This window comes from Mesoplodon densirostris, chromosome 13, assembly GCF_025265405.1.
Source record: "Mesoplodon densirostris isolate mMesDen1 chromosome 13, mMesDen1 primary haplotype, whole genome shotgun sequence".
In the NCBI taxonomy this organism is placed as follows: domain Eukaryota; kingdom Metazoa; phylum Chordata; class Mammalia; order Artiodactyla; family Ziphiidae; genus Mesoplodon; species Mesoplodon densirostris.
In genome coordinates, this window is record NC_082673.1 from 52762512 (window position 1) to 52823459 (window position 60948).

Genomic DNA, 60948 nt, shown 5'->3' on the forward strand with positions numbered 1-60948 from the left:
GACAACCTTAATAACCCCATGACTTCAGTGAGTTCTTGTGCTTTTTTCCTCTCGTTCTATAATGGCATTTTGTCAGTTCCTAAATTACTTCTTAGTACTGTTGAGGGAGATAGATCCTGGTATATTTGGAGAATGCCAGATATAATTAAAGTGAGGACAAACAGTATAACAAGTTAAAACTATGTTCCATTGTTGTGGAATATCTAAACGCACCCCTCCCCCGCACTGACCATAAGTATTACTGTCTTCAAAATAATATCATGCAAATACATTTGTTTAACCAGTTTGGGTGGTTAAAAACACTAAGTTCCAAGTACAAGCTTCTTTCCTGTAGATGTCTAGCAGCTTACTAAACCAACGCGTCAACCCAGAGGGTTCTGCCTCGCTCTGAAAGCACCCGGAGGACGCAGGAGCCCTGGGTTCCAGTTCTGGCTCCGACTAGCTTTGTGACTTACACTCGCTGCACCTCAGTTTCCTCTCTGTAAAATGGGGCGGGTATGCGGGATGGATCTGGATATTCTCTGACTACCTGAGTCCACCCACAAAAGCCCCAGAAAGCCCGCTCGGGCGCCCACCTTTACGGTGAGGACGGGCGAGGGAACGGACTGCAGCGGGACGCCCGGACTTGCCTCCGGTGGGGGGCGGGGGAGGCAGGAGAGAGGGTTCGGAGCACCAGCGGTGGGCGGTGCCACTCCGCGTAGAACCGCCTTCCGGCCCGCGCAGGACCAGGCGCGCCCGCCAAACCCTCCGGCCGCCCTCCGCTCCCGGCACTCTGGTTCCAGGGCCGCCCGGGGGGACGCGGTTGGCCGCGACACCGGAGGGGGGCGGGTCAGGAAGTGGGGGCGCGGCGGCCGGGAGTGGGCTTGGGGAGGCCGAGGGGTTCCGCAACACGGAGGGCGGGAGACTCTGGGCCGCGCGGGAGCCGGAGGGGCGACCCGGCCTCCGCGGAGACGATGGCGGAGGAAGAAGGTGACCTCCCCGGGGTCCAGCGCGCCTACTGTCGCCCGAGGTCTCGGGAAAGAGGGGCGGGGGCTCGAGGGCCCCGTAGGCCGGGGCTGTGGGCGGCCGCGGCGGTTCGGCGGGAAAGAGCGGGGCGGCGGGGGGAGGTGTGTGGAGAAATTCAGAAGGAGCGGAGTAAATAGCCCGAAGTTGTGTCGGTTCTAGTGGGAAGCGAAAGTGGAGCTTGAAGTTGGGAATCGTGTAGGAAGAGAGAAACCCGTGGGGGGAGTGGTGGAGAGGGAGGGCTGTGAGCAGATGACTAATGGGGTGGGGGACATACTTCGGTTTCGAAGATGTAGGTTTAGGTACTGAGTGCATTTTTGAGAGGGATAGTTGTTTAACCAAATGCCCCTCAGTCTGAGTGCGCCCTTTAGAGGTCTGTGGATTCTGACAAATACAAAGTCACCACCGGTGAGAGGAGCCGCAGGCCAAGGGGACAAAAAGAGGCAAGGGTTTGGGGTAGACGTGGTAAGGTGGATTGGGAGGGGATGAGCAAGCAGAAACTGGAGAAGGTCAAGTTCAGTTACAGGTTAGGGCGAGATGGCAAAGGGATAAGGGATGTAAGTGGTTTTGGGGGGGATCCAGAAGCCAGGAGTGCTTTCAGGGTGAAAGTGGGTGGGCTAGAGGAAGCTTTTCATGCCCCTTCAGGGCCAATGCCAAGAAAATTAATTCATAGAAATCGATAGGTATGGGAGAAGAATGGGGAGTTGGGAGGAACCTAGCTAGTGAGAGATGTTATAGGAAACATTCGTGTCATGATATCTTCATGATAGGCATGCTACTTTCAGGCATAGGTATAATGGTGTCTCTTGACTGAGCAGTTAGATTTTTCATCCTTTTGGAAAACATGACTTTTTACCTTATTGAGGGGGGTTGTGAATGTGATCTATTTAGATTGAAGCCTTACTGAACCAAGAGTGCACGAAGGGAGTTTCAAGAATTCAGTGGAAAGCAATTAAAAAAATTAATCGTAAGAATTTTTTGCTGCTCTGTGTCTTGCTGCTCTGTTCCTGTGCTCCCTCTTGCTTCATGTTTGCCTCCTCTTCCTTAAGTTTTCTGTGTTAAAACTGATCTAAATTTAAGACATTCTACCTAAAAACAGCTTCAAAACCCAAACTCTTTGTAGTTGGTAAGGAGGAATGTAATTCTGTTTGTTGCCTTGGTTTTATCTTTGCTTGCAGTATATGTAATACATTTTTTGATATTTTTTCCTTTTCTGACTAACTGCAAATCTCTAGGGGTAGGTTGATGAGCTAGCTTGTATGTTTCCATGAGCACTTAAAGCATAAAAAAATTAATACTGCAGTACTAAAAGTCTTTAATATTATATATCATGCAAATGAGAAATTGTTTTAAGATGTTATAGTTACACCTAACCAAATAGGTATGATGTAGAACCAGTTATGGTTTCACAAACCATACAAGTTTGTGAAATTTAATTCTGTGATATAAAATGAAAAATGATTTTTGTTTGTAGAATTACAGATAATCCAAAGCAATGAAATACATCTTGGAACAATTAATGGATTGCAGTTTTGTTAAAATTTATTCAACAAATTTTTAATTCCATAAATATTTGACTGTCTAATGTGTTAGGTACTGGGATATAATAGTCAACAATGAGTGAGTAATTCTCATTTATTGTAATCTAGTAATGATATTTATAGTAAACATGTCTATGTCCTAGGCATTTTTCTGAGTACTTTCCATTTATTGGGCACTCTATACTGTTTTTCAAAATGCATGTTACTTGTATTAACTGTGTTAAAATTAGACTAAATAGTCTATTTTACTTGTATCCAGATGTTCTCTATATCGCTTTTTGCTTATCGTTCACATTCACTTTGATCCTCTTCATTGTCCCACTTTTCTCTAAGTAAATACTCTTTGGGAAATCTCATCTTCTCTTGATGCTGTAGAGGGTCATGGTATTTATATTTATGTTTCCTGGAAGATATGTTAGAGCAAAGAAAGAAGTGATAGCCTTGAGCAGAGCAATGTTCACAATTCACTTGGAAGTTGCTATGTATAGTCTAGATGGACATTTGCAAGCCTATTTGTAACCCTGTTAACTATCTTATGTGAAGATCACTGAGCCAGAGACTGAAATAGCAGGTTATTTTTGTGGCTATGTTATCATTTTTATTTATTTGACTTTTTCTTTTACTCTTTATTTATTTATTTATTTATTTATTTATTTATTCATTCATTTATTTATTCATTTATTTTTGCGGTACGCGGGCCTCTCCCTGCTGTGGCCTCTCCCGTTGCGGAGCACAGGCTCCAGACACGCAGGCTCAGCGGCCATGGCTCACGGGCCCAGCCGCTCCGCAGCATGTGGGATCCTCCCGGACCGGGGCACGAACCCGCATCCCCCGCACCGGCAGGCGGACTCCCAACCACTGCGCCACCAGGGAAGCCCATATTCTTTATTTTTTGATATGGACAGATTCTTTTCTTTTTTTCTTCCTTTATTTTGACTGTTGTGTCTTAATTGCGGCACATGGGGTCTTCGTTGAGGCATACGGGATCTTTCTTTGTAGTGTGTGGGCTTCTCTCTAGTTGTGGCGTGTGGGTTTTCTCTTTAGTTGTCGCACGGGCTCCAGGGTGCGTGGGCTCAGTAGTTGTGGCACGCGGGCTTAGTTGCCCGTGGCATGTGGGATCCTAGTTCCCGATCAGGGATGGAACCCGCTTCCCCTGCGTTGGAAGGCGGATTCTTTAGCACTGTACCACCAGGGAAGTCACTCTTTTTTTCTTTTTTTAATTGAAATATAGTTGATTTACTACTTTGACTTTTTCTTTACAATGCTAAAAGTATAAGATAGTGAAAAGGAAACCTGAATTCTATCCCAGAGCTTTCCTATCAGGATTAATAATCTAGTTTGTCCACAGCTTTGGCCTTTGTTACTTATCCACCTAAAGATTCTGGACTTTGTTTATCAGTTATTAAGTTAAAAGATCAATATAAAGGAAATGAGGTAAAGTTTGCATCCAGTCAGTTTTGATTTATGGTCACAGGCAAAAAAATTTAGCGACAAGATTGAAGAGATTGGTTAAAAAGTTTACTGTATTTCCCAAGTAGTACTTTTTGCTCCCACAATTTAATGCCACTGAAATTGCCATGTCTTAAAACCAATGCACATATTTAACATGGTAGTGCCAATTTTCCCCTTGAAAAACTTATCAAACAGTATCTTAAAATATATTGCTTCTTAGAATCAAGAAAATATAGTATTGGAATTTCCTGGCAGCCCAGTGGTTAGGACTCTGCGCTTTCACTTTGGAGGGCCTGGGTTCAGTCCCTGGTCAGGGAACTAAGATCCCACAAGCAGTGCAGCACGGCCAAAAAAATAATAATAAAGAAAATACAGTATTATAGATCCTTTACAGATTATTTATTTGTATGATAAACATTGCTAATATAGATTCCTGAGAGATGACTGATTAAGATTTATATACTTCATAAATAATGGGGTTCTGTGCAAAATTTTTGTTAAATTCCCTGGTGGTCCAATGGTTAAGGCTCTGTGCTTCCACTTCAGGGGCCACAGGTTCCATCCCTGGTCAGAGGACTAAGATCCTGCATGCTGCGCAGTGCAGCCAAAACCAAAAACAAAACAAAACAAAAAAACATTTATGTGCACAGAGAACACTTTATTAAAATCCTTGTAAAATGATTGATTTTATAGAGAAATTTTTTTAAAAAGAAAATAATAGCTTTTTGTAAAGAACACTTTTTTATGTGAATATCCCCTTCCTTCCCAAATTATCTTTATCCTTTTTTTTTTAAAAATTTATTTATTTATTTATTTATTTATGGCTGTGTTGGGTCTTCGTTTCTGTGCGAGGGCTTTCTCCAGTTGTGGCAAGTGGGGGCCACTCCTCATCGCGGTGCACGGGCCTCTCACTATCGCAGCCTCTCCTGTTGCGGAGCACAGGCTCCAGACGCGCAGACTCAGCAATTGTGGCTCACGGGGCCAGCCGCTCCGCGGCATGTGGGATCTTCCCAGACCAGGGCTCGAACCCTTGTGTCCTGCATTGGCAGGCGGACTCTCAACCACTGCGCCACCAGGGAAGCCCATCTTTATCTTTAATGTGTGCTTTTAGACTGTCTAATAAAGCCCTATCTAACCCATTGATCACAAAATTTGTTAACTTCTTCAGTAGATTTGTTAACTTGATTTCTGAAATTACCCAATTAAATTTTTTTTAATCCAGTACTGTTAATGTGTTTAATCATGCACGTGTATCTACTAAGTATATGCCTTGTGGTTATATTTTTTCCATGTATTCTTTTTAAATAAAATTTAAAATAATAACTTGCATTTGAAGACTTCATTTGGCTTTACATAAATTTTCATTCTTGTTGAATGCTTCTAACTTTTGCTTTAACCCATAGCGGGGGAAAATTAAAGGGAAATCATGAAGAAGGAATATAATAATATTTACTAGTTGTCTCAGATTTGTATGCAAAAATACTCTATCCATGGTATGGCTTTTCTAATAATGTCATTTTCTAATGTATTCACTGACTTTACTACTTAACATGATTATAAAATAAATGATAAACAGTGTAGAAATGGTGAAAAATTAACTAGTCAGACAGAATCCACTAAATATACAGTATTTTTTCCCTCAGTGTGTCAGTGTTTAAAGATATTTTAGCAGACGTGAATTTGCTTTGAAGCTACTTTAAAATCCATTTTTCTCATTTTCCACAGTAAAGTTAGAGAATCAGCCATCTGATCATCAGCAACAGTAGCTGACTCATTTCTCTTTTTTTAACTCCTCTTTTGAGGCTAATTTTTCCTAGCCTTAAGCCATTACTAAGAGAAAAGAAAAAACTCTTCTCTGCTTCTATTAGAAGGAGATAAGTTCTTGTACCACCTGAAACCTTGACAGCCCATCATAGTATCCTATATCTACATGACATAGTCTACCTAATAATTAACTCTAGGGAGGAAAAGTAGTTAAGTTGAATATCATAAATTCCTGTTTAATTTGGAATTTAGTTTACTGATTTGGAGGTACTTTCTGCATTACATTTTTTTAATCGGGTATAGAAAGAGTAGATACTCTAATTTTGGGGAAATTTCTGAGAGTTTCCCAAATATAGGGATTTTTATTGGTTCAGCCTATTATCCAATACCTAAATCTCTAAGACTGTTGAATGATAATGATACCACAGCACTGTGAAATTCTCCAGAACCTTCAGGATTATTTTTTAAAATGAAGTATAGGACTTCCCTGGTGGCGCAGTCGTTAAGAATCCGCCTGCCAATGCAGGGGACACGGGTTCAAGCCCTGGTCCGGGAAGATCCCACATGCTGCGGAGCAACTAAGCCTGTGAGCCACAACTGCTGAGGCTGCGCTCTAGAGCCCACGAGCCACAACTACTGAGCCCATGTGCTACAACTACTGAAGCCCTCGTGCCTAGAGCCTGTGCTCCGCAACAAAAGAAGCCATTGCAATGAGAGTAGCCCCTGCTCCCTCAACTAGAGAAAACCCATGTGCAGCAATGAAGACCCAATGCAGACAAAAATAAATAAGTAAATAAAATTTATTTTAAATAAATGAAATATAGTTTTATGATCAATGTATTTTATTTTTATTTAAAAAAATTGTTAGCTCATGAATGATACATGTTATACTCTCAGGTAACTAGAATAATAAGCTAATTTATTAAATAACACTTTGTTCTCCAGTCATTCTGGAAAAGAGCTTACTTATTTTGGGATATTTTGAAAATAGCATCATCTCAGGAGAAGAGCTCAGTTTATCAGTAGGACTCTGAAAGCACGAGTTGGAGGCAGAACTTATATTGTCTTTTTGTTTGTAGGAAAGGAAAGTTTTGCGGGGAGTGCTAAAATAATTATGAAGAAAGTTATCTTTGGTACAAATAGTTCTTCATGGGACTTTTACCTAAGTATAATAAAAGTAAATCAGTTTGAGATATAGACAGAATAATTTGATACATACATTGCAATAACTTTTCAAATATTTTAAGGACCAACTATAGAACTGCGCCAAAGAAAAAAGCCAAAGTCTTCAGAAAATAAAGAATCTGCCAAAGAAGAGAAAATCAACAATACTGCAATTCCTGAAAGAGTTCCAAAACGTAAGTTAGAGAGATTCGGAGTTTTTGTGCTATTACAAAAATAGTTATGTTAGGTAATATATTTTACATTAATATTTCAAATGTATAAACATTTTATCTTAAGTATGTGGTGATATTGGTCAACTTTCATTAGGTTTTGCTGTAGAACAATTCCTAAGTCTCACTGGCTTACAAAAAACATTTATTTCTGATCAACATTATATGTTGTGGCTGTAGGTTGGCTGATATAGCTTCATGTCATGAAGGCATAATCCCTGTTTGGGATGTGTTTTTCTTGTGGCAGAGAAAAAGAGCAGAACAGGCAGAGTCATGCAGTACCTCTTAAAGTTTCTGCTGAACTGGCACACTGTCACTTGTACTCACATTCTGTTGGCCCAACCAAGTCATATAATCAATCTAGACAGTGGAATGGAGAAGTTTAGTCTGACTACAGGGAAGCATGGCAAGTCACATGGTAATAGGCAGGGATGAAAAATCTTTTTATAGGAAATGACAAAATAGTTGGGAATAAGAATAAGTTTACCACATTCTGGCCTTTTGGTCATAAATATTTACTTGTCTCCCTCAGACAAAATATACTTGGTACCTCCCCGACCCCAAGGAAGACACTCAGTGTTATCCAGTCAGGGCATCAGTCTTGAAGCCCAAGGTCTTGTTATCTTCATCAGGGTCAGCTATGACTCATTCAATCCAGAGAGGTATGAATTAAAAAGACAAGTTATCTGCTCTGTGTCAGGGGTCCCCAAGAACACCCCCATGTTCAGAGATTAGAAGGAGTCACAGGTCTCAGAATTTAGTCATATTCACAGCTGTAATTTATTACAGTGAACAATACAAAACAAAATCAGCAAAGGGAAAGGACCTATGGGCTGAAGACTGCAAGAAACTAGGCAGAAGCTTCCAAGTCACATAGGACATGCATAATTCCTTCAGCATCAAATTGTGACATTTGTAGGTTTGTCTACCTGGGAAGCTTATTAGCAGCTCTGCTCAGGGTTTTTACTGGTGGCTGGTCATGTAGCCTCTGCTTAATGCATAGGAAAATTCTAGATTTCCAGAAGGAAAGCAGTAGATATGAACCACACTGTTTGCACAAATAAGTTAGGCACAGTAAACCACTCATTAGAAAATGGTGGGAACCCTTTTGAAATCCAGGTTCCCAGATGCCTGCCAAGAGCCTACCTTGTAAGCAGGCTTTTCTTAGCAAAGCACATGCCCCCTCTCCCATTATACAGATTTGGATGAGGTTAGGATATCAAAATAAATGCTTCCATTCAGAAGGAGGAAGAGTGAGAGACACATTAACCACTGGTCCATAGCAATTTTGAAATCCTACTTGGTAAATATGAGGTCTTCCTCCTCTGGGGAATGTTTCTTGATTAGGCCCTAGTTGTTTTCCTTGGAAGTAGTTTCCCAGTTCATTGTTCTTTGTCGTCCTTGGCTTCATCCTCTGGAGGTCCTTCCGTTTCTGTTATCCTTCTGAACCATATCTGAAAGTGGCTTTGGAGAATATGCCATCCTTAGGAGCTGAACAGCTTTCGTAAATAGATTCTTTCCCATAGGGAGCTCAGGGGCCATTTATATAAATTTGCTCACATAAGATAAAGGCAGTGAGTCACCTACAGATCTAGTTCAGAGGTTAGCAGCAAGAAAACTTTTTGGGAGCTGGAAAATAATAATCCATCTATGTGTGACAAAACATTTTATAAAACTGTTTCCTGTGAATAGTTGCAATTTTAATACTAATTTTTAAATTATTTTAAGTAACAAGATCACAAACAGAATATTACTAGAGTACCTTGATTATCAGCAGCTTTTTTTTGACATTTTTATTTTAGACTGCAAAAAACAAAAACGAGCAAACAAACAACAAAAAACTTGAAATAGGCTTGTCAAATGATGTAAATTCATCCTTTCCAGGGAAGCAGAAGGTAGACCAGTGCAGGTTATCCTCAGGGCCACATATATCCTGCTTCACTGCTGCTTGCACTCTGCTGGGTTTTGATGCTTCTGTGGGTCATAGTCTGGATTATTTTCCTCATCTCCCTCTTCTTCCCCTTCCTCATCTGCTTCTTCACCTTCTTCATCATAATCGTCATCATCATCTTCAATAGCTTCTCCAGTAAAGTATAACACTGATCTTGGGATTATATGCTCACGTAAAACCAATTTCAAAGTCCACAGCAAGGATAGCTTCAGCCATCATCCAGATCTCCACTCTCAGGAACTTCAGGAGGGGCAAAAAAATTAAAGAAAGAGTCATTAGAAACTTTTTTGGTCACAGTACGAACTGTCCCACATCCCTTGTGTTTCTGTTTCTTCGTAATGGTTTTCAAAGTGACATTCTTCCCTTTTTTCCAGTCTGTCTGGCACACTGTACAACCCATAATTTCTGGTCCATCAAAAGAAAAAGGATCAGAATCATCTGGTTCTGACCTCTTTGTCAACCCTTCATTTGTGAAATATTCATTGGGTTCAAAGTGAAATTCTAAGACAAAACTCATAGGCTGACCAGCATCTGAGAACTTCACTTTTTTTTTTTTTTTTTTTTTTTGCGGTACGCAGGCCTCTCACTGTTGTGGCCTCTCCCGTTGCGGAGCACAGGCTCCGAACGCGCAGGCTCAGCGGCCATGGCTCACAGGCCCAGCTGCTCCGCGGCATATGGGATTCTCCCGGACCGGGGCACGAACCCGTATCCCCTGCATCGGCAGGCGGACTCTCAACCACTGCGCCACCAGGGAGGCCCGAGAACTTCACTTTAACATCTTTCAAGTGCTTCAGAATAGGTTCATCACGTTCCTGAACCATATCACTGAGCAAGTCAACATTCTTAAACATGGTCAGCCAAAATTCAGGAATTCCCTTGGGGTCTTCTTTTTCTTCATCCTTTTTCTCATCTACAATCTTGGCCTTTTATTTTAGCTCCTCCGAAGTTTTATCTTCCTCATCTGGTTTCCATTCACATTCTTCTTCTATAGGTTCATAAATGGCATTAACGATCTCAAATCGCTTATCAAATAGAGGCTGATAGAGAACAGCATACTTTCTTTCAAGATCATGAACTTCCTCATAGAACTTGGCTTCTATCTGTGCACATTTAACTTGAAGGTTTTTGAGAGCATTCACACATCTTTTAACTACCCTAGACAAGTTGTTGATGTCTGCCATGTTGCATGAATGCCAAATATCAGTGACTAGCAGGGGGAGCCAGGCGGCCAGAGCTGCACAGGCAGTGACTCAGGGCGGTGGTGGGAGGAGCAGAAGCTATCAGCTACTTTTGATTACAGGAAAGAGACACATTAGAACAGAATTGGCCCATTTGCAGTCAGGAATGAAGAGGAAAATAGGAATCCAAAATGTCTGGAGCTTGTAGTGTTGAAATTAGTATTGTTTGTCTTTTCAACTAGCAAAAACTATTCAGTAAAATTGAGAAATACTTTAAGTAACAAAGACTAGTTAAGATGAATCCTTAGGGCAACGCCCAAATCAAGGGCATGACTGTCACATAGTTTGTTAAAATGTATGAATGGATTAAAGTAGCTCCTACTAACTCCTTTCAGTTGAATAAAGCACTCAGGGAAAAAGAACAAAGGGCATGGCTTTATGTGACAAGTAAAGCTTTATAAGCTCAGAATACTTGTAGTTAAATCTTTGAGAGAGGCATATCTAGAAGAATTGTGGGTATAGTTATTGGAGTATGGAGTTGACTGGAATCAAGTAGGTAAAAAGCAAACAAAATTGTTTTCTTTGCAAAAATGAATAATTTAATTTTTAAAAATTAAGGTATAACTAACATATCATAAAATGCACAGAATCAGGCCTTCCCGGGTGGCTCAGTGGTTAAGAATCAGCCTGCCAATTCAGGGGACACGGGTTCAAGCCCTGGTCCAGGATGATACCACATGCCGTGGAGCAGCCAACCCCGTGTGCCACAACTACTGAGCCTGTGCTCTAGAGCCCACGAGTCACAACCACTGAGCCCATGTGCCACAACTACTGAACCCTGCACACCTAGAGCCCGTGCTCCACAGCAAGAGAAGCCACCACAGTGAGAAGCCTGTGCACCACAGCAAAGAGTAGCCCCTGCTCGCCACAACTAGAGAAGGCTGTGCACAGCAACGAAGACCCAACGCAGAAACAAACAAACAAACAAACAAACAAATAAATAAGCAAGCAAGTAAGTAAATAAAAAGAAAACCCTGCTTTTAAAAAATGCACAGAATCATAAGTATTTAATTAAATTAGTTTTGGTACTTGACTACAACTAAGATACATAACATTTCCCTTGTCCCAGAAAGTTCTTCTATGTCCCTTTCCAGGAGATTTTCCCTGTACCCCCCAAAACAACCACTCTTCTGATATTTTTCAACATTGATTAACTTTGCATGTTCTAAAATTTCATATAAATGGAGTCATACAGCATATATGTCCTTGTGCCTGGATTCTTTCACTTAGCTCAATATGTTATCCTTTAAAAATATAATCATTTTGGGCCTCCCTGGTGGCGCAAGTGGTTGAGAGTCCGCCTGCCGATGCAGGGGATACGGGTTCGTGCCCCGGTCTGGGAGGATCCCATATGCCGCGGAGCGGCTGGGCCCGTGAGCCATGGCCGCTGAGCCTGCGCGTCCGGAGCCTGCACGTCCGGAGCCTGTGCTCCGCAACGGGGGAGGCCACAACAGTGAGAGGCCCGCATACCGCAAAAAAAAAAAAAAAAAAAAAAAAAAAAAAAAAATCATTTTGAAATTCATTCGTCTTGCTGTAAGTGTTCCTGCTTTTCCTGTTGGACATTTGAGTAATTTCCAGTATTCTGCTATTATGAATAAAGCTGCTGTGAATACTTGTACGAATCTTTTTGTGGACATCTATTTATATTTCTCTTAGGTAAAAACCTAGGAGAATTGCTGGCTAAGCTTTGAGAGAGACATACTGTCAAAAGAACTGCCAGCCTAGATTAAGGACACAACTATTCATGTCTTAAAATGATGTATGAGTCCCTAACTTTCTACATGCAGAAAGCAGGCTGAGTAATCTGCTCTAAGGGTATCTTTCTTGAGAAGGAGTGAGTGTGTTTTGCCTTTGGGAGAGAAGTAGACATTTGTGACTAATGGGGCAAACCCTGGTGGATCCTTCTGTTGTTCCCAAATGTTCTCTCCCTTCCCTGAAAGTGGATTATACATTCCTTCCCATTACCATGTGATTTGGATTGCCTCTCTGAAGTGGAGTATACTTCCCTACCCTGTTGTCAGGTTTATCCATGTGACTTCCCTGGGCCAATGGAATGTGAGTGGAAGTAGCAGTGTACCAGTACTGACCAGAAATTGTAAGAGGCATTGTATGTTTTTGCCTGTTCTCCAACTCTTTTCCTCTGTAATGAGAACAGCATGTCCCAAATAGGGACTGATCACATTCTGGAATTCTGAAGATACAAGAAGAGCCACAGCTAATCTGAAGTCTGGAATTGAGTGGAGAGTGACTGCTGACCCAAAACCCACAGTAACATGAATGAGAATTAAATATTTGTTCTGTAAGCCACTGGTAATATGGGGGGTCACTTTTTTTTTTTTTTTTTGCGGTACGCGGGCCTCTCACTGTTGTGGCCTCTCCCGTTGAGGAGCACAGGCTCCGGACGTGCAGCCTCAGCGGCCATGGCTCATGGGGCTAGCCGCTCCACGGCATGTGGGATCTTCCCGGACCGGGGCACGAACCCATGTCCCCTGCATCAGCAGGCGGACTCTCAACCACTGCGCCACCAGGGAAGCCCGGGGGTCACTTTTTTACTACAGCAAAGCTGACTAATAAGAGTGATCTTTTAAAACGTTTTGGAAAATACAGTGTAAGAAAGGTATTTAAACAATTTAGAGATAGCTCCTATAAAATAGTATTTTCCCCTGATTACAAGAATATATTTTTAGGGTAGAAAATGTGAAAATAGAGATAAGTATAATAAAAATATATGCATAATTCCAGTAGATAATAACTATTCTTAAAATTTTGGCAAGTACTGCTTATATTGTTTTCAATGTATTTATACTTTTTTCTTTTCTTTTTTTTACTTTTTGTGAAATTGAATCCTACAATTTTTTTTTTTCTTTTGGCCACATGGCTTGCCGGATCTCAGTTCTCTGACCAGGGATTGAATGCTGGTTGGGCCACGGCAGTGAAAGCCTGGAATCCTAACCACTAGGCCACCAGGGAATGCCCATGATAATTTTTTTTTTATAAATTTACTTATTTATTTATTTATTTATTTTTGGCTGCGTTGGATCTTCGTTGCTACACGCGGGCTTTCTCTAGCTGCGGCGAGCAGGGGCTACTCTTCTTTGTGGTGCATGGGCTTCTCATTGTGGTGGCTTCTCTTATTGAGGAGCACGGGCTCTAGGTACGCAGGCTTTAGTAGCTGCGGCACACGGGCTCAGTAGTCATGGCATGTGGGCTTAGTTGCTCCGCGGCATGTGGGATCTTCCCAGACCAGGGATTGAACCCGTGTCCCCTGCATTGGCAGACGGGTTCTTAACCACTGTGCCACCAGGGAAGTCCCCCGTGATAATTTTTTAATAAATAATTTCCAGGGCCCAGAGCTCTTTATTTTCTCTAAAATATATACACTTATACCAAACACTGATAGCTTGATTCCAGCTTTGACTCTTTACAAAATCTTTCAAAAACAAAATAGCACTAAGGTAAGGCATTTATATATAAGATTTGGTTGAATATATTTTTTGTAATAGCCCTTGATAATTAGGATTAATTTGTCATTGCCCAAGACCTAATTAAAAAAAAAACAGGAAAAGATACATATTTAGAAACTTTGTAGCACTTTTACCAAATTGCCATGGTAGGTAAGTTTTTTTATTAGTCTGTTTATAATTTACATTGTGTCAACATTGCTTTAATTAACTGTCATATATTTTTGCAAGTATGCTTCTGTAGCCCAATAATAATACCTATTGATAGTATTTACTGATCTCTTACTATGTGCCAGGCCAAATGCTTTACACGTACTATTCGAAGCAGTGATTTTATTTATTTATTTATTTGTTTGTTTATTTATTTATTTAACATCTTTATTGGAGTATAATTGCTTTACAATGTTGTGTTAGTTTCTGCTGTATAAAAAGTGAATCAGCTATACATACACATATATCCCCATATCCCCTCCCTCTTGCGTCTCCCTCCCACTCTCCCTATCCCACCCCTCTAGGTGGTCACAAAGCACCGAGCTGATCTCCCTGTGCTATGCAGCTGCTTCCCACTAGCTATGTGTTTTACATTTGGTAGTGTATATATGTCCATGCCACTCTCCCACTTCGTCCCAGCTTACCATTCCCCATCCCCATGTCCTCAAGTCCATCCTCTACATCTGCATCTTTATTCCTGTCCTGCCCCTGGGTTCTTCAGAACCATTTTTTTTTTTTTTTTTAGATTCCATATATATGTGTTAGCATACGGTATTTGTTTTTCTCTTTTTGACTTACTTCACTCTGTATGACAGACTCTAGGTCCATCCACCTCACTACAAATAACTCAGTTTCATTTCTTTCTATGGCTGGGTAATATTCCACTGTATATATGCGCCACATCTTCTTTATCCATCCGTCTGTCAATGGACACTTAAGTTGCTTCCATGTCTTTGCTATTGTAAATGGAGCTGCAATGAACATTGTGGTACATGTCTCTTTTGAATTATGGTTTTCTCAGGGTATATGCCCAGTAGTGGGATTGCTGGGTCATATGGTAGTTCTATTTTTAGTTTTTTAAGGAACCTCCATACTGTTCTCCATAGTGATTGTATCAATTTACATTCCCACCAGCAGTGCAGGAGGGTTCCCTTTTCTCCACACCCTCTCCAGCATTTACTGTTTGTAGATTTTTTTGATGATGGCCATTCTGACCCGTGTGAGGTGATACCTCATTGTAGTTTTGATTTTTATTTCTCTAATGATTGGTGATGTTGAGCATCCTTTAATGTGTTGGTTGGCAATCTGTATATCTTCTTTGGAGAAATGTCTATTTAGGTCTTCTGCCCATTTTTGGATTGGGTTGTTTGTTTTTTTGATATTGAGCTGCTTGTATATTTTGGAGATTAATCCTTTTTCAGTTGGAAAGCAGTAATTTTAAAGCAATTGTATCATGCTGATTATTTTTTTAATTTTTATTTTGTTTATTTATTTATTTTTATTTTTTGGCTGCACCGCAAGGCTTGTGGGATCTTAGTTCCCTGACCAGGGATTGAATCCGCACCCTTGGCAGTGAAAGCGCAGAGTCCTAACCACTGGACCTCCAGGGAATTCCCTGATTCTAATTTTTGATTTATTGGGTAGTGTGTTTCAAGCACTTTGAATATAATTCTTATTAATTTAGTGATATCTAGCTAGTTATTCTATTTAATGTCTCTAGTTTACTATACAAATTAATATCTATTGAATAATGTTTTGAAAATAGCTAAGTTAATAAGTCAACCAGTTTGTTTTTACAAACCTCTCAGTCATTTAATAACGTAACACTGGGCTTTGGGCCTTTAGGCCTGGGCTTAATTTACTGAATCTTTTTTTCCCCTATAGTTTTATTGAGATATAATTGACATATAGCACTGTATAAGCATAATGATTTGGCTTGCATACATCGTGAAATGATTATCACAAAAGTTTAGTGAACACCTTGTATAGATACAAAACTAAAGAAATAGAAAAATTTTTTTCCTTGTGATGACAACTCTTAAGATTTTACTTTCTTAACAATTTTCATATGTAACACGTAGCAGTGTTAATTATATTTGTCATGTTGTACATTATATCCCTAGTACTTATTTATCTTACAGCTGGAAGTTTGTACATTTTGACTGCCTTCATTCAGTTCCCTCTCCCCCACCTCTCACCTCTGGTAACCACAAGTCTGATCTTTTTCTCTATGAGTTTGTTTGTTTTTGAAGTATAATTGACCTACAATGCTACATTAGTTCCTGTACACAACATAGTGATTCGCTATTTCTGTAGATTTCAAAATGATCACCACCGTAAGTCAGGTTGTCATCTGTCACTATAATTATTGACTATATTCCCCACACTGTACATTTCGTACCTGTGATTCATTTATTTTGCAACTGGAAGTTTGTACCTCTTAATCTCCCTCACCTATTTCTCTCCTCCCCCCACCTCTCTGCTCTTTGGCAACCACCTGTTTGTTCTCTGTATCTATGACACTGTTTCTGTTTTGTTATGTTTGTTCATTTGTTTTGTTTTTTAGATTCCACATATAAGTGAAATCATATAGTATTTGTTATTATTATACTGAATTATAGTTAATAGCTATAGCAGGACTAAATCATCCTGTGTGTAGAAAATTCAAATGTGTTTTATGTTTTTGTCAAAAAGTATTTACATAGGGTCTTCCCTGGGGGCGCAGTAGTTAAGAATCCGCCTGCCAATGCAGGGGACACGGGTTCAAGCCCTGGTCCGGGAAGATTCCACATGCTGCAGAGCAACTAAGCCTGTGCGCCACAACTACTGACCCTGGGCTCTAGAGACTGTACCGCAACTACTGAAGCCCACGCGCCTAGAGCCTGTGTTCGGCAACAAGAGAAGCCACCGCAATGAGAAGCCCGCGCACCGCAACGAAGAGTAGCCCCCGCTCGTTGCAACTAGAGAAAGCCTGCGTGCTGCAACGAAGACCCAACACAACCAAAAAATAAATAAATAATTTTAAAATATATATATTTACATATATATAATGTGAATACTTTGTATATGATGTTTTAAATACATAATCATCAAAAGTCATTGAATTGTACAATTTAAACAGCTGTATGTAATTTATAGTATGTAAGTTATTCCTCAATAAATATATTTCTTGATAAGGGAAAAAATAACAATAGTAATTCTGAATGAACCTGTTTTTTGTTCTCTAGATATTTGGTAGTATGTTCCTTTTATTCCTTTTTTAAATTAATAGACTTTAATTTTAAATTTATAGAAGAATTGAGCAGACAGTATAGTACAGAGTTCCCAGTTTACGTGCCCCCCACAGAATTTTCCCTATTATTAATATTTTATATTAGTATGGTACATTTGTTACAATTAATGAACTAATATTGATACATTATTTTTTACTAAGGTCCATACTTTATTCATATTTCCTTAGTGTTTATCTAATGTCCTTTTCTGTTCCAGGATCACATCCAGGATATCACATTACATATAGTTATCATGTCTCCTTAGACTTCTCTTGGCTGTGACAGTTTCTCAGACTTTCCTTGTTTTTGATGACCTTGACAGATTTGAGGAGTACTGGTCAGATATATTGTAGGATGCCCCTCCCTTGGAATTTGTCTGCTGTTTTTCTAATGATTAGACTGGGATTATGGGTTTTGGGGAGGAAGACCACAGAGTTAGAATGCCATTTTTGTTACATCATATCAAGGATACATACAACCTTTGATTACTTTTTCTTTTTAATAGAAGTCCATAAATATAAATATCATGCACAACTGATTACTTTTAATATGCTTTTTCAGATATATTATTTCAGCGCTTTGCAAAGATATTCATTGGCTGTCTTGCAGCAGTTACTAGTGGTATGATGTATGCTCTCTATTTATCAGCATACCATGAACGGAAATTCTGGTTTTCCAACAGGCAGGTAAGAAGAAAAAATTTTGAGCATACGAACGTTTATTTTAATATTTAATGTTAATTTAAATAATGTGTTTTCCAGGGAGCCAAAACATATGCATAAGTATGACAAGTGCTTTCTTAATGTTATGGCTGTAAGCCAGTAGGAACAAAATGGTACAGAAGCTGTTTTGAGTCACAGTATCAACCTTGAAAAATTTAATAGCATGTATTTCAAGGTGGTAGAACAGAAATTATTAGGGGGCTTTCCTTCATGCAATTGATTTATCAGGACTTTGATGACAATGAAATGTTATGAAGTTTAGTCAGCTTTTTCTTAGTTTTGGTAGTTTACATTTAAGAAACAGTCTGTGGAAGTTTCAGCATCAAAATATTTTAATTTTTAGATTAGAATGTTTTGAGGTGCTGAAAATGATTAATAGACATAACAGTATTTATTAAAATGTTGCCTCATATTAGTATGTTTAACTTTTGGTTTTAAATCATGTGTTAATCACAGACCTTACTCACTATAGTTATATTCATAATTCATTTGCCCTTTGAATAAGTTTGTTTTCAGACTTACCTTCGCAATCAGGTATACCTGTAATATGCATTGGCAAAGTTTGTGGTGTTACCACTTGACTCTAAAGTTTTTTTGTTTTTGTTTTAGCCCAAACTCTTTTTTGTTGTTGTTCTTATTTTTGAGCGAGTAGTCAAGCTGACTAAATGTTTTTAAGCCATTGTTTTATCTAACACCACCAAAACATTTAACTGAATAATTACTCACCTGTATTGATTTGACCAAGGATTTTGTATAGCCTATTTCCTTGAAAATGTTATGAAGATTAAGTGTTAGTTGTTCTCAACAATGGATGTACAATAGAAGAATCTGGGATGATTTAAAAAATAACTTCCCTCACAGATTCTTAGGTGGGGTGGGGGGAGTGTCTTGGGGTCAATATTGCACAAAATCTTTCCATGTGATTCTGTTATCTAGGCAGAATTGAGAACAATAAGGTTTAAAAATCTAGAAGACATTCATGAAGAGCACTGTGATGAGCCAGGAGCATTGGCATCATCTGGGAGCTTTTTCAGAATTGCAGATTCTCAGGCCACACTTTAGAATCAGAATCTATGTTTGAATAAGATCTCTAGAAGTTTAATATGCACATTAACTTTGAGAAGCACTGATTAAGAGTTCACATCTTTGAAATTTTAGAAAGAAAAATCAGTACCCATTCATAAAAAATAATTTTGAGGAAATTTATTTAGACTAATAAGCTCTAGGTGAGAAAAAAAAAGGGTTCACTGGTCAAATAGATCTAGGAAAGACTTTATAGAGATTCTCAGTGCATAATGAATAGTGAAACTCTGAAAAGTTGCAATGAAAAAACTCATTTAATTTTCTCTAATCCAGCCTTTACATAGCTTATTTAACTCTTTTTAGGTAACACCCATTAATACCTTAGGAAGTTCTGTTGATCAAACTTTGGGGAAACTGATATCTTTTGTATTAATTGATAAAATTATGCATGAAAATAAACATGTTTCCTTTTAAAAGATTATAGATTTATGAAAGTTTGATTCAGCATGAAAAGCACAGGTTTCAGTGTTTTTGACTACCTATATTCTTGGTTCTGTACAGCCTAATTTTAGGAATTTTAAGATTTACTTACATTTCTGGGAGTTCATTTGAAAAGAACTGGTTCGTTTTCTGCTGCTCTTGGAAAGCCCTAATTAAGGGCTTGCTGTTCTGGATACCTAGGGAAGTGAAATAGCAATAGAAAAATAATACTTTCTTTTTAAACTTATATTTTTATTATGGACTTCTAACACCACAACCATCATTTTTTATTTCCTGCTATACTATTCTTGCTCTCCTTATGGTACTACTTAGGGTTTTCCTTCCAGATTTTTCTTATATATAATAGGCAAATAACTCACGAGTTACCATCTAGTTTAAACCTTAAGTATTTCATTAAAGTGATTGCCAGATTATTGAAAAGTTTAATCTTATTAATATGGCCACTAGTGGTTAAAGGAAAATTCAAACATGTCTTTGAATAAAAGGATAAGTAAATAGCATTAATTTGGAATATGAGGAGCGGAAAAGATTGCAGGTGAAATTTAAGGCACTGGTATTTAAATAATCATTTCATTTTCTTTTAGGAGCTTGAGCGGGAAATCACATTTCAGGGCGATAGTGCCATTTATTATTCTTACTATAAGGATATGTTAAAGGCACCTTCATTTGAAAGAGGTATGATAACTATATTTGTATATTTAGTAACAATATTTTCCTAAAATAAAACATTGTTCTTATATGTGGGAGCCCTTGAATGTGGAGATTTGTCTCAGACTATAGGTATTGGTCTTTCTTGTAGTTAATTTAAAAATTGGAAAAATGAGGCACAAGGTATTATATTTTGAGATCCTTCTTGATAATAAAGTATTTAATGACCTCTGAATAACATGTTCAACTGTTGTAAAAGCAGAATAAATAATCTGGAGAAAAATTTTTCTGGCTTTAGGTGTATACGAACTGACACACAATAACAAAACTGTATCTCTGAAGACTATAAATGCAGTGCAGCAAATGTCTCTATATCCAGAACTTATTGCCAGCGTTTTATATCAAGCAACTGGTAGCAATGTATGTGTTTCTTTTGACTTTAATATTTATTTTCTCACATATTTATGAATCTTCAAAATTATATATTGTCATCCTATTATCTCCTTCTCTCTCTCTTTTTTTTTTCCCCAATTAGGAGATTATTGAGCCAGTATATTTCTATATTGGCATTGTTTTTGGATTGCAAGGAATATATGTCACTGCTTTATTTGTTACAAGCTGGCTTATGAGTGGAACTTGGCTAGCAGGAATGCTAACTGTTGCATGGTTCATTATTAACAGGTAAGAAAGGTGTTTTTAATTAAGTTTTACAATTTTTTGTGACTGTGGTAGAGTTCTAAAAATGGCTCCCCCCTCCAAGCCTTCCATGCCCTGATTCCTGCCTGTGGATATGATGAGATTTCATCCCTGTGATTATGTTGTGTTGTACGGTAGTGGTCCCCAACCTTTTTGGCACCAGGGACAGGTTTCCTTGAAGACCATTTTTCCACGGAAGTGGGGTGGATGGGTCAGGCAGTAATGCAAGCGGCAGATGAAACATCGCTCGCTCGCCCACCAGTCACCTCTTGCTGTGCAGCCCAGTTCCTAACAGGCCGTGGACCAGTACTGGTCTGTGGCCCGGGGGTTGGGGACCCCGGTTATATGGCATAGTTGACCTTAAGGTAGGAAGGTTAGCTGGTGGGCCTGATCTAATCATATGAGCCCCTAAAGTGAGCAGCTTTCTGCAGCTGGTACAGAAGGGAAGTCAGAGATATTTGAAGCATGAGAAGGATTTGGTGCCTTGTTGCTGGATTGAAGTGAGGAGGAAATGAATTCTGCCAACAACCAGTGAGCTTGTAAAAACTCTACAAGCCCTGGATAAGAACTACAGCCCCAGTTGATGCTTTGATTTTAGCTTAAGGAGACCCTGAACAGAGAATCCAGCCATACTGTGCTGGGTTTGTGAGCCAATGAATCTGTGTTATCTTAAGCCACTACATTTGTGGTCATTTGTCATACAACAGTTGAAAAATAATACACCCGCCTCTATCTCTCTATTTTCAACCATAGCAACATTGGCATACGTCTTTCCTCATTTATTTAAAATTGATGACATAGCTTCATGAAAAGAAGGAAGAGGCATCAGATGTATCAGTTTTAAGTTAACCACTCTATTAATCTATGACAGTGTGCTTTGAATAATAAATCCATTCCTTTTGGTGATTAAAGGAGCGTCAGTTCTTTAATAATGAGTACAAAGAGAGTAGGGGATGGGACTTCTTTGAAATGGAGAGCTAAAATTTTCTTGGCATTGGTCAGTGTCAAAAATTTATTTTTTGAATGATCCTTTTTTGGCTTTTGAAAGTGCTTCCTCTCCATAGCACTTTCCCCTCATAACACTTAATGTGATTAAATTTTAGAAAATGAGACCTTTCTTCTGTTATACATTTTCTTTTGGCAACTGCCAAATGAAAAATATGGTACTTCAAAGACACTGAGTTTCAGATTTAGGGCTATATCTCTTACTGGGCTTTGTTTAGGGTCACATGCTGGCAACAGTTTGAAGTAAGCGATTTTAAAAATCTTCCTTAGAAGTTTTCAAGTATAGCTGTCCAGCTTTGTGAGTTATCAGTATATTTCTTCTTAACTCTTTTTTTTTTTTTTTTTTTTTTTTTTTGCTGTACGCGGGCCTCTCACTGCTGTGGCCTCTCCCGTTGCGGAGCACAGGCTCCGGACACACAGGCCCTGCGGCCATGGCTCGCGGGCCCAGCCGCTCCGCGGCATGTGGGATCCTCCGGGATCGGGGCACGAACCCGTGTCCCCTGCATCGGCAGGCGGACTCTCAACCACTGCGCCACCAGGGAGGCCCTCTTCTTAACTCTTAAAGGGAGTACAGGGATGAACCAAACTTTATTATTATAAAAACAACATATGTACATCGTAAAAAAATTGAAACCAGCAAAAATAAAATAATAAGTTTACATTCCCACCACCTGGAAATCACTCAGCATTGTTTATATCTTGGTGCATATTCTTTTGGACCTTTTTCTATTGTGAATATGTATGTATTTGTGGTATATGTATGTATAGATATGTATATATTTTTTAACCAAGATGAGATATATTGCACATATTGTTTTATATGCTGCTTTCCTTATTTAGAAGCCTCTGCCTTTCTATTTCAATAACTTTTTAATCTTTTCTAATACCCAGCCCATATTAGAATTTCCTGTGTTGACCCCAAAATACCCTCTATAGCTGGTTTATCCAAACCAGTATTTAATCCAGGACTACGTATTGCATCTGGTTGTTACGTTCCTTAACTCTCTTTAAATCTAACATAGTCCCTTTTTTTAATGACAGCCGACTTGTTGAAGGGACCAAGTCAGTTGTCCTACAGAATGTCCCAACTTCTGGATTTCTCCTGTTGCTTCCTTGTGGTGGTATTTAACTTTTCTCACTGTCTTCCGTGTTTATGTAATCTGGAAGATACCACTAAAGGCTTGATGGATTCAAGATAAACAATTTTGGTTAGAATATATTGTCGATGATGTAGTTTTCATGTTCTGTGACCTTACAAGTTACAGGGTATTTAGTTGGCCTAACCCTAGTGAAGCTGAAATTGACTGCTGGTTTGAAGGATGACAGTCTGATCTCTCCATTGAATAATTATGTTTTCCTCTTATGACTATAACACAATCTGTGTGGTGTTCTGGGGCATCAAATGAACGTCCTTTTCACCATTAACAATATACCCACGGGTTATAACTCTAGTTGACAGTCTTTGCCTAATTTAAGGTTTATAAAATTAGGTTTTTCTATTTTCATTACTTCATTCTTCAAAAGTAGAATCTTTCTATATTAACCAGGTTCTTTGGTTACCTTTAAGTTCAGTTACTATTAGAAAGTTAGGACAAATGCTTAATTCCACTTTAATTACCAATTTCTTTGTAAGAGATTGTTTTAATAGCTGTCTCACACAGTGATAAAAAGCATTTTCTAGTGTTCTCCTTTTTAAGCATCTTTCTGTACTTAGAGTTTTTCATTGATTCAATAGGGCTAAAATACATTACCATCATTATTCTTTTTCTTGCTTAAATTTTTACAGCATTGGTCGATAAGAGTGCTTTCAGACTGGCTCCCGAGTTCTTCTGACACATCTTCATTAATCTCTGAAAGTGTCTTGTTTTCTGGCTCAACAGGAAGAGTAGGCTCACCTTGTATATTCCAATGAAAGGTTTGCAATTAGCCTTTTCTCTCTGGAGCTTTGATTCCTTTTAGTATAACATAGTATTAGAGAATCTGGTGTGGATGCTAGGGGTATAGATGACTTCTTGTTAAGTCAGAAAGTGCCCGTTAGAGAATATTTTAAGTTCCCATGTACTCTTCTAAAATTTCATTAGGATTCATTGTTAGAAATTTAATAGCACACTCACAGAATTTATTTCAGTGCTAATAGACTAGGTCTAGAAATTTCTTGCTTTTTAGAGTGAAAGTGTGTTTCATATATAGCATTATTTAAAATAGAGACCTTCTAAAAGGATTGCTTTCTTGATTATGTGATGCATTAGTTATTGCTGTATAACAGATCAACCCAAAACTTAACAGCTTAAAACAGCAAACATTATCTCTCACACAATTTCTGAGGGTCAGGAATCCAGAGTGGCTTATCTGTGTGCTTCTAGCTAAGGGTTTCTTGTGAGGTTGAGTCAGTAGGTTGGGGCTACGGTCATCTGAAAGCTTGACTGGCCTGGATCATTTTTACTTAGTTCACTTTATGTGGCTTTTGCAAGAAGCCTCAGTTCCTCACTGGCTGTTGGCCTAGAAGGCCTTAGTTTCTCATCACATGGACCTCTGCAGAGGGCTGCTCACAACTTGGTTGCTGGCTTCCTTTAGAGTGAATGATCCAAGAGAGACTGGAGTGAACGTGTCATAGTGGAAGCCAGCTATCTTTAATAATCTAATATCAGAAATGATAGAACATCACTCTGCCATATTCTGTTGGTCATGCAGACTAATTGTGGCACAACATGGGAAGTGGCTACACAGGGTGTTAATACCAGGAGGCAGGGATGGTTATGAACCATCTTGGAGGCTGGCTGTCACCTACAATGAACCTTAATACTCATTTCATTTAATCCCTAGATCTTTCTTCATCAGAAGTTCAAAGAGAAAGACTAGGCAACTTTATCATGTAAAAATAACAGCAATTAAAGAATAAGACGACTCCCTGTCAAATAAATTATTTTAAAGATCTTAGTGAGAATTGTAAGGAAATTGCCTTATTTAATTATAATTCAATTGCCTTATTAACTTGCCTTGTTTAATGATAATATATCCTGGGTAGCTGGAGCAGGAGTTAGGTAGAAATATTAATCTGATATATTCTGTTAAAGTGTATCTTTTAGCAATTGAAACATCTTAGCAAGTAGCTTTTTCTTTATGTGTTTGTTTTGTATTGTTTATTTTTTATTGGTTATTGGTATATATTTTCCTTTTTTTTTGGCTGTGTGTTGTGCGGCATGTGGGATCTTAGTTGCCCACCAGGGATTGAACCCGTGCCCCCTGCAGTGGAAGCACTGAGTCTTAACCACTGGACCTTAAGGAAGTCCCATATTGGTATATATTTTATACTGCAAAATATATTTGAATGCCATGAAAGAGTATGCTGTCTTTTTTATTTATCAGCTTTGGTTTATATATGATTGCCTAGAAAAGTGCAAAAAGATATTAGTCATTCCATTATATTATGATTATTAGTTGTGTTCTTAATGACATTTTGTGATACTCGTTCCTGAATATTAGAAGTAGAAAGCAGGATTATAAAATAGCTCCTATTTGTTCAAACTAAGGGATGTAGGTATACTAGTAAATTCAAGAAAATTTCAGGAAATAGCCCTGTGCATATAGTAGTGGGGGGAAATCAGAGGCAGATGACTCCCTTTGATCAGACTTATCACCAAAATGGGCTAACCCAAGTCCAGTCTTCAAGTATAAACAATATAGAAATTGCTCTTGGTCCCCACTGATCTTCTCATCTACAAATATATCCCTGAGAATCACTTTCAGTGGACACATGTTTATATTTGAAGAGCAAAGAAAATATATCTGATTAAAAGTCTATATTAAGTTTAATCTTTGGCCAAAAAAGGGTAACTGTGCACATCGGTGATTCATAAAAGGGTAAGATGCAAGGAATGCACATGTCCCAGAGTTAACAAAAAATAATGATAACACATGGTGCTGGGTCTGTTATAATGATATTGGTATACTCTGGATGCTTGTGGAAGTATAAAGTTTTTCAATTTTAGATGCCAGTTTTTCCCAGGAATTTCATTGTATTCCCAGGAAGTAATTCAAAAAAGAAGGAAAGAGTTCACTGCTTCAACTTATTTATTATAGTATTATTTGTAATAATATGAAAAATTAGAAAACAACCTAAATTTAAGGGAATGGTTAGGTAAATTGTAATATGTCAATGCAAGGGAACATATAGCCATTAGAAGTTATACTGATATTGCATAGGTGTTTTTCAACTTTCACACATTATACATTGGATTGACATGCCAAGCTGTTTTTCACATCTAATCTAAATCAATGTTTCTCAAACTTCAGTTACATATATTTAAAACCTAATAATCATGGATTCTGTGTGTTGATTTAAATAATTTTAATGATAATTCTACTTAAATATAAAGCATTAAACTATGTTTTTAAGCTCCTTATGTATTGAAACCAATTTACTAATGAAGTAACAAACCAGTAAAATATTAACTAAAAACTTTAATGTGAAAAATTATATTTTGCTAACACCAAATTTCTACTCTCTGTGTATGACAAACCTACACAGTTAGGTACCGTGAGATGACTCATTTCTCATCATGTTGCTCTGTTCAGTCCATTATGAAATCTCTTTTTTTTTTCTTTTAGCACAGTGATCAGTACATCATTCTGTTTTTACTTGGCAATACATCATTTAGTACTAAGACCATCTCATTTATTTTCTGATTAGCCTAAGCTAATTGAAGTAGTACTGTGTTACCAACTGGATTGTTAACACACACATGGAAGTGAGTCCTGAAATCTTTTTGGCAGTAGTGAGTTACAAAGTGGTCATCCAAGTGATTCAGGTTATGTTTATACTATGATGTGTTTAAAATGGAAACACAAAAACGCAAAGTTAGCTGATCTCTGGGAATGTATCCATAGATGCAACTGATAAAAGTAGTTATTATTTGAATTGCTGGTTTGTGCTGCTGTCTGCGAGACTGCCGCTGGGGAGAAAAAGTGAGTCTCGTTGGATTTTGTCACATCCCACTATTAGCCTTCTGGTTCTCACTACCACCAGGCATGGAAGGTGTGGGGAAGAGCAAGAGTAGCACAGGTGCTCAGGACTGTGGCCGTGAGGAGGCTTGTTCATGTGTAGAGAATAACTGGCAGAGACCCTACTCAGTTTTTGCTGCAACGACTAGAGGTTTCCTTCATCCCTTCTCCAGACAGTGCTTCTGGTGCAGAGTTTTATAGGTTTCACTGCACTAAGCTGTGTGTTGGGTAGGGGTAGTGAGTGAGTCTTTGGAATGAGGATTGCCAGGTTCACCTTCTCAATTCTAGGCTGATAGAGTGGTTGGCAGAGTCCCGACTTGAGAATAGACATCTTCTCCTTCGTGCTTCCTGACTTATGACATGTGAATATCTTGTTTTGTCTTTTAGAAAGCTAACTTTCACAACAATTTTTCATAAATAATATTGTATGAAAATAGGTGGCTTTTAGAATACGTGATGTTCACTAAATGGTATTGCAGCAATCAAATCTGGAAAAGAAATACTTATTGCACACATAGTAAAATAAATTCCAATTGGATTAAAGAATTAAAAGGTTAACAATGAAACCAATGATCACTATACAAAAACATTGGTTCCTGGGTTTTTTTGTGTTTTTTTTTTTTGCGGTACGCAGGCCTCTCACTGTTGTGGCCTCTCCCGTTGTGGAGCACAGGCTCCGGACGCGCAGGCTCAGCGGCCGTGGCTCACGGGCCCAGCTGCTCCGCGGCATGTGGGATCTTCCCAGACCGGGGCACAAACCCGTGTCCCCTCCCTTGGCAGGCGGACTCTCAACCACTGCACCACCAGGGAAGCCCTGGTTCCTGTTTTTAAAAACCGTTTTTAATAGGTAAAGCCAGAAACAATGTAAGTGTATAACAATAGGAACTGGTTAGATTATGATAAACCTGTACAGTTATGTGCCGTGACCATTCAATATTCTTGATGTATATTGACATATATACTATGGAAAGATGCTCATAATATATTGTTAAGTAAAAATAGTTCATTACAGAGTTATAAAAGAGATAAGATCTCATACTGTTTACTAGGTTCTGGACACTGTACTAAGTTTTTTCCAGCTTTTATTTCATTTGATCTTCATGTTTTTAATTTATGTATATATATTCAATTACATATACATTCATAGAACACAGGTTATTTTCTAATACTTTTTAGAAGTTTTATTGAGATGTAATTGGCATAGAATAAACTTGTACATATTTAAAATGTAGAAGTTGATGATTTTAGACATTTAGACACGCTTGTGAAACCATCAACAAAATCAGTATAATACACATTATCACACCCAAAAGTTTTGTTGTGCTTCTTGGTAATCTCTCCCTCTTTCCTCTTCTTACCCCACCTCCACTGCTATAGAAAATCAGGAAAGATCAGGAAACCAGTGATCTGCTTTCTGTCACTATAAATTAGTTTGCATTTTCTAGAATTTTATATAAATGGAGTCATATAGCATATACTTTTTCCATTTTTTTTTCCTCCACTCAGCATAATTATTTTGAGATTCATGTATGTTGGGTGTATCGATAGTTCATTTCTTTTTATTGCTGAGTAGTATCCTATTGTATGGCTATACCACATTTAAAAAATTTTTTTAAATTTATTTAATTTATTTTTTTGGCCATGCCGCGTGGCTTGTGGGATCCTAGTTCCCCAGCCAGGGATTGAACCCGCACCCTCGGCAATGAAAGCACGGAGTCCCAAACCACTGGACCATCAGGGAATTCCCTATACCACAATTTGACTGAACTAAATTACACGCAAGAATGTTTGTCTCCATTAGGAGAATTATGCAGCAATTTTCATGAAGTTTTTTAAGCAATAACACCTTTGTTTTTTGTGTGGGAAATAGCCATTGGGTTTATGAGATCCAGATTTAATTATTTTTGGGAAGGGAGTCCATTGTGGTGTGAGGATATGCGTGGGAGACAACAGGCTCTCAATGAAAACTGATAGAGGAGAAACTTAGGAGGAGCCTGCAAAGACATTGTGTTTGATTCTGGAGATTTTCAAAGCTCTCTGGATCTATCACATAAAGGACTACTGTAATGTTAATTCTGGGTAACCTGCTGATTGAAAAAAGTATTAAACTAGGTATCAGAATATATGCATTGTAATCCTATGCATATATTTTTTTTATCACCTACTAGCTATGTGACTTCATTAAGTCATTACCTCTCTGAACTTCATGTTCCTTTTATATAAGGGTTAGTATAAGAACTGTGGATCTCTACTAGAGCATGGACTTGAGGATATGGGGAGGGGGAAGGGTAAGCTGTGACAAAGTGAAAGAGCGGCATGGACATATATACACTACCAAACGTAAGGTAGATAGCTAGTGGGAAGCAGCCGCATAGCACAGGGAGATCAGCTCGGTGCTTTGTGACCGCCTGGAGGGGTGGGATAGGGAGGGCGGGAGGGAGACACAAAAGGGAGGGGATATGGGAACATATGTATATGTATAACTGATTAAATTTGTTAAATAAAAAATAAAAAATAAAAAAAAATAATAAATAAAAATTTTTTAAAAAAATAAAAAAAAAAGAACTGTGGATCTGCCAGCCCTGCTAGTTATTGTGGTCTAGAGAGGGATAGCCATCTTGTTAAGGGAAGGGAGGGTGGGGGGCTGAACTCCAGCGTACTCTGCAGCAAGCTGTGTGTTGTAGCATGAGGCTGTATCTGCCCAGAGCAGGGATGCCTTTTTCAGCTTCTCACAGAGGCCTATCTATTCATCAGGCAGACACAGCAGCACTAAGTCTTCCTGGGTAGGAGGTAAGGTAAGGGTGAAACAATTAATTTGTGCAAAGATGCTGTATAGGTAATGGTGGCTTCCTCACAGGAATGCCTACCTCACAGGATATGGAGAACAACAGTGTGTGAAAGTGCCTTGAAAAGTATAGTGTTACACAAATATAATGTCTTGCTGTTTTGCTGTTCATCTGTGGTTTATTTTAGGGTAGATACGACAAGAATTGAATACTCCATTCCTTTAAGAGAAAACTGGGCACTACCATATTTTGCATGCCAAGTTGCTGCACTTACAGGCTATTTAAAAAGCAACTTAAATTCTTATGGAGAGGTAAGATACAAATCTATTTGTCACAATTCTGATGTATTGCAAATGTGGTACATTATTTTAAAGCTATTCATATTAAGAATTAAATTATATTCAGTGAAACCTGGTTCCTACACAGTAAAGGATATAGTTCGGTAGTCTTGTTATAACTGTTATTCTGTAATCTGATTGACAGTAAATTATATTTATGAGAAAGGAGATGTTATACTGTTTTAGTGCAGTTACTTGACAGATATATGAAGAATATCTTATTTTGAAAATTAATCTGTCTCATTATTTTACCATTTCTCTCACTTCTGGAACATTGATGGCCTTTATTCATCACAAGTTGAAGAATATTAATGGGGATATAGAGTGACTACAAGGGACAGCAGTGGTAGCACTGCCTATTTTGTTTGCCCGCGTTTTCTGTGACTGAGGTGTAGCTAAGCTAGTGAGCTTCAGGAGACTATCCTGGATGGTTCAGATTCTTACTGTTGTTCTGCTGTTGTTGTTGTTGCCATGAGCCCTTTCAGCAGTCAAGTGAAGCTTAGAGACTCTGTCTCAGAATAATGATTTTAACTGCATAAAATAAAATAAATGTGATTATAAAAGGCAACCAGTTACACTGAAATTGACTTAAATGTAGCAATCCTTTGACAGTCTGTCTGCCTGTCTTAGGTTAAGAATTCCTGGCTAGATGTGCCACATCCTCTTTATCCATTCATCCGACGATGGACACTTAGGTTGTTTCCATCTCCGGGCTATTGTAAATAGAGCTGCAATGAACATTTTGGTACATGACTCTCTTTGAATTATGGTTTTCTCAGGGTATATGCCCAGTAGTGGGATTGCTGAGTCATATGGTAGTTCTATTTGTAGTTTTTTAAGGAACCTCCATACTGTTTTACTGTAGTAAAAAAAAAAGCAAGTTTACTGTATTCTTAACCCTTCAGCTTAAAACTCAGTTTTTTAAAAAGCAAAACTGCTCTTTCTGCCTAGGCTGCTGCCATGGTGCCCGTTAAAAATCTTGTGGCACAGGGTGGACAAAGAAAAGAAGTAGGTCCTAAAGTTTACTCTTGACCGTACCCATTCTGTAGATGAAGTCACGGATGCTGCCAATTTTGAGCAGTTTCTTCAAGGGAGAAAGTGAATGGAAAAGCTAGGAATCTTGGTGGAGGTGTTGTAACAATTGAAAGAAGCAAAAGCAAGATTACTGTAACTTCTGAGGTGCCTTTTTCCAAAAGGTATTTGAAATATCTCACCAAAAAATATTTAAAGAAGAATAATCTGTGATTGGTTATGCGTAGTTGCTAACAGCAAAGAAAGTTATAAATTGCGTTACTTCCAGATTAATCAAGATGAAGAAGAGGAGGAAGACGAGGAATAAAACTCAATTATCTGGTATATTTTGTCTGAGTTCTTGAATAAAACTTAGGAACCAAAAAATACATCTATATAAAAAGCAAAACTGTCCAATCCTTCAATTATGTTTGCTTCCCCTTGAACTTACCCTATACACACATGCCTTTGTGTGTGTGTGTGTGTGTGTTGAAATCTAAAGAAGGTTTGTACCTGAATTAATAGTATTGTATCAGTGTCAGTTTCCTGGTTTTGACAGTGTATAATGGTCGTGTATGATATTGTCATTGAGGGAAGCTGGGTGAGACAGTCCATGGGAATTCTTTTTCTTTTTTTCTTTTTTGGCTGTGTTGGGTCTTTGTTGCTGTGTGCGGGCTTTCTCTAGTTGAGGCGAGAGGGGGCTACTCTTTTTTTTTTTTTTTTTTTCCTTAGTTTCTGCTTTATAACAAAGTGAATCAGTCATACATATACATCTGTTGAGAGGGGGCTACTCTTGATTGTGGTGTGCCGGCTTCTCATTGCGGTGGCTTCTCTTGTTATGGAGCACGGGCTCAAGGCGTGCAGGCTTCAGTAGTTGTGGCACGCTGGCTCAGTAGTTGTGGCTCGCGGGCTCTAGAGCGCAGGCTCAGTAGTTGTGGCGCATGGGCTTAGTTGCTCCGTGGCATGTGGGATATTCCCAGACCAGGGATCGAACTTGTGTCTCCTGCACTGGCAGGCGGATTCTTAACCACCTCACCACCAGGGAAGTCCCATGGGAATTCTTTGTACTGTTTTTGCAACTTCATGTGAACTAATTCAAACTAAATATATATGTGTATTTTTTATTATAACTTTTACATGCTTTTCTGGGGGGAAGGGTGTATAACTGTATGAATTTTTATCATGTATAGTTTCAAGTAACCATTACCGTAATCAAGATGTGTATGTATATATACACACACACTATACGTCACTTATGTTACCCCTTAATAGTCATATCTTTCCCTCAACCCTAACCTCTGGCAACCATAGATTTGTTCTCTATCACTGTAATTTTGTCACTTTGAAAGGTTATGTAAATGGAATTCTGTAGTATGTTATCCTTCAAGATTGACTTTTTTCATAAAGCCTAATGCCATAAACATCTATCCAAGTTGATGTTGCATGTACCGTAGTTTGCTCCTTTTCGTTACTGAGTAGTAGTATAGGAACGTGGATATTTTAATCATATATTTTGTACTTTGCTTTCCACTCTTGAGACTAGATCTCATGGTCCCAGTTGCATCAGGATATCCAAGCTCAGATCTTTTGTGCAGTTACCTGGAGCCATCCAGAGATATCTGTGGTTGATTACTGAAACCCATTTAATGTTACTTAAGTAATGTATATAAAAAAGCTGACAATAAAGGCATAGCTGAAAATGAAGTGAGAAAGATAAGGGGTAGACAAGAGTGCATAGAATTTTGAAAATGTCCAGAGAAAGGAGAAACTTAGGTCATTCTCCAGATTGTGTTTGACATGTGTTCCTATTATTATTATTACTATTTTTAATTTGGCAGCACCACACGGCATGCGGGATCTTAGTTCCCTGACCAGGGGTCCAGCCTGGGCCCTGCCAGTGAAAGCGCCGAGTCCTAACCACTGGACCTCCAGGGAATTCCCTCTGTCATATTTTCACTGCATGTTCTTAGAGTAGTTTGAGAATAAACCTTTGGAATTGGCAGTTTGTTTCATTATACTGTAGCTTTTCGCTAGCATCCCCAAAGTAATCTCTAAGTGGCCAGTAGGTTACTTAAGCTGAATCTAGGTCTGACCCTTCATTGGTTTCTGGAGCTGGTTTTTCTGAGGATAATGGTTTTAGGCCTGGTTATTACAGTTCTGTTGTTCCACATTAGAAGATTTCCAGAACACTTTCTCTTACAGCTATGGTGATACATAGAGCAGAAGCTTATGTATTCTATTAGTGCTGAGCCCTTCTGGGCCTTGCCCTTGATATTTGATCAACTGGTGGAATTTTTCCATCTCTTTCATTTTGTTATCTGGTCTTACTCTTATTCAGGATGCTGAAAAATTCTTACATCTGCTGATGGTCTGAGGTATCTCTGACTCTGGAATTCATCATTGAGTTTAGTCAGCTGAGTCTGAAAGATTTAGTTTTAGAGAACACAGTTCTTATCTTAGGTTTCTTGACTTGACTCTTTTTGTCCTTTCATTGTTCTTATCAGAACCAATTCTTTTGACACTATGGCTGATGGAGGAATTAGGAATAAAAAGGTAGGTCCCTAGAAGAAGTTGAGACTGTTGCTAGAAATATGCTAAGACTTGGTTTCTCACTAAGCAATCACTTGGGAGATGACATTTAGAAGGACAGAATAGATGTTAGCCAGGCATATTTCAGGCAAGGGCAGTGAAATCCTTGTGTTTAGTACTTTAGCAGATGAAAACAGCTGAGAGTTTTATATGGTTGACAGTATAAACTTTGGGAAAAGGTAAGGCCACACTGTGCTGAAAGGAAATGAAAAAAGAAATGGACTTTTTTCCATGGGGTGTGGAATGGGCTGAGACATAAATAGACTAATCACATGGAAGCTCTTAGGAAAATATGAAGCACCAGGGAAGTGAAAATATTATAGAGTGAAAGGAGTTACTTCCACTGTAACTAAAGCCCAGCAGTCAAGTCTAGTAAAAGCCACCATTTAAAAATATTTATTCCTTTATCTCTTTTGGGGTGAAAGAAAATTGTACTGAATTTTCTTTTTTTCTTTGTCTTCCTGAAGTTCTCAGTGTAATGTTGAACATTGAAGGGCAAGTGGTTGATTTCTCTCTAGAGTGCTTGATTTAAGATCTTATTGTTTATGTAAGGATTTAATAATTATGTGATTTAAAAACAAAGTTTCAAAAATTGTATAACCTTAAAGTGGAACCAGTAACAGAGCTGCAAAATTTGAGGTAACAACCTCATAGATTTTTATAGTAATGAAGCTGTTGATATTTAGTTTCTTTCTTTGTTTTCCCTAGAGGTTTTGCTACTTGTTGATGAGTGCTTCAACTTACACATTTATGATGATGTGGGAGTACAGCCACTATCTCTTGTTTCTTCAAGCAATATCTCTCTTCTTGCTAGATGGTTTTTCACTGGAGCAAAGTGACAAGGTATTATGGCATTTCAAAATTATGATTTTAAATCTAGAGAATAAATGTCTTTATAGGGTTGTATAAAAACCATTTAGCTTTTAAGCTTAATTTGAAATGTTTTAATAGGCTCTGATTTATACTTCTACTCAAAAGGTTGCTAAACTTATTCTCCCCTAGTCCTTTTAGAAGCACTTTGAAATTCCCTTAAACATGGTCTCCTTAACCAAAGTCACCCCTGTGCTTCCTCTCTATTTCTAGCCATTTCTCCATCTTCCCTTTCTGTTTCTTTAAAAAAAGAAAAAGGTGAAATATAGGAATGTACAAAAGAGTATACGTATGCTATATATACAGTGTATAGAAAAAATATGAGTATTTGAACACCCAGGCCAAAATATGGAGCATATGAATACTAGAAGCCCCTTTTTCTCAGTCACATCCTGCTCTCTCCCCATCAGAGGCTAACTGTCCTGAATTTTGTTAATCCTTTCCTTCTTTTTCTTTATGTTTCTTTTTTACCACTTATCTATGTATTCCTAAAACTATGTTGTCAAATAATGTATTGTTTACTTTTGCCTGATTTGCTTCTGAGATTCATCCCTGGTGATGTACAGAGCTCTATTTCATTCATTTTTATTTATTGATGTATTCTATTGCTGATGAACATTTCAGGGTTTTCCCAGTTTATTGTTCATATGACCAGTGCTGCTATAACCATTTTTATACATGTCACCTGGCACAGAAGTGCAAGATTTTTCTAGAATATATAGTGGAATTACAAGTCAAATTCATAGTGGAATTACAAGTCAAAGGATGTGTACATATTCAATCTAACTAAAGATATCGAGCCTTTCCCCAGAATGGTTATATCAATTTATACTTCAGTCAGCAGTAAAGGTTCCCATAAACATTTTGTTCCTTTGTTTCTTTATCTTTTTCTCTTTTGCCATCTCTTATCTTTTTTTTTCTTTATTTATAAACATGTATTAAGTATTTAATATGTTGTCTAAGCCAGAAATTTGGGAATCTTCTCGCTCTTCTCTTCCTTTTCTTCAGATGGTCCAGAATTCTGATGAGTACCAACATTTAGGTTATTTCAATAGAGAGAATTTAATATAAACAATCATTAACCAAGTATAAAGTTGTTAACTTATTAAATGAAAAGGTAATAAGTACCTGAAAGTATTATAGAGGTAGCAACTTCAGGAAGCAGCTACCACTCCTAGAGCTGAGGGCTGAAAGGAAGAATTTGGAATTATTAAAATGTAGAAGCTTAGAGGAGGGAACCCTGTGGAGCTGAAACAGACTTCTGAGGAAGGGCCACTACTCAGCTTTGCTGGTGTCTGAACTGGGAAGAAGGGCTCTGTGGAAATGGGACCCAGACTTCTGAGAATGGTACTCTGGCCAGCTGATTCTGCCATCTCTGGGGTAAGAAGATGTGATAAAGCTCGTTCTTCAAGTGTTAGGGAAACTGCAGCTGCATCCAGCTGCCTCAACAGGAAGGAATTACTCTGTTGGAGTGAAGAAGCATCGCTGAGGTCATCCTCCCAGGAACTGCAGGCTGCAGTAAGGAACACGCCCCTGCTCTCTCCTCCAACCTTATTACCTCTCGCTGGCATGGATTGGCAGAGATTAATAGGGAGCCAAATGAAAAAGCAGAAATGTGGACTGAAGAAGCTGGCCCCAGCATTACGAGGCCGGGATAGAGGATAGGTTTGGAGCTAAGAGAACAGCAGCCAAAATGAAAAAATAGAACATTACCAGCACCCAGAAGATCCCATAATGCCCTCTCTTGTCATTGCTTCAGCCTCCCGACAGTGAGGTATCTTTTTTAAAAATGGCTCTGCCTGCGCGTCTGGAGCCTGTGCCCCGCAACGGGAGAGGCCACAACAGTGAGAGGCCCGCGTACCGCAAAAAAAAAAAAAAAAAAAAAAAATTGGCTCTGCCCTTTTAGGGATTTTTTTTTTTTAAACTTTTAACACTCTGCCTTTTGATTCCTCCCCCTCCCCCCAACTAGTGTCTATATTTTGTCTTAGTTCTCCCCTTTCTAAAAGGAATTTATTTTATGGTGGATTAAATTATTATACTATTGAATTTTAGAAAAGAAATATAGTAAGACATAACTTTCCTGGGAGATCTTCTAATAGGAAATTGAATTTAACTTTCTTATTGTCACTGTTAAATGGACCAAGTGCAAAATACTTTTCTCTGGTGCTACATTTCATGGGAGTATATTTTCACCGGATAGGTTTTGGGAACTGCTGCTAACGGTTATGATTTTTGATTTATGCAGCTTGATGTTGCATAGATGGACAAGACAAACCAAGTGAAATTAAGTCAGAGCCTGGGATTAAAGAAGGTTCTTCCAGTCTGATTTAGACATCCATGGTTTCAAGGCTTCTTACTTTGCAGAGAGTTCTTTCTAAAAAGGAAGTGATAAATTAGTTACATCCCATGGCATTAAAACTATGAATTGAATGGTTGTAAATATAATACTGTCCAAAATTATAGTAGAGCATTTACTTTATAATTGTAGTCAAATCTTATCTAATGAAAAGATGTACAATAAAATTCATTTAATTCTCATTCATTTTATTTTTGTCCCAACAGGTTCATGAAGTTTATAAAATCTATATATTTTCTCTCTTTGTGGGATATTTACTGCAGTTTGAGAATTCAGCTTTATTGGTATCCCCTTTATTAAGTTTTGTAATAGCCTTAATGCTTGCTAAGTGCCTTCAGGTAATTAGAATTGCCTTTTTATCATTCTTGGGGTGAATTTTTAAATTGTTAATTTTTTTAAACCTCACTTCTTTGTTCCTATAATTTTCCTCCCTGCATAGCTGAATGTGAAGAAAGGAACTTTTGTGGCTAAAATAATGAAAGTGATTAATTTTTACTTGGTGTGTACTCTGACAGTGACATTGAATATTGTAATGAAGGTAAGTAACTCTGTGTTTGAGATTCATGTGGTAGAGCAAATTGAATAATGAAATATACTGGGCTAAATTTTAATGAGAATCATGGGGTAGCAAAGTAAGAGTTTGTACAGTAACATGTTTAGTTGAACAATAATCATACCTAGTATATTAGGTGAGAAAATAGGATTCTGAGTCTTTCCTATAGAAGTACCTTTAAAAAATTACACTTTATTTTTCATTTAATTTAAAATGTCATCATTACCCAATTAACACTAAGTAATATATGGAATAAATTCAGATGAGTAAAAGACATTCAAAAGAGTGGGTAAGTTATTTAAGCCAGGTGGGATAAGGTTAAAATCTTCTTACTACCCCATTATAGTTTTATGCTTAACTATAAGGTAAAGTGATTGACTGTGCCAATAAATCTCCTTGCTTCATAGTTACATCATGTATTTTTAATTCATATTTTTTGTTTTGTAGTCTTGCTATGTTTTCTAGTTCTAGTATTGGGCTAAAGCATATTGCTATAAACTTAGCTAATAGTTCTTTGTTGTAACTAGTGTTTTTCTCCTTCAGATGTTTGTCCCACACAAAGAAAATGGACATATGCTGAAATTCCTTGAAGTAAAATTTGGACTAAATATGACTAAGTAAGTTTTAGATTATGTAAGTTTACCTAACTCTATACCACTTAGAAGGTAAAGAGCAAAAATAATCAAAGGAGGGCGTATACACCTAATTACATACCACTTAGAAAATAATTTGGGATATTATAGTATCTAGAAGAAATAAGACATTAATACTTCTCTCATTTAAAAAAAATCTCATTTAGGTCTTTTAAAATTAGATATACTTAAACCTCAATAGCATCACAGTATGTTGAGGCTACTTTCCTTGATGAGGAGTGATGATACAATCTAAGGTCAGAATAAATTAAAGATTTAAAATGAATAAAGAACCAAGGAAATTTTAACCACTAACTGCAAAATGTTATATTACAAAGAGTATGGGTGTAAATCAACTATAGTTCAATTAAAAAAAAAAGTTCATGATATACTCCAAATCTATACTTAAAAAAAAAAAGGGCATAGGCATTAAAAATGGGGTGGTCAGTAAGATATTTATTTCATAGCAAAGAATCTTATCTTTGGTCATAATAGTGGATTGGACCAGAAGCTGACTTTTTAAATTCAAAAATAATGTACCTTTTGTTTGTTATTTAAATGCATTTTTTAAATCTAAAATGAAATAAATGATTTTATGTGCTGATAGAGTCCATTTGCATAACAGAAAATATATATTTACCTATACATATCTCTAGTTCATATAGTAGACCATAGAATCTTATAATCGTTTGCTGGGATTACATGGGATTTTAGATACTGTGAATGAAATTTTATGTTGTGATATATCAGTTAACCAAGTGTTTGACATGGCTTAAACACTGGAGAAGTCTTCTGAAGTGTAAATCGTATATGGCTATCTAGTAATATAAAAGGATCCTTTAAGAGGTCATGTGCTTCATAAAGGTAGGGACCATGTCTTTTTCAGGTGTATTTGTAGGCCTGACACTCAGCAGGCAACTAGTAAAAGTTGGTTGCAGACCTCCATAATTGACTGGCCTTTTCACTGACTTTCTCTTTAACCTTGGAAGACTCTAGAATGAGCCTAGCAGTAAGGTCTGCTTTTGTCCAGTGTTTCTTAGTTGATGTTTTATAGTGCGCCTTTGTTCCTCATGTCAGGTACTAGGCTTCACAAGGTAATATACTGGGTATTTTAAGATTAAGACTTATTAATCTTGTCCTTAAGAATATTGTTGGCTCATTAGATAGTTTTTATACAATTAATGGCATGGGTGGTATAAATAATAAGTGCCTTATGTGCAAATGTGCCAATTGGATATCAGGATTTGTAATTCACCAGAATTTCAGGAGACATTTCTGTTGAGACGGAATTTTAAGAAGCAGTAAAGAAGTGTTAATAAATATTTATTTAATGTGCAAGGTACTGGGCCAGGTACTCTGGGGGATACATAAATGACTACAATCTAACGCATAGCAGATTGCATTAAGCACTATAATAAAGGGATAATTAAAGTGCCATGGGAATATGGGGAAGGAAGGATTGAGACTGGGGTTATGGAAAGAGTATCATTAAATTGGAATTTGAATTAGACTCTATTGAATTAGTTACTTTAGTAGGCAGATTTTTTTAAAAAGTGCCTTCGTCCTAGGTACAAAATATTTTGATGGCAGCCTCTTGATACAGTTGTATAGCTGTTTGGCACATTGTGAAACTTTAACCTTTTAGTTTAAACCCAGTGATTTGTGAAGCATTCTCAGTCTATCCGTGAGCACTCTGAAGATCATTCCATCGCTTACCTCCTCCCCCAGGGCTAGGAATTTGAGGATTAAATGGAGGTTGAAGATGGATTGGGAGTGAGAATGCAGATAAATCTATGTATAACTAGCAGGCTTGTTGATTATATTTAGTGTGGGTTAAAAAAAAAAGTTTATCCTGACTCGTATAGCTCAAAAAACTTACATTTCAAATTTTATGATTTATGTCTTAATAATTAGATACCTCTTTTTAAAATGGGTCCTAGTCGAGTTACATTTATCAATATAAAACAGGGCTGTCCAATAACAATATGACATTAGTTGCATACATAATTTTCTAGTAGTTGCATTAAAAAAAAGTAAAAAGAAACAAGTGAGTTTAATTTCAATAACGTACTTTATTTAATTTCAATAACGTACTTTAATTTAACGTACTTTATTTAATTTAAAAATATTATTTTAATGTGTAAACAATATAAAATTATTGAGATATATTTTGTGTTTTTTAAATTCCTTTTTTCTTGCTTTTTTTATCTTTGAAGTCCAGGGTGTATTTTGTGCTTAAAGACTATCTCCATTTGCACTGGCCACATTTCATGTGCTATTAGCTACATGTAACTAGTGGCTATCATACTGGCCAGTGCTGTTAGAGGTTAGACAGTTGAATTTTTTTGTTATCTTCCAGGTAAAAATAGAAAGTAAAACTCCCCTAAAACTGTATTGGGTTCTAGAGAAGGTCACATTGCTGGATCATAAAAAAGTAGTAGTTTTAAATTTATTAGGGCAGTTTGTTGAGGAGGGTTACTAATGCTATTATTTTCATTTATAAAGGGTATGACCTTGCTGTTGTAAGTTAACGGATTTAGGAAATGCGTTTAGTTTTGTCTTAGTTTTTACTGAGATGGAAAAAATAATTTTAAGTTCAGTACTTTAAAACATCTGTGATTTTAATATCATGCTTTTGTTTTCTGTAGGAATTTTACAATGAATTGGCTCCTATGTCAAGAATCCCTTCAGGCACCATCTCAAGAATTTTTTTTGCGATTGACACAGTCTTCTTTATTACCTTTCTATATTTTAGTGTTAATTACTTGTTTTCTTTCTATGATTCAAGTTATTTTTAGGAGAATTAAGTAAGTATCTAGGAAAACCAATCATATTACTAACAAATTATGGAAATATATAAAACTTATTTTTAATATCCTTCCAATATTTGTGTGTTTTAGAGTTTCTAATTGAATTCTCTCTTTATCAGTGTGTAAAATATCATTATAAGTTAAGTAGATAAAATTCAAATTTAAGCTTATACATCTAAATATGTAATATTCATATTTATTTATTTAGGCAGTGCCGGGTTTTAGTTGCGGCACGTGGAATCTTTAGTTGTGGCATGCGGACTTCTTAGTTGCGGCATGCATGCGGGATCTAGTTCCCCGAGCAGGGATCGAACCCAGCCCTCCAGCATTGGGAGTGTGGAGTCTTACCCACTGGACCACCAGGGAAGTCCCTGTAATGTCCACTTTTAATGCAGGAATGATATTTAAATAATCAGTTAAACTTTTACAGACTCATTCACTAATTTACTCAGATTTTTTACTTACTGTAAGCATAATTTTTTCTACTTACATGAAACTAGTAGTATAAGTGATTTTAAATTATAAAGTTTGACTATTTAAAAATATTTTTATCAAGCTTGAAAAGAGGCTGTGTGTAGTAACTTAATTTTGAGAACTTAGTAATTCAAATTATTATTTAACTATATTGATTTAGCAATCACTAGTTTAGTGATAATTCATCTTGGAAAAGGAACCTATGTATCTTTTTTATTATATTTCCTGAACTTTCATGTTTAGTCTTTATTGAGGCAGTTGTCTTCAAGCTTCAAAAGCCATTTTCAAAGACTTGGAGAGGGCTTCCCTGGTGGCGCAGTGGTTGAGAGTCTGCCTGCCGATGCAGGGGACACGGGTTCGTGCCCCGGTCCGGGAAGGTCCCACGTGCTGCGGAGCGGCTGGACCCATGAGCCATGGCCGCTGAGCCTGGGCGTCCGGAGCCTGTGCTCCGCAGCGGGAGAGGCCACAACAGTGAGAGGCTTGCGTACTGCAAAAAAAAAAAAAAAAAAAAAAGACTTGGAGATACCTAAGTTAGGTATTTGACCAGCAGAATATACTTTCAAATTTTAAGAACTACCTATATATTTTTTATGAAGATATTAAAGATCTTTGATTTTTCAAATAAATATTTTCAAAGTAGTAAAAAACACATTTCTTTCAGTAGTGGTAAGTCCCTGAAAGAAACTATTACGCTTGAAGATGGACAAATTGGAGAAAGGCCAGAAATAATTTATCACGTGATTCACACTATTTTATTGGGCTCTCTTGCAATGATTATAGAAGGGTAAGTGTATATTTGAGCCATTTGTTTTTACAAAGAATTGTCCTTTCTAACGGTAGTTAGTGGATACTTTTAAGAACACATTTATAAAACACTATAAAAACTCAAAAAAACCTTCATCTAACTGGAGTTTAGAGAGGTGTTTATAGTACAGTGAACCGATATTTACTTATTAATTTATTTGTTCAAAAACTATTGAATGTTTTCCAAGGGCCAGGCATTGTGCCAGGTGCTGGGGGTACAGTGGTGAACAAGAATCTCTAACCTTATGTGACTTATGGTCTAATGAAGGTGACAGATGCTAACCACACAAAAATAAAATTATAACTTTGATAAGCGAAGGAGAGGTAAATGGTGTTATGAGGGTGAGGGTTCAATATACCCTTTTCTTTGAAGTTTGACTCAGATGAGAAATAAGACATAGGAGTATAAAATGGTTCCGAGCACCCAATTTCAAAGTGGGGAAGAGGTTTCTTCATACCAACAAACAATTCTCTGGACACCAGCTGGGTATCCTACAGTTCAACTCAATTTTGACTATCCATGCCAGAAGTACCATCAGAATCTACAGGCTTGGGTTCAGTCCAAGAAGACTCCCCTGCTACCTCTTCAGACACCAGTTACAAGTCCAGGATGTCACCTGTGTTTCTGGTGAACTGGCTATAGATCAGAGGTTCCCAAGACCCCCTCCTCAGGTTTGATTAATTTGATAGAGCAGCTCACAGAATTCAGAGAAACATTTTACTTACTAGATTACTGGTTTATTATCAAAGGATATAATAAATCAGGAACAGCCACATGGAAGAGGTTCATAGGGCAAGGTATGGGGAAAGGGCTGGAGCTCCCATGCTCTGTCCAGGAGAGAGAAATCCCTACATGTTCACCAGCCAGGAAGCTCTCTGAACCCTGTACTTTTGGGGTTTTATGGAGGCTTTATTACATAGGCACGATTGATTAAATCATTGGCCATTGGTGATTGAACTCAGCCTCCAGCCTCTCCCCTCCCCAGAGGTCTGGGGGTAGGACTGAAAGTTCCAACCCTCTCATCACCTGGTTGGCTCCACTGGCAACCAGTCCCCATCCTTAGCTGCTTTCCAAAAGTCACCTCATTAACATAATAAAAGATACATTTAAGCTCTCAGCACTTAGGAAATCCCAAGGGTTTTGGGAGTTGTGAGCCAGAAACCCGTGGTCAAAAACCAAATATATATGAGAAATATATTTGGGTCATCTGAATGATTCTGATTCTGATAAAAGTTGCATTGGAAAACTCTTTTTCATGTGTGACCAAAAGACCTTTGAATATCTTCCACCCCAAACTGAGTTTAGTCCTTAAATTTCAGGCCTTCCCTCTTGAATGGCCAGAGCCTTGGTAAGCCTGCTGCACCTATATACACCCATACTGCAAAAGGAAGATCCAAAATGTAAAAGCCTATAAGTGTTCATTGAGTATGCTCAACTGTTTGTCACCTCACACTCACAAATCAGATAAATTGCTGCCACGAGGAGGAGCAGTTAGGGTTCTGAAGTATAGGGAGGGGAATAAAAGCAGGGAGAGGTGAAGAATATTGATATAGTATAAGATTTAAGTTTCCTTTAATTATGAATACAGATACAGAATCACAGTCATTTTAGCAGTACCCGTGGTGCTTTCACCAACAGAAAGCATAGTTATTTTCTCATTGTATTGGTTTTTTACAGGTATCTTGAATATTGTTTATATACATCACTTCAAAATTATAGTAATTATTAGACCTGCATTTAATGTATTAATAAACAGGTACAAATATTGCTGTATTACAAATTTTATTATTTGATATCAAATTTAGTATAATTGGTTTCCTTTGTAAGCCCATGTATTTTATGCATTTAGAAATGTTTTCTTATAAGGGGTCCACAGACTTTATCAGACTGCCAAACCCATGACTAGGGGAGATCTCTTTATGGAAACTTGAAGTGAGAATAAGTTTCACTCTAATAGTTAGCAATCCATAGTGCCTAAGTAGGAGGAAGAAGTGTACTAATCCATGAATATTTTAAGTGATTCAGGGTTTGAGTCTCATCTTGTTGCCTTGTAGTACTAGAATTTTGGAGCATGGTTTACCTTTTTCCCCTCCTTCTCCTCCTTCCTCAGTTTTATTTCTCTCTGAAAAAGAACTTTTTGTTATTCCCACCATTCTTCATTGTTGGATCTGTCATTTTAAGTTCAAGATCCCTTTTTTGAAAATGTAATCTGCATTATTCTATCATTGGTCCTTAATTCTCCAATTTACTCACTAGACCTCTAAGACATGATCATCTATTCATGCAGATAACTTGCATGGTCCCTTAGGAGGTGCCAGGCACTCTACCTGGTAGGCAGTAGGGATTAGAGAGATATGAAATCTAGTCTTTTTTAATCTTTTCAAAGAGTTCCTATTCTAGATAAGTAAACCAAGAGCTAGAACAAAGTAAAATACTATGAGAAAGGTATACAGAGGGTGCTCTGGTCATCCAGGGGAGAGGTACTAACTCACTTGTGGAAGGTATGTAGGGGAAATCAGCTTAAGGGAGATTTTCTAAACAGGGCCACAGTCTTGAGAGATAGACATTGGCCAGGCTGTCAGCTTTCTCATGTGCACGTGTGTGTGTGTGTGTGTGTGTGTATAATAATCTGGGAAAAAGAAGTATTTTTTGGGAACCAATACTATGGAATGAATGTGAGGGAAATAGCGAGATACGTCCAGAAAAATAAGCAGGGAACAGGTCAAGTGTTTTAAGCAGAAATTTGACATGATCAACTTTACTCTTTTAGGGAAAATCTCTCTGGCAGCAATGATTGAGAAAGATTCGAGGAAAACAAGATTAGAGGAAGATAAACCAGTTAAGAAGGTATCATAGTAGAATCTAGAAGTGAGTAGCAATGGAGATGGAGTAAAGGGGCCAAAACTAAGATATTTGGGAATTGGAAACTAAATAAGGAGTTGCAGGGACTGAGGTGGAGGGATCCTAGGAAGAGTTGCAATTCATAAGCCAAAGGAGGAGTTTTTAAAGGATATGATCAGAGAGAAAAGAAGGTGAGGAAAGAGATGAGTGTAGACTTCAAGAAGTCTGGCTATAAAGGGAATCAGAGGCTAAGGCAGCAACTAGAGAGGGGTGCAGTTTTACCAGGAGGGAGAAACTTGTGTGCATTATGGGATGGAAACACTGAGATTGTTCTGCAAACTCTGGCTGGAACTCTAATCATTTAGGGAAGTAGTAGGAGAAAAAACTGAAAAGGTATGTCAGGACCGTATTTTAGAGGGCCCTGAAAACCATTTGGGTGAGTTTTCATTTATTTCTGTAGGTATTGGGAAACTAAAGATTTTTGAACAGAACATGTCTTCTCATAGTTATGTTTGAAAAGGATTCATCTGGCATTTGGTTGAATTGGAAGAGAATTTAAAAGTTAAGATGTTAATTAGCTGACTATTGAAATAAATGGTAAGGAGGGGTTGTATACGAAGAAACCAGTAGATTGGCACAATGGTCCAATGTCTAGAGCAGAGAGTTTGTGTTCCAAGGGATGTCATATACATGTAATTCAATGTGAGTAGTCTCTCCTGGAGTTATAAACCAGACTCTAGTATTGATTCTAGCTGACTGGAAAAATAGGTTTGGTATTTTCTGAAATGGGGAAGTTATTGGTTGGAGGAGATACTGGTTAACCAGAGGAAACGAATGCAATTCCTCTGTCTTAGCAACATGTATTCTAATACATCAAGCTACTTCTCTCAAAGCCTGATTCAGTATTCATTGTTTTAAACCAAAGTACATTCTCAAATTGGTCCTTTTGCTTTCATATCACCCTAGACCTTATATAAATTTTTTATACTTATTTTCTAATTGTTTCCCATGTGTTCAGTTTTATTCCATCTTAATAAAGCCCTCCCTGAGGGCTGTAGCCATGTCTTGTTTTTCTTTTTTTCTCTCTAGTACTTTGGTCACCCTGAAGTGTATGATCAATAAATTTTTATTAGGTGAATGTTACTTCGTTTTCCCCATTTCATAGCTTTGCTGTTTTATAAAACCAAAATAGTTCACATTTATACTCTGGCCTCATGTTCTTCTAGTCTCTTTTGAGTTTGTCATCAAAGAATATATCTTAGAAGGATCTTATTGTTTCCTTAGTCTTAACTACAAAAGTTATCTGAGATGTTATTTTTCCTTGATAATCTGTGTGAATCAATGACATCCACAAATTTTTCTAAACTCTTCCTCTTCTGTCTTCAGCTTTTACCATCACCTACGGTGATGGGTTTCTTTTGTTTCCTGTACAAGTTACAACTTAAAGTAAGGTACTGCCTTTTATTTGCACAAGTTCATTTTTCTGTACACCTGGATTTTTTATCTTTTTAAGTTAGGGGCCCAATTTTTCAATCCTGTTTTAAAAAAATTAATCTCAAAAGTAATAATGCAGATTGTGTAACAAACCCAAATAATACAGATATGTATGAAGTAAAAAATGAAAATCCTTCCGTCCCAGTCCTCAGAGGTCACAACTGTCAGCAATATCTTTTCAGATGTTATTTTTTGGCTATACTGCATATATGTACATTAGAAAAAAAATCACCAAAAAACTAGGGTAACAGTATACATAAAATTTTGCAGTTTGCTTTTTTGTTTTTCATAGGGATCTATTATTTAATCAGTACCTGTTGAAGGATAGTTAGGTTTCTTTTTTTTTTTTTGCAATTAAAATAACATACTGCAATTAAAACCCCACATGTATACATTTATGCTAATATATCTGTAGGCTAGATTACTAGAAATGGGATTGTCTTGGGGTATTTAGAATTTTTATAGGTTCTGCCAAATTGCCTTCTGAAAAAGTGTAACAGTTTATTTTCTCTCCAAGAGTACAGTTTTACTACACCTCATCTATATTAATGTCTTATTTCATCCTCATTTTAGTAACCCACATGTCTCTTGGTTATTTAAGAAGTGAGTAACAATATGTTGCTAAAAGTTAGAGGCTAAGCTTTTTCATTCTCCTTCAACATTGTGGTATTTTCATGAGTATTAGGAAAACTCAGAAAAGAGAAATCACATAATAATGATGTTTATAGGATAGCTCATGTATGACTCTGTCTTTTCCAGCTTGAAATACCTCTGGACTCCTTATGTGTGCATGTTAGCAGCATTTGGTGTATGTTCTCCTGAACTTTGGATGACACTTTTCAAGTGGCTTCGATTACGAACTGTACACCCAGTATTGTTGGTGAGTCATTGTTATTTTGTGTTAAGTTCTTGTTTCTCTTTCAATTATATAAATGGAAACCACATGAATACAATTAAAATAGCATGAGTAGGGCTTCCCTGGTGGTGCAGTGGTTAAGAATCCTCCTGCCAATGCAGGGGACACGGGTTCGAGCCCTGGTCCAGGAAGATCCCACATGCTGTGGAGCAACTAAGCCCGTGCACCACAACTACTGAGCCTGTACTCTAGAGCCCATGAGCCACAACTACTGAGCCCACGTGCCACAACTCCTGAAGCACACAAGCCACAACTACTGAGCCCGCCTGCTGTAACTACTGAAGCCTGTGTGCCTAGAGCCCGTGCTCTGCAACTGGAGAAGCCACTGCAATGAGAAGCCCGCACACCGCAACGAAGAGTAGCCCCCACTCACCCGCGTGAGAGAAAGAGAAAGCCCGCATGCACCAATGAAGACCCAACACAGCCAAAAATAAATAAATTAATTAAATAAATTTATAAAAAATAATAGTATGAGTAAATCGCATCATGATTTATAGGTAGAAAAAAAGAAAAAGATTCAATGGCAAACATTTTTTAATAATTTCTGATTACAAAAGTAGGGTGTTTCAATGCAGACTACTTAAAAAATAGAAGGTAAAAATGTAAGTGAATCAATGTGAGAGGCTTTCAAAAATTAATTTTGATAATATTTTTCTCAGTTTGATTTAGAACTATGGTATGTTTTCAGTGAGAATACAACATTTACACTGTGCCTGCTATGTGTAATGTGCTTGCAATAAAAAGATAAATAACACATGATTAGGGGAATTCCCTGGCAGTCCAGTGGTTGGGACTCCACATTTCCACTGCAGGGGGCACAGGTTCGATCCCTGGTTGGGGAACTAAGATCCTGCATGCCCTTCGGTGTGGCCAAAAAAAAAAAAACAGAGATTAATTTCATCAAGTGGATTACAGTCTCCCAGTCATAAAAACAGATAAGAAGTGTTGATAGGGTGCTGTTGGAACAGAGAAGGGCTAATTAATTCAGTTTTTTTAGGGATTCCCTGTTATTCCCTTTGATGTATTCAAAGGGAATAAAAACAGAGGTAAAGAAAAAGCACGATATATTTAGTTTTGTTGGCACATAAAATGTGAGGTAAGAGTGGTCAAGAAATGAGACTGGAGAAGTCTAAGAGGGTAAGGTCATCGAGGTCTTTGAGTGTCCTGTCGTGCTTGGTGTTATCCCACAGGCAGTAGGAAGACATTGACATGTTTATGCAAGGGCAGGAGAGAGTCAGCCTTACATTTTCTCTCAGCTCACCCTTATAGTTCTGTGAAGGATAGGCTTAAGGGTGAAAGACTGGAATCAGGAAGGAGGCTGTCACCCAGGTACAGGCCATGGAGAATGGAAACGATAAAAACTTCAATTGTTTTGAGAGCTCACTATGGGTCAGGTACTGTTTGAAGCATTTCACATGCTATTCAAAGCTTACAAAGACCCTGTTAGTTAAGTTTTATTATCTGTATTTTATAGACAAAGAAACTAAGGCATAAAGTGGTTAAATAACTCACCCAAGATCACATAACTTGTAAGGGTAAGAAAGATGATTCACTCCCAGGTTCTTCTAGCTCCAAACCCCATGTAATTAATACTGTACTACACTGAAGTGAAAAAAAATAGAAGAGTAATAAGATTTGGTGCCTCAGTAAGTATGGGAGAATAAAGAATAGGGAGAAATCATAGATGTTTCTTAGGTTTTGGGTTTGTGTGACTGGATTGTGGGGTCACCAATAGACATGGGACAATAGGAAGAGAACAGGTTTTGGTAGGAAGATGATAAATTATCTCTAATAATAGTCATGTTGTATTTTGCCAGTCTTTTTCCAGAGGAATTTATGCATTCTTATCTTAGCATAGTAGTATATTGATGTATATTGGCTATTTTTCCTGTGTTAATTCATTGTCTTTTTGTTGTTGTTAGCTATTTTCATAGCAGTTCAATGTTTTTTGTAAGCTCTTCATAAGTTAAATTCCTGGAAAAATTGTCAAAAATTGGCTTACTATTTGAAATATTGCGATGTGCATTATCCTTTTTATGTCTGCCTTAAATTTATATTGCAAATATGTATTTCTCACTTTGTCTCCAGCTTGATATAAAATTTATTATTCTTCACCCATCTCACTCTGTGAACTGGGTTCCATGCTGACTCCAGTTTCTCTGACTGAAATTGTTATAACTGTAAGAATATTTGATTGGCCATAGAGTCAGTGTCTAGTACCTCTATAGTACATTCTGAAATGTATTTATCCATAACCCTTTTTGCTTTATCATTTTAGGCTCTCATTCTGAGCATGGCTGTCCCTACTATAATAGGTCTCAGCTTATGGAAAGAGGTAAGAAAATTAGATTTTTTCGTAAGATGAAAATATATGTTATCTATAGGTAGTGATAAATTTATATGTGTATGTAGGATACTTATATTGGAACAGTATTCTAACAAAATAAAGCGTGATATACTTAATAATATGTAATTTTCTACCAATAGGAACATGATAGAAGAGGTAAAACATTTTTACTTTGATGCAATTTTCTGTAGTCTAATACTGGTATTAATTCGGTTTATAATTGACAAAGGAAATGGCTGAATAAATTGTATTTATTAGTAAATAGTAAAAAGTATTTTGGCAATCCCCAAATTTAAATATTTATAAAATAATGTAAACTCTTTGGCTTATCATAATGTAACATGAAATTAATTGCCAGTAAACCTGTGAATTATTTGACTTGATCTGAAATTTATTTGTTTGCTTACTTATTTAGTGTGCATGTGCATGAAAGATACAACTGATGATTAATTGTTTGGTTGATAAAATTATGTATTGAGCATAGGCAGTGAATTAACCATACAGTAGACTATTTGGGCTGAGAAGAACTAGCAAGAAACTGAAGGAGAGTAAAGCAGTTCATGCCATTTTTTCTGTGAGAACAGTGTTGTAATATTGTTTGTTATAAGTTGGCCTCTTAGTCTTTGGAAGTACTCTGAAACAGTTTTAAACTTTCTAAATACTTACACACAGGTTTTGGGGATTTTGTTTTGTATTTTAGTTTTTTCCAAGATTAATGACAGAATTAATGGAACTACAAGAATTTTATGACCCAGATACGGTGGAACTTATGACCTGGATAAAGTAAGAACTGAACTGCCCAAGACTGTTGTTAAGCTATTAATTAATCATTGAATGCTATTTAATGGATTCAGGGGAAATAATAAATTAATCCTTTTCCAAGTTCTTCTCATAAATCTCAGGGATTTTACCCTGTATTTTTAGGGATATTTAGTTTTCATTTAGACATATAATTCTAATTTTCTAATTGAACTCATTTACATCAAAATATAGTATTGATACGTTTTAGATATGAAACTCTAGCTGTTAAACATCTAGAAATGTGGAATAAAAAGGAACCAATGTTCTTTTATTTAGATAGTCAAGAGATACTTCTTTTAACCAGAGTTGGAGGTGAATGAGCAGTGGATTTCTAGTCTTGATAACCAAGGTTAACAAGATTTTTAATTTTAACACTCATGCAGATTTTAATACGACAGATGTGCTCTTGGGCCTATAGAAGCTGGGAATTTTAATTGAAACACCTCGTTCCCTCCCCTAACATACATATATAACTAAGGGACCTTCAGAGGGCTACACTGTCAGTGAAAGGATGGACTATCACAAAATAGCCATCAAGTGGTAGAGAAAGATTATAAGAAAGCACATCTTCCTTGGTTTCAGCTCTTGGTCAGAAATAAAGTGTCTCCTCTGAATTTGTAGCAATGCATCTGAATTCACATGTTTGTAGTTTGAAATTATACTTGTCTAATCCAGGAAACCCTATATCAAGAGATTAGCATAAAAAGTGGTTCTGGGATGGTCTGGAGTGCCTGATATAATCCTCAACCCAGGCTACCCAGGATTTCACAAATAAAGCTTCAAGAAGATAAGCTCTAAAGTTACAAAACACATGAAGAAACAGTTCAACACAGCAAGAATCAGTTGTTGGTTGTGATAAGCAATAGAAGTAGACTTCTAGCAATTTCTGATAATAAAATTTGTTTGTGTCAGTTTTTGCTGCACAGTGGACTACCACAAAACTTAGTGGCGTACAAACAATAAACATTTGTTATTTTGCACCATTTCAGTGGCCAGCTGAGTAGAAGCAATTGGTAGGATTCTTCTGGCCTGCGCCAGCTCATCTGGGACTGGATAGTCTGGCATGGCCTTTCTCACATGTCTAGACTGGGTAGGTGTCAGCTGAGGTCATGGAGTTGACTTAGCCACATGCTTCTCATTATCCAGCCCAGGTGAGACTGGGCTCATTCACAAGGTGGTGGTTGTAGAGTTCCCAAGAGCAGCAAGAGAGGACAAGTCACAAGGTCAAGCATGTTTTAAGTCTCTGCTCAAATTATGTTTGCTGTTGTCCTATTGGCCAAAACAAGTCACATGACAAAGACCAGCGTTTCCTCCAAGAGCATACCTATAGAAAAGAATCATTGTGACCATTTTTCCAACCAGTCTACCCTATGGATAGAGACTATGAAATAGTATGAAAAATTTTAAACACATAGAAGAAGAAACTAAAACTTGAAAAAGGAATGAAACACTCTCAGAAAAGGCCAGGATAATAGGGGTAAAAAGGCCAAAAATGTTTCTAGAAATGAGGAATAGGTTTATAGAATAGGTATATAGAAATGAGAATAATAGGTCTTATTATAAGGTCTCGTTATTATAATGACACCTCTTGTATGTATAAAAATTATTTTTTTTTAGATCATCCTTAACTACTGCCTATTAATACTTTTTTGTAAATTGTATTTACCTTTTGGAACACGGACTGTATAGCCTTGTGTTGTCATTAACAAAAGAGAAAGTCACATCTATGTGTGTGATTTACCACAGTAGTTTCAAAAACAGCAAAGGCCTGAACATTGGACCTTTTACATCAAATGACTGGACATTTATGTCACTGTGTTGTGATTTTTCTCTTTCATTTTTGTTTCCCCATTACTGGGAGCTCCTTGAGGACAGTGGCTGTGTGCTGTCTCTTTATTTTCGGAGCTTGACAATATCACTAGCACATAGTAGGTAGATGCTGAATGTTGAATACAGGAAGGTAATAAATAAGTCCGAACATAAGAGCAGCCCTTTGGGACCTGTCTTGTGAGTGGCATCTATCTGGACTTTGGATTATGATTTAGAGTAGAGAAGTCCTTCATGTGTTATCTGGAGATCGACATATGGGTAAAGGTAGGGAAGGAGCAGGAGGATAGATGGATCTGGAAGGAGTTGGGTTCTGGTGGTTAATATTTGCCAAAGACGAATTTGAGAATTCACAGTATCAGCATTGAATTGTCACTCCCATTACCCTGCATTATTTTTTAATAGCATTATTACCACCTGACCTATATGTTTATCCTCTCCCCCTGCTCCCTCTTGAAAGCAGGGACCTTGTCCTCCCACCTCTCTTTTTTAAATATTTATTTATCTTTAGCAGTCTGAACAGTTTCTGGCACATAATAGGTGCTCAGTTTTTTTTTAATAAATCCAAAAATTAAATGAAACGAAAACTGACATTGAAACTTAAGTGTTCAATACATTTTAAGTTGCTTGGTATTTCAGAATTGATATAAATCAGTGATCTAAATAGTATACTTACCTTTTCAGTGTGTGAATCTTTATGGTTCTTTGCAGAAGGCAAGCTCCAGTTGCAGCTGTTTTTGCAGGAAGTCCACAGTTAATGGGTGTGATTAAATTATGCACTGGATGGATGGTGACAAGCTTGCCTCTTTACAATGATGATGATCTTCTCAAGAGAAATGAAAATGTAAGGCATTTTAGATTCTACATTTGGATCATTTTTACTTGACTCCTTAGTATAGTTCTGTAATGATGCATATGTTCCTGGTTAGCTAGGAAAATCCAGACAATTTTAGAAGAGTTAATTAGCTTTAGTTTTAAAAAAGCTGTATAATACATTTAATCAAGAGAGGCCAGCATTAGAATATGAAGTTCTTTGTTTTATGGAAAGTATGGATATGTTTCTAGGAGAAACATTTCATTTCCCATAAGGTTTCAAGGGACTGATGTGTAATATTTTATAAAGGGAAGCATTCTTTTGAGAATATCATTGTTCTCAATCACATTATTGAAGGAAGGCTTTCAGTTACTGTCTTTATACACTTTGTATTTCCAAGCCAAAATTCTATTATTGCTTATAAAACACTGATTTATTTTTCATTATGGGCTATTATTAATAACTTAGTATAACAGTATGGTATCTAATTGCTTCTTCTTCAGAGAATATATTATTTTGAATGTTTGGTATGGATTTAAATAGTAACTTCATATCTGAAGGTAATGACCAACTGAACCTGAGTTCTAAATATTCTATTTTTCAGTTGGAGAGAATTTCATACAGTTTTTAAGTATACTCTAAGCTAAGGAGGAAGTATAGCAATATAGAAGTTAGACTCCAATACGAAGGTTAGACTTTAAGCTTCGTGACCTTGAGCAAGTTTCTGAATCTGGAAGTAATAATAATTCTTACCTCCTAGTTGTGAGAATTAAATAAGATAATGCACTATGCCTGGAACAGTAAAATTTAAATGTTAGCTCGTATTAATATGTACTATTAAATTATAATTGTATGTGCGCACACACATTCACATATAACCACAGAAAGTAGAGAGGAGTTCGGAAGCAGGAGCAGTCAGTTCTGCCTACAAAAATCCAAGTCTTCATAAAGGGCATTTGCTTGATCTGGGCTTTGAAGGATGACTAGAAACTTGTTTGGAAAAAGAATACAGTGATTCCAGGTTTAAAAAGTCACATGAGCCTTGAAATTTGTTTGGCCATGAAACTGGAAAATAAAGTAAGGCCAAATTCTGGAGGACCTGGAAGGTCATGCTTAAGAATTTAGACTTACCCTAGAGGCATTTGGGAGTCATCAGAGACCTTTCTATAAGCCCAGGAGTGGAACCTTAGATCTGTTTTAGAGTTAATTAAGGTCAGCGAACAGTTGAAGCAGGGGAGAGGTCAGAGACGGGGAGATCTACCTGGAAGTGATTTACCTGAGAGAACAGCTGCCTGTAAGTATTTGCTGCAGTTGAAAAGGTAGTGTTGCTTAGAAGATATACTACTGCATATTCCTAAACTTTACTTTTTGTGGATTTAAACCAACAGACTCTGACATGGCTTTGTTTTCTTTGTTGTCTTTTGATTGGTCTTTGTCCTAATATAGAATTTCAGAATCACTTATAATTAAGTCAGAGCTCTAATTAGGTTCTAATGAAATTTAAACATTTTAGAGTTTTTAGTTTTATGTGACTTGGCTGTGAGAATAGGAACCATTTTTTTTTTTCAAATCTTGGTCTTTCTATATGGTGTCTAGTACATAGCAAGTACTGAATAAATTTGTTGTTAAAATGAAATTCAAATTCTCCATAAGTGAGACCATACCATTTGATTTAGACACTGTCTATAATTCATAACATGTGACTAATCTTTATAATCAGTGATTATAGGCCAGTGATTCTCAAACCTGGGAAGATGGTGCTCCCAGGGGACATTTGGCAATGTCTGGAGACATTTCTGGTTGTCACAGCTAGGGGAGGGGCTCCACAGACACCTAGTGGGTAGAGACCAGGGATACTCTTAAACATCCTCCAATGTACAGAACAGCCTCCATTCTGTCCTGACAAAGAATTATCTGGCCCCAAATGTCAATAGCGTTGAGGTTGAGAAACCTCACTCTAGTCTAACAGTAATGTTATTGCCAGCGCATAGAGGTGTTTTTTATAGGCCCCAGTAGTATGTTACAGTTTCCCCAAACTTAAAAATAAGTAAAACAATATAAAAAACTATAAATAAGTATAAGCTGGATAAGAGAGAACCATTCACATGAACTTACTTAACAAAGTGAAATGAGTGAGAAACTTCCTCTTGATTTATTAACATTCTGTGTTCCACAGAATGAGTATCTCTAGCACCTCAATGGACATTGGACCTAAAGTTGCTAGATAGACAGCAGCCATAACATGTAGTAAGCAGCTGCTGAATATTCTGCAGATAGACTGGAATCTTGTGCAATCTAGGTTGCAAATCTCAGTATTTTCACAACAAACAGTATATGATACTTTTGGCCTAACTTTTGTGGTTATCCAAGGTTGACATTTCAGAAAACCTGAAAAACGTATTATAAGATCCAAAGCTTATTATCTAATAAGGTCAGCAAAATTGTAATGAAAAACACCACGTAATCAAGACATGAGTTTTAAGCATGCATCCCTGTTCTTTCAGTATTTGTGACAAGGGTCAAATTATTTTTAACCTCACTGACTTTATCTCATGTATAAAAGGAGTATAAAATACTATGATACATGGTAATAAAAAAAAGTAATGGAATGATTACAACTCAATAATAAAAAGACAACCCAATTTAAAAAATGGACAAAGGCTATTTGCAACAACATGGATGAACCTTGAGGGCATTATGCTAAGTGAAGTAAGTCAGATAGAAAAAGACAAATATTCTGTGATATCACTTATATATGGAATCTAAAAAGGCTGAACTCATAGAAACAAGAGTTGTGGTTGCCAGGGGTTGGGAAGGTTGGAAAAATGAGATGTTGGTCAAAGAGTACAAACTTCTAGTTATAAGATGAATAAACTCTAGGGATCTAATGTACAGCATGGTGATTATAGTTAATAACACCGTATTGTATATTCAGAAGTTGCTGAGAGTAGATCTTAGATGTTTTCCCCCAAAAAAGAAATGGCGATTATGTAACATGATGCAGGTGTTAGCTAAAGCTATGGTGCTAATCATTTTGCAACATATGAGCATATCAAATAAACATGTTGTACACCTTAAACTTACACAATGTTATATGTCAATTATATCTCAATAAAACTGGGGAAAAATGGGCAAAGGACTTGAATGGACATTTCTCAAAAGAAGATACACAAGTGACCAATAGCAGATGAGTATAAGCTTCCTGAGGGAAGGAATCAAGTCTTAGTGAATATCTTTATTTTCCACAGATAGTACTAAGAACGTAGTAGTGGCTTAATATATAATTTTGATAAACAGAAGTTTTAAATGTCTTTTAAAGTTGTTGTTTTAATTATATTCTTTCAGATCTATCAAATCTATTCAAAGCGATCTGCTGAGGATATTTATAAAATACTGACATCCTACAAGGCTAATTACCTAATTGTAGAAGATGCTATCTGCAATGAGGTGGGAACCATGAGAGGCTGTAGGGTTAAAGATTTATTAGACATTGCAAATGGCCACGTAAGTAACCATTTGGAAAATTAAATTTTTTTGAGAAAAATGACTTTATTTAAACTTAAAGAAGTATCTTCAAACTTTATTTTTGGAACTTAACTAAGAATATAATTAAAAGTTATATAACAGTGAGGGGAGCTCATTAAAAGTAGTTTGAACAATTTTTTCAATGTACAAAAGAAAAGTTGGGCAATTTTGCAAAAAAAAAAGTTTACCAATATCTCGATTCCTTATTTGTTGCCTGTACTTGTGCATGTTCAACATTTATAAACAAAAGATAGTTTGTTTTGAATGATGATTTTATTTTAACATATTATAAAGAGCAGCCGTTTGTTTTGTTGTATTCTCATGTTGAGAAATTTCTTATATTCTTACGTTGAGAAATTTCTTTCAGCCTACAGTGTATACTGTATACCTGGCAACTACGACTGACAGGGGAGTTTGCCTATCTGGTAATTAGTGTTTGTATAACTGATGATTAGGCACTGGAAAGGGTGCCTTTACTCCTGGGAAAGTTGGGGGTGAGGGATCTTAGGCACAGTGCAGTAGGTCATTCTTGTTTGGAGTGCATATTCTGTTCAGCTTGCAGCCAAGACTTTTTCGGTCCCTTCCTAATTAATTAGCTCTTTGTCGTAATCATCCCAGACCAGTTTGGAGGTGAGAAATTAGTTTGTTGGGGTTTTTTGGGGGGCCACGCTCTGCAGCATGTGGGATCTTAGTTCCCCAACTAGGGATTGAACCCACGCCCCCTGCAGTGGAAGCGCAGAGTCTTAACCACTGGACCTCCAGGGAAGTCCCGAGAAATTAGTTTTTATGATTTCCACCTTTCCCTCTCTTCATGACCCCTTAATCTTATAATATAAACTTAATTCTGTTTTCTGCTGCATGTATTTTGAATTTTCTCTGTTGGCACTTGATATCTGTGGTCTTTGGCTTAATTGGTGACAAAATGTAATTTTATTAAACATCAGGTATTCAGTAATTACTACTGTATTGCTGTCTGCTGTCTAGAGCCTTATCCTTCTGCTCTCGGCTACCCTCTTGCTCCATTTTGAAGATCAGGTTACTTCTTCTTTCGTGTAATGCCAGGCATGGACTTAAAGCGAATCCATCCTTTTATTCTTAAAGTTGACTCTCTGACATCTTTCCTAGGCATTAGAATAATATTTAGTATTTTATTATAGAAAACTCTTCAAGCTAGCTAAGCTATCTTAGTGAACCTCATTAAGGTGAAAATGTAAAGGATTGTACTGGATACGTCACAGAAACTTGCTTACTAATGTGAGTCAGTCCTGCACAAGGAGAAGAGTATGAATATACATTAAGAGTATATGTCCATTTCTCAGCCTTGGTAGGCTCCATGGTAAGGTTCTTCAGAGGAATGATAGTAGACTATGGAGACATAGCCTTCTAAATTTTAGGATTAAATCTTTTAAAAATTGGAAAACACTTTATACTGATTTCTCAATCTCAAGAATTTAGTGGACACGGTAACTCTTATGAAGAGGCTTTTATTTGCTGAACAATATGAGATGTTTGCTAACCAATGTGAGATAGTCCATGTTTAGCAATAATATTTTTTTCATATAAATATCATCACTTGTACATTGATTGCATTTCTCCTGTAAGCTTAATAAGCTTTTTAATATTTTGTTTCATATCGTTTGATAGGTGGTTTGTGAAGAAGGTGACAAGATAACCCACTCAAAACATGGAAGATTTTGTCATGAGGTCAAAATTAACTATTCTCCTTATGTGAATTATTTCACTAGAGTATACTGGAACAGATCCTACTTTGTGTATAAAATCAACACTGTGATATCCTTTCAGTCTTGAAAAATAGCAGAGCCTTCATTTCAAAGACGTATACCACCTGAAGTAAAATGCAATTTTCTTCTACCTACGTGGTGTCTTTTGGAAATCAGAGTATGGACATTTGAAATGTTGCTGCTGCTTTTCCCCTCCTTCTGTTAACTGGATCTAGAATTCTGTGGGGCAAAGAAGATCAAACATTACTGTCCTTTGGTAAAATGTCAAATCTGCCACTCTGCATCATTCCAGCCAGGTGTCTTCCTTATTGCTACATGGTCTTTAAAGATTTTACCTTCTAAACTACTGTAAAATTTTCCTCATAAATCTTCATTCCATCATAACATTAGTCTTGAATTTGAATATGTTCAACGTCAGAGTATATATCTCAAATATAACATTTAATAAATAATGTGATATAATTATAGAATAGAAGGAAAGAATTATTCTTTCCCTCAAGGCAGTTTCTGAAGGTATTTCATGGTGTATAATAGAACTGAAATATTACAATAAAAAGCTAATTTAAATGTTCACTGAAAATTTGTGACATTTAAATTAAAATGGAAATTATATAAAGGAAACTGATTTTTAAGGATATACATAAAGATATATCCAGATTTTCCATGATACTGCTCTCCTCATCTGCTGCTTATGTAAATGAGTACTTTCTTAGTAATATACAGTGTATGATATTGCATTTCATCACTTTATGACTATTAAGTGGTTAGTTTTTTCACTTATGCCCATAAATTTGATACCAATTTAATCATGATAAAACAGTAACTCTTGTTACCTATGTATTTTTTTTCTTTTCTTGCGGTACACGGGCCTCTCACTGTTGTGGCCTCTCCCGTTGCGGAGCACAGGCTCCGGATGTGCAGGCTCAGCGACCATGGCTCACGGGCCCAGCTGCTGCGTGGCATGTGGGATCTTCCCGGACCGGGGCACGAACCCATGTCCCCTGCATCAGCAGGTGGACTCTCAACCACTGTGCCACCAGGGAAGCCCACCTATGTATTTTTTAAAACAGACATTTAAAAGAATGTTCAAATTTTTAAAATAAGAAAAAAATAAAAGAATGTTGTTTAGGTTTTTAAAAAATATGGATATGGAGTATATATATAATCTATTCACATGTTTTCTATTGAAGTATTAAGTAAAAAATTAAATCTTTATCAGAATGAGAATATGAGCAATTAACGTGAGCAACAATTTCTGGAGATATGTGCAGATGATGTTTAACATACCTCTGCATAGAGGTGTATTTATGTAAAACACAAGTGCTATTATTTATGAAACGATGATACAACCTTCAACATTAAGAACAAAATGACAATTATAATAAATTCAGAGCAGTTTCACGATCTGTTATGTTCCTTTAAGTTAAATGTTTTCATATTTTTAATTATTAATTAAAAGAAATTCTAAATGATTAATTTGGCCTTATGAAGAGATTCAGGATGGGTGTATCATTTTAATAAGATGGGATACCTATTCAGTTTGACCTTATACACCTGTTAAGTGAACAGATTTAAAAATTTTTCACTTGTTAAAGAGTGCTGTAAAAATTGCAATTTCATTACTCTGAATTACTACATTAGAAAGGAACATCTTTCCATTTTCTTTATTTTCTGTAATATATATTTTAAAAGTACAAAAGCACATGCATTCTTAGATTAGCTCTAAGATGTTTTGTTCTTTTGGAGCTTAAGAATTGTTTGATGGCAGTGTCATATGTCTGGTGCATTAGTTTTATTGGTTCTCATTTCACGTTTTTATATAACTTTTAACAATTATATTAAGATAGCTACAGGCAGGTTATTTCAGGTTCTCTGTACATCTTAATAGTGAGTCACTAGTATTTAGCTTCAAGCCTTATGAAAATATTACCATAGTTACCTAAGTACACAGTGAATAGTCACATGGTAGTACTTACAATTAGAGGGAGCATGTAAAACAATGTAATTTAAAAGTCAGCTTGCATATTTTGAAAGGGAAATAGAACAACCTACTTTCTACGTAGCATGAAATATTTAATTGAATTTTTATTGATTTACTTTATGATCAAATATGCTGAATTAGTTTTGATTGTTGTATGTTTTTTGTTTTTGTTTTTGACGTATTAGTAAGTTGCTTTTGCTTCTGTCAACTTATTTCTTAAATAAAATAGGTTTGGATCCGTTTTTAATTGAATTTTTTAAATAATGAATTTTTCACTCAGCATCAGTTGAAAAGAAAAATGTGAACTTTATTATAGAAATAATAATACTGGGTATGAAAGATAAGCTTATTTGCTTCTATTTTAGCTGTAGTTAAAACAATAGTGCTAGAAAACTTTGAGGAGCATTTAATTAATTTCCTTATTTGTAGAGTAACAAATGATTAAGAATTCTGCAAGTAATTCCATTTGGGTAACTTACCGTTGTTAGGTATGACAATAAAGATCTACTGTGAAAGGGGCAAAGTTTATGAGTTTGGGGTAGAAGGAATTTCTCAAAGAAATACAAAACATAAATACTTTGCCCTTGATGTTGCAAAACTATTGAAATAAGTGCCTTAATAAGGAGGTTAAAATAAGAAGGTTAAAAGTAAATAAAAGTTTACTTTTTATTTTCAAAAAAAATTATCCATTTCTTACTTTTTCATAAGAAAAGTTTGGTAACTTTTTCCTCATCATTAAGCACAGAGAAAGAATCCTCACTATGTTATTTTCAC

At 36.9% G+C, this 60948-nt stretch overlaps 1 protein-coding gene and 2 pseudogenes across 4 annotated transcripts; 2 read left to right on the forward strand and 1 right to left on the reverse strand.

Annotated features, from left to right (window-relative positions):
• The first annotated feature begins 859 nt into the window (after positions 1-859).
• On the forward strand, positions 860-60347 carry DPY19L4 (dpy-19 like 4). 4 transcript variants are annotated; one of them, XM_060116336.1, is made up of 19 exons: positions 860-969; positions 7007-7117; positions 17628-17752; positions 19897-19987; positions 20259-20380; positions 20496-20641; positions 29636-29759; positions 34095-34229; positions 36819-36950; positions 37052-37150; positions 37709-37782; positions 40446-40604; positions 41743-41865; positions 46981-47101; positions 49416-49472; positions 50185-50267; positions 52824-52956; positions 56272-56430; positions 58096-60347. In XM_060116336.1, the coding sequence occupies exons 1-19, from the start codon at positions 954-956 to the stop codon at positions 58258-58260; spliced, it is 2175 nt and encodes a 724-aa protein (XP_059972319.1). In that variant the 5' UTR covers positions 860-953; the 3' UTR covers positions 58261-60347. The 4 variants fall into 4 exon arrangements, with proteins under 4 accessions (XP_059972319.1, XP_059972320.1, XP_059972321.1 ...); XM_060116337.1 differs by having other exon boundaries at positions 41746-41865; XM_060116338.1 differs by lacking the exon at positions 41743-41865.
• On the reverse strand, positions 8967-10285 carry LOC132500756 (nucleosome assembly protein 1-like 1; annotated as a pseudogene).
• LOC132500903 (large ribosomal subunit protein eL22-like) lies at positions 30747-31125 on the forward strand (annotated as a pseudogene).
• Positions 60348-60948: the final 601 nt, after the last annotated feature.

What these genes read in the sequence shown, in the direction of transcription:
- DPY19L4 (XM_060116336.1), top strand. An exon ending in CACTGGAGCAAAGTGACAAG is followed by an intron (nt 34,230 to 36,818) that starts GTATTATGGCAT and finishes TTGTCCCAACAG; the next exon opens with GTTCATGAAGTTTATAAAAT. An exon ending in CTTGCAATGATTATAGAAGG is followed by an intron (nt 41,866 to 46,980) that starts GTAAGTGTATAT and finishes TGTCTTTTCCAG; the next exon opens with CTTGAAATACCTCTGGACTC.